The sequence below is a fragment of the Schistocerca cancellata genome, chromosome 9 (genome assembly GCF_023864275.1).
Source record: "Schistocerca cancellata isolate TAMUIC-IGC-003103 chromosome 9, iqSchCanc2.1, whole genome shotgun sequence".
NCBI classification, from domain to species: Eukaryota; Metazoa; Arthropoda; class Insecta; order Orthoptera; family Acrididae; genus Schistocerca; species Schistocerca cancellata.
This window is the reverse complement of record NC_064634.1, coordinates 379,542,185-379,593,099: the sequence shown is the minus strand read 5'-3', so window position 1 is coordinate 379,593,099 and position 50,915 is coordinate 379,542,185. Positions and strand designations below refer to the sequence as shown.

Here is a 50,915-nt window from a genome sequence, read left to right as displayed (position 1 = left end):
CTTTCTTTCCACGAACAATACGAGACTGGAATAGAAGGGAGAACCGATAGACGTACTCAAAGTACTCTCCACCACACACCGTCAGGTGGCTTGCGGAGTATGGATGTAGATGTAGATTTTGTTTTCATCTGACATGAGAGCTGCATATGAACCAAAAACAGAAAAAAAGCAAACTCATGATAAGTAAACACGGGTTACGTGGAGAACACAGGATTGGTGACTAACGCAGCCACCCACTACAACTCTGACAGGTATGGGCATGTGCAAACCTTGCAGTTCGGGAGGGCTAGAAAAATTTATCCGGGCAGATTCTGGTTGATTCTTACTACTTTTTGCTAACAACTACCAGCCAGCCTCCAAGTAGCCAGAAACGCTTTTTAAACGTGACGTTAGCTCTGCGCATACCCGTGAGCCCACTGGCAGCTGCTTAAACGCACATATTATAATTGCTGGTAAGCGATACATCATTTCAGAGTCGGGTCTTTGGAGTAAGAATTCTGACTGCACGTTTGGAAACATTTAGACCCGCTGGTATGTGTGGGATGGATGTGCAAGTTTTCATTCTCTATTCATATGCATCTTTACGAACTGGAGTCCCTACAGTACGGTTATATCGATAGTACGCTGACTTCTCGATAACTAAAGCCAGGCAGTTGTTTACTATGAACATGTAGTTCAACTTTGGTCGAAGTGAGTGTACCGGCGTTCAAATTTCAAGAAGTAGAAATTAGCAGACGACAGGTTAGTAGCGATCTTGGATCTCTTTATCGAGTTGTCTTAAAGAGAAGAAAAATTCATAAATAGTGTTGTTTATACCGTATCGTTTAACGAGTATAAACAACGCTGTTGATAACCAATGATGTAAGCACTGTGTTGTTTATTACTTGGTAGTTTCTCCTTACTAAGCGAGTAATTCTTATGTTTTAATCGAAACAGTACGCGTCAAACAATGGCAACAAGCAATTCATTGGCTGCTGATTCTGTCACCGCTGACCAGGTGAAATCGGTGAGTACTAATAGAGAATTATGATTCTTGTGTGAATAATTTTGGAGCGTGCAAGGTATTGCGACGCACGTTTGTTACTTTACATTTTTCGTAAATGAAACCAAAGTTTAATAACAGACATACAAATACGATGCAGTATGTGAATTATACACCAAAATGATCCAAAATAAATTTCAAAAAAATGCAGAGGCAAAAAATTGTTTTGTAAATTTCTCTATTTTATAACACTGGCTTTGGTGGCAGTCATGCAACTTATTTAATGTTTTTCAAATAAGAATACACGCAGTTGTGTGTGACATCTGACCATGACTCATCATGAATGGGCCTACCATGTTACTATATTCTAAACCATAAAATATGTGTATCACTGAGGTAAGACAAAAGAAATTGGAAGTTTTGTTGCAATCTAGTGATCTGCAACAGTGGTTAATGCACTTCAATCGCACATGAAGGAGTAAGGTACATATCCTTGCTTGGCCATTCTGATTTAGCTTTTCCATGGTTTCTTTAAGTGAAGGTGAATGTGGAGATAATTCTTTAAAAGAGATGTGATCGCTTTTCTCCACTGTCCTGTACTGGTCTGAGGATCTGCTGCTTCTCTCTAATCATCTTGTTGTCAGCTGGAGATTAAACTGTATTGTTCCTCCAGCCTTCCTTCATGTTAAGTTGCTTTAACACATGGATTATCATCCATACATGTCTTTGCATCACAGTTTCTTGAGAAACATTATACCAATCAACTTAGCAGTGGACTGGGACAGTCTCTATTAAACAGTAGCAAATAATCACCATTAATCTTGTCATTAATGTGCTTATGTTATTGAGAAAGTGCATTTGATGTATCCTGAACTGAAACACTATACATACATATCACATTATCTTTGTAAGATAAAAGAAAAGACTTGTTTCCCTTAGAGTTACAAAGCCATAGGGAAGTTACATGAACAAGTTTGATGTGAGCAGCATTACCATGACTCAAAACTGGCAAGGATCACCTGTGCCAGATAACTACCATGGTACATCATGAGTTGCATTGGAAAAATGATAGAGTGCGTGGTTAATAGCTGTGTAATCTGGATCTTGGGAACATAAACATAACCAGCTGCTTCCAATGTGGATTTAGAAGGCTCATATCCTCTCTAGACTATCTAGCATTTCTAAATGCAACTGTATGAAACTCTTACCTGTACAAGCATTTAATAGTGAATATTCTGTTACATTCACCGAGCTTCCAACTCTACGTTGAGCATCCATGTTTTGCCTAAGTTGCGTGACTGCGGTTGTTCTCATAACATCCTCATTTAGTGAGTCCCTTTATTGAAAATCACTATTTCACTGCTTTTTTGGGTATCAGCTCTCAAGCAAATTCCCCTAGCAAAATAGTGTGTCTCGTGAGAGTGCCACATTGTTTTCTTTATTAATTTATTTATCACCTGTATTATCACATTCATTATATTGGACTTGTCAAAGTACAAAACAGTGTAAAATATTATATATTTACATCATGTACAAAATTTTATCATTCATGTCAACACATCTTTATAGCAAAAACATTACTCTACTTAATTAGAGTATAAAATTATACATATACATGAAGGTAGAGTAAAAGCTAGCAAAACGCTTCGGTTGATTTTATTAAAACTATTAAATACCAGTAGGCCTACTTTACTTAAATAGGCATAGGGTCATTCCATGTCAGTTCAACCAGGGGCTCCAGGTCGCATAGTCTCAGATTTGACTGACGTTCAGTATACTAATTCTACCAGGTGTGGAACACTCATGTACAAAGTATTAGTTTCCCCTGCCAATTAGTTCCAGAATTGTTGTTGTTGTTGTGGTCTTCAGTCCTGAGACTGGTTTGATGCAGCTCTCCATGCTACCCTATCCTGTGCAAGCTTCTTCATCTCCCAGTACTTACTGCAACCTGCATCCTTCTGAATCTGCTTAGTGTATTCATCTCTTGGTCTCCCTCTACGATTTTTACCCTCCACGCTGCCCTCCAATACTAAACTGGTGATCCCTTGATGCCTCATAACATGTCCTACCAACCGATCCCTTCTTCTAGTCAAGTTGTGCCACAAACTTCTCTTCTCCCCAATCCTATTCAATACTTCCTCATTAGTTATGTGATCTAACCATCTAATCTTCAGCATTCTTCTCTAGCACCACGTTTCGAAAGCTTCTATTCTCTTCTTCCCCAAACTATTTACCGTCCATGTTTCACTTCCATACATTGCTACACTCCATACAAATACTTTCAGAAACGACTTCCTGACACTTAAACCTATACTCGATGTTAACAAATTTCTCTTCTTCAGAAATGCTTTCCTTGCCATTGCCAGTCTACATTTTATATCCTCTTTACGTTGACCATCATCAGTTATTTTGCTCCCCAAATAGCAAAACTCCTTTACTACTTTAAGTGTCTCATTTCCTAATCTAATTCCGTCAGCATCACCCGACTTAATTCAACTACATTCCATTATCCTTGTTTTGCTTTTGTTGATGTTCATCTTATATCCTCCTTTCAAGACACTATCCATTCCGTTCAACTGCTCTTCCAAGTCCTTTGCTGTGTCTGACAGAATTACAATGTCATCGGCGAATGTCAAAGTTTTTATTTCTTCTCCATGGATTTTAATACCTACTACGAATTTTTCTTTTGTTTCCTTCACTTCTTGCTCAATATAGAGATTGAATAACATCAGGGAGAGGCTACAACCCTGTCTCACTCCCTTCCCAACCACTGCTTCCCTTTCATGTCCCTCAACTCTTATAACTGCCATCTGGTTTCTGTACAAATTGTAAATAGCTTTTTGCTCCCTGTATTTTACCCCTGCCACCTTCAGAATTTGAAAGAGAGTATTCCAGTCAACATTGTCAAAAGCTTTCTCTCAGTCTACAAATGCTAGGAACGTAGGTTTGCCTTTCCTTAATCTAGCTTCTAAGATAAGTCGTAGGGTCAGTATTGCCTCACGTGTTCCGATATTTCTACAGAATCCAAACTGATCTTCCCCGAGGTCGGCTTCTACCAGTTTTTCCTTTCGTCTGTATGGAATTCGTGTTAGTATTTTGCAGCTGTGGCTTATTAAACTGATAGTTCGGTAATTTTCACATCTGTCAACACCTGCTTTCTTTGGGATTGGAATTATTATATTCTTCTTGAAGTCTGAGGGTATTTCGCCTGTCTCATACATTTTGCTCACCAGATGGTAGAGTTTTGTCAGGACTGGCTCTCCCAAGGCCGTCAGTAGTTCTAATGGAATGTTGTCTACTCCCGGGGCCTTGTTTCCTCTCAGGTCTTTCAGTGCTCTGTCAAACTCTTCACACAGTATCGTATCTCCCATTTCATCTTCATCTACATCTTCTTCCATTTCCATAATATTGTCCTCAAGTACATGGCCAATGTATAGACCCTCTATATACTCCTTCCACCTTTCTGCTCTCCCCTCTTTGCTTAGAACTGGGTTTCCATCTGAGCTCTTGATATTCATACAAGTGTCTCTCTTTTCTCCAAAGGTCTCTTTAATTTTCCTGTAGGCTGTATTTATCTCATCTCTAGTGAGATAAGCCTCCACATCCTTACATTTGTCCTCTAGCCATGCCTGCTTAGCCATTTTGCGCTTCCTGTCGATCTCATTTTTGAGACGTTTGTAATTTTTTTTGCCTGCTTCATTTACTGCATTTTTATATTTTCTCCTTTCATCAATTAAACTCAATATTTCTTCTGTTACCCAAGGATTTCTACTAGCCCTCGTCTTTTTACCTACTTGATCCTCTGCTGCCTTCACTACTTCATCCCTCAGAGCTACCCATTCGTCTTCTACTGTATTTCTTTCCCCCATTCCTGCCAATTGTTCTCCTATTCTCTCCCTGAAACTCTGTACAACCTCTGGTTTAGTCAGTTTATTCAGGTCCCATCTCCTTAAATTCCCACCTTTTTGCAATTTCTTCAGTTTTAATCTACAGTTCATAACCAATAGATTGTGGTCAGAGTCCACATCTGCCCCTGGAAATGTCTTACAATTTAAAACCTGGTTCCTAAATCTCTGTCTTACCATTATATAATCTATCTGAAACCTTTTAGTATCTCCAGGATTCTTCCATGTACACAACCTTCTTTTATGATTCTTGAACCAAGTGTTAGCTATGATTAAGTTATGCTCCCAATCCATATTCACCTACTATGTTTCCTTGTCTCCCTTTTCCTACTGTTGAGTTCCAGTCACCCATGACTATTAAATTTTCATTTCCCTTCACTATCTGAATAATCCTTGTATTTCATCATACATTTCTTCAATTTCTTCGTCATCTGCAGAGCTAGTTGGCATATAAACTTGTACTACTGTGGTAGGCTGGGCTTCATATCTATCTTGGCCACAATAATGCATTCACTATGCTGTTTGTAGTAGCTTACCCGCATTCCTATTTTCCTATTCATTATTAAACCTACTCCTGCGTTACCCCTTATTTGATTTTGTGTAACCCTGTAGTCACCTGACCAGAAGTCTTGTTCCTCCTGCCACCGAACTTCACTAATTCCCACTACATCTGACTTTAACCTACCCATTTCCCTTTTTAAATTTTCTAACCTACTACCCGATTAAGGAATCTGACATTCCACGCTCCGATCCGTAGAACGCCAGTTTTCTTTCTCCTGATAACGACATCCTCTTGAGTAGTCCCCGCCCGGAGATCCGAATGGGTACTATTTTACCTTCGGAATGTTTTACCCAAGAGGACGCCATCATCATTTAACCATACAGTAAAGCTGCATGCCCTCGGGAAAAATTACGGCCGTAGTTTCCCCTTGCTTTCAGCCGTTCGCAGTACCAGCACAGCAAGGCCGTTTTGGTTAGTGTTACAAGGCCAGATCAGTCAATCATCCAGACTGTTGCCCCTGCAACTGCTGAAAAGGCTGCTGCCCCTCTTCAGGAACCACACGTTTGTCTGGCCTCTCAACAGATACCCCTCCGTTGTAGTTGCACCTACGGTACGGCTATCTGTATCGCTGAGGCACGCAAGCCTCCCCACCAACGGCAAGGTCCATGGTTCATGGGGGGGAGTTCCAGAATTATGACTTGTGAAAGAAGGTGGCGTGACCCAGAAATTGCAACCCGCATCTGGTAATCTGTCTTCAGACCCAACTTCAGGTCTTAATAACTTTGGAACCATTCCACACAGTCCAGCGAAATTTTTACAACCCAGTAACATCCATTTAGAGAACACACTCCATGAATCAAAACACCAACAACATATTTATGAGGGAAAATAAGAAATTCCAAAATGTGATGGAAAAAGTAATACGTTAAAGGTACATATTGCAGTGCCCCCTATGCCAAATGTAATTCACTCAAAAAGGGGTATAGGCTACATTTTTTTTTGTGGTAAGCTTAGTGTGGCCTAAACACACACAGAACTCATCATGCCCATATCAGTCACAAAAACATGCACACGAAAATACAAAAATTTGAAAAATGACCTGAAAAACATGGATTTTTGAAGTATGGTAGCACAAAAGGGACAAGTGGTATCCAAGCCAAATTTCACACACTGCATAAGTAGACCATAATGATATCTCAAAATGTCGGCATGTTATTGCAAGACATTTGTGTACAATGGAAGTTGACAGATGTATTTAGTGATGTGGCCATTGTTCCACAACACAATTTTGTAAAAACTGTTCGTAAACTGTTCTGCCTCTTCTTATCCTCTCCCATAACTGTTTAATCACTAAGTAACAACATATAGACAGATTAACACAACCTATCATTAATGTTTACTGCACCTTAACTGCTAAATACCAGTCAATTGTGCTTCGAACATAAGTTCTTACACACTTTAGCTACTGTACTGTGTATATTGACTGGCAAATTGTACTGTCTTCCTGACACTGTGGTAGGAACTGGAACTGTCATAAGAATATGTTCAAAAGGAATCCAACACCTGTCTGCCAAACGTGGCCAATGAAATGATCTTGCTGGTCCTGCTGGTGGCATGAAGTTCACAAATACATCACCTTCTGCTTCACAGCACTCTGCAACACATCCTAAGTACCATTTGTCATCATAAAAAGCAATAACATAGCAACCTGTTTGTATGTTGCTGCTTTTGCTTCTGAATCCTGTGTCAGACACACTGTGAAGACACATGTTATGCATGAACCTATAGTTATAACTGGACAGTCTGCTCATCTGCACATTGTCAGTGTCCGCTGGTGAGAACTGATGATGGCTCCTTGTGCCTGCAACAGTTTTAACGTGTTCTAGTCTGCTTTTTAGCAACTCTTCTACTGATTTCACCTCATCTTTCAAAACATAGAATGATTGTATGCCAGAGATATTTTTCTGTACCCAGGTAAATAATTGAAGAGGTGTTAGAATGTGACATTCTGTAGGGTGCTGCAGACCAGATCGTGATGCCATGCAGTTAATGGTAGCACCAATACCATCACATACATTTTTACCATGACTTCTTGCGAAAAAAATTCCATTCTGTGTGAATTTGAAAATTGTGCATAAATTTTTGAGATTTTTACAGTTTTTGTACTGACTAGCTGCCCCATCACTGAAGTATTTCACAAAATGTATGTGAGGCAGCTTGTTTTTCACATATGCTGTTATGAAAATATAATGTTAGCAAAGGACTAAGACTAGATTGTTGCTAAGTGCCGACCCTCTTTAAAATGTTTTTGAACAATGTACAAAAATTTTAAAATGAAGTGCAAAAATATGGGAATTAGAACAGGTGATGACACCCTGTTCTTCCTAAATTTCACTGACGATCAGGTCATTTTAGAGGAGGATCTATATTATGTTGCACCCCAGCAAGAAAAGTGACAAAGTTGGAAAAACGACAATTTTTAGTTTGGCGATGAAAAATGTGTGTGAAGCACCCCGACATGCACAAAACATGTAATGGAATTTACTCGCAATAATACTTACTGGAAATATAAGGGAAGCTTGTACTATAACAGTATAAGTAATTCTTTAACTTGAGTTTTATCGAGTATCACATTGAGTTGTCACAGTTCTTGCCAGTGTGCAGTTTGTTAAGAAAGGTTTAAGAATAATATGAGCAGTAGGGTATGAAAATAGACTTCATAAAGGCTGAATACCTGGTTGTTGGAAGTATAGGAAAGGAGGTTTTATGGGTGATGTATCTATAGTAAAATGTAGAAGATCACATAAACAGTCAGGGACAATCGTTTAGAACAAGGGTAGAAGCAATGAGCAAATGAAGCACACCATAGGAAAGGAAAAAATGACAATTAAGCAGCTGCACTCCATTATTGGAATAAAAATACATAAACAATGTGAAAGTTAGGATATACAAAAGTATAGTTGAGAGCATTGCACTGTATGGTGCTGAACTGTGGGAACTCTCCAGCATCAATGAGATGAAATTAAAGGCGAATGAAATGGAATTTTGGAGATGAAATTGTAAAGTATCAAGAAGAGAGAAAATAAGAAATGAAGTGCTATGAAGACAGACAGCAGTTACAAAAGATATCATACACACAATTGAAAACAAATACCTAGCACTGGACGAACAATTTAAATGAATCCAGTGGAAAGATGGGCTTCTAAAATATGGCACTGGAGACTTCCATGACACAGAAAAAGAGGAAGACCCCAGCTACATTGGAACAATCGAGTGAGGTGTATGGTGCAGGACAGAGCCATGTAAGAATAGGAATGGCAAGGTAGGAGGAGGAGGAAACTTGGATGCAAGATGCTGCATGCTATAGAAAACTTGCAGAATGAAGATTTTTCGTCTATATGTGAAATTCAGCTGCTGGCTTCAGATTTATCATTTACAATGACTTACTGTCATTCAACACTGTAGACTTTTTTGAGACAAATGAACTGAAAAACTGGATATACACTTGGGCAAAGATTTTATATGAAAACACATCAGGAAGTTATGAGTTGCTGGTGGTGGCAATCATGTGTATGTTTGTGAGGTGTACTTGTATGTGTGAATGAATGGTTGTGTGTTTCCTTTTCTGATGATGGCTTTGGCTGTAAGCTAATGGGTAAGTAGCAATCTATTTTTTCCTTATATTGTTGTAAGCCACAAACTAGCCCGTTATGCACAATTCTGCCAGTAGCCAAAGTGAAATATCTGTAAAAGGAACAATGCAAGTAGGAGACTAGACAAAAGAGTCACACATGTGATCAAATCCAGTTAGATGCTAATTTTACAGAGACAAAAGCAAAGTGACAAGCTTATGGTAGGAGGTAGATGTCTTCCAAAGTTTCTGCCCATCTCCAGCAGCAGCAGCAGCAGCAGCAGTGACACTTTCAGTATCAAGGACATGCTTGTAGCACTGAAGAAGTTCCCATCTCTTCCCATGTGCCCTCTGAAATCTCTGACTGCAGCCTGGACAATAGACTCAATTTTTAATTTACTATCAGTTTTTCATCTCCTTACAATGATAAATATTAGAGAGAGAGAGAGACCAGATAATAAAGGAATCTTTCAACATTTGTGTATTCTTTTTTTTTTTTTTTCAATCAGTAAAACAAGCAGGTATTTGATTATATGACTGCTACGCAATTAGTGGAAACAGTCACGTGCATTAAATATCTGGAAATAGGTGTACAGAGATATTTATTAAAATGAATGACCAGGTAAAACTAATTGTAGAAAAGGCAGATGCCAGACAGATTAATTTTGAAGAATCATCAGAAAATGTAGTCTATTCACAAAGGACATATCTTTTAAAAAAACTGTTGTTCACCCCATACGTGAGTAGTGATCCTCAGTCTAGGACCATTACCAGATAAGGTGGACAGAGGAAATATATAAGATTCAAAGAGCAGCGCATTTTATCAAGAGTTAACTTAGTAGCCTCAAAAGTGTCTAAGAGATGCTCATTAGAGTGCCTGTTAAATGTCACTTCTAAAAGGCTTTGCTAATTTATCTTGGGATTCTCTCTGATTTTGTTCCCATTCCATGTAAAAGCTGTGCAAAATGTGGGCTGAGTAGGATAAGGGAAAAAGGTGTCATCATCATCATCAATTAAGTTTGCAGTGGGCATAGATGGTTCACTGAGATTGGGCAGTGTATTAATGGAATTTTGTCACCTGGTCTATGGTCGTGTCCAGATAAGCTGTCATGCAGACGAACGGCTGCTCAAAACATGCTCTGTGCCATGGACACAGGCCAGTCTGACCAATTCTGTGCTTTGGGGGACATTCACATGAGTTTCGATAGGGTCTATGGTAGTAATTAAGACACCATGGCAGATTTGGACTATGATCATTATTGGATTGGATTGTTCGGGGAAGGAGACCAGACAGCGAGGTCATCAGTCTCATCGGATTAGGAAAGGACGGGGAAGGAAGTCGGCCGTGCCCTTTCAAAGGAACCATCCCGGCGTTTGCCTGAAGTGATTTAGGGAAATCACGGAAAACCTAAATCAGGATGGCCAGACGCGGGATTGAACCGTCGTCCTCCCGCATGCGAGTTGATCATTATTGGAGACCATGTGCATCTCTTAATGCTTGATGTGTTCCCCAGCTACAGTGGCATCTCCAAGCTGGAGAACTGTGTGTGTCACAGAAGCAGAATGCTGCTACAGTATTTTGAGTAGCATGGCATTGAACTTAAATTGATATCTTGGCTACCAAATTCGCTTAATGTGAATGTGATTGAATACATTTTGAGTACTTAAGCTAGACTGACAAACTGCTGGGGTGGATTCCTGATTTAAAGTGGAGGAGAAAAGGTCCTGTGATCATGTATCTAGAAATGGACGATGTGTGTGCAAGAGATGTTCAAAGTGGCCTCCATGGGATTGCAGGTGATAGGGATAGCAGTAGGTGTCATGCAGGATACATGTAATTGTACTTTGGCTTGCAATATGTGGCAGGCCACTTACCTGGAGCTTGTACTAGGATTCGTCTAAATATCTTGTAGAACCTGGTCCTACAAATGTGGTGTATGCACAGTCCTTTGCCTCTCTGCATGTTCATCTGTCTGAAAGGACCACTGAGCACACACATGCCCAAAAAGGGCTTGAAATGTTGTGTGATGTGGTTGGTGTCTGTGAGGGTACTTGTTCTGGTAAAGCAGAGTTCCCTCTCGACCATTTCCTTTTCCTTGTCTGTACACAAACACCATCTCGACTTGTTCCCAAGATGAATACCCAACTGTTTTGCTACTTATTGTAATCCATGGCACATGCTCAGATGAGCTGTCATTCATCAGCACTATCTACTGTAGCAGTAATGCATTTCCATACATATGTTCATAGGACCTATTTTCCTTCATTTCCAGTCATGAATTCGCCCTGCAGTTTGTCAGTTTTATTAAGTTCACCCTGTATACATCAAAACATTATTCTGTCCTTCTATGAAACCAAAGGACCATATTTGAATAATTTCAGTCTTTTTTCAAAACTTGAAAAATATCATGTTAATTGTTATCTCTCTCATGAGATTTTTGAAAAACTGAAAAATTAATTATGGTGCATGGCTCTTATTCTATCACCTTGGCTTTCTTTGATTGTAATTTGTCTTCTGAATCAGAAATCAAAGTGGTCATTGCAGTGAATCATGCTTCCAACAAAAATATTGAAAACCTTAAATAGGAATTGATCAAATCCCAGAAATTATCAGTAATCTGACTGAACTGCTTGTTTCTCATAAAATAAGTATATTGTATCAGGGTTAACTTGTGTTCTTTAAGACAGAGCCACCACAATGGAATGAAAATAGAGATTTCATTAATACTTTACACCTAGTTATTAAACTGAAAGTTGTAAAGTTTCCGCTAGGTAAGGTTGCAAACTCATGGACTACTACAAATAATTTACATAAAATGTAGCATATGCCTCAGGTTGTGATAATTTTCCAGGGAATAAAAACAAAAAACTTTATCTAAGAATAAGAATTTTTAAAGAAAAATGTGTTTGCATCACAAATGTTGTAAATAGTAGCTTTGGTAGTTGTATAGTACAGCAGTATGAACAATTAAGTTGAAATGTATTGGCTAGCCATCTATTTCTAAATAATATTTTTATACAAAAAGTAAATTATATTTTATATGATTTTCTTTTGTTTTTTCTTAATATAGAGACAGAGGAGCACACTTTCCCTATTCCTATTGAGCCTAAGTTACATGCATCTTTCCTATTTTATTCTGTGTTCTTATATGTAACTGAACTGGGGCATAGCACGCAGGTAACAATCAAATTTGGAAAGTAGTAGCCACCCTAATGCTCATCCAGACCAGTGGCGGATGTTATAAAAGAGGTGTTATGCATCACTATGTATTTTACTGTTAAAATTTCAAGAGCATATGTTGCTAGAAGAATTTAAAATACACACACACACATACACATAGTCAAGGTAAAATTATATAGATTAGAGATCATGCAATGACTTTTGTTCCCATACACAGTTAGCAACTGGAACAAAAAAGAGGTAATGACAATGGTACATGAAGTACTCTGTGCCACACACACTGTAAGTTGGCTTGTGGAGTATTTTATGTAAAGAAATGAGTTATAAACCTGTATAAATTTTTAGTAGCGACTATGTTTAAAGACTATTGCTTTAGTGCATTTACTAATACACCATAAATAAATGCAGCATACTGATGTTTACTGTTGTAATAATACTAATAACTGTGATTGTTATTTTCTAGTTCAGGGACTTCCTGCTGTCTTACAACAAGCTGTCAGAGATGTGTTTCATGGCATGTGCTTGGGACTTCACAACTCGAAAAGTTAAGAATCAAGAAGTAAGTCATATGTTAGTATTTGTTTGAGATAATAAGACAACAAAACAAGCAAATCATAGGGAATGTGTGAAAATAGTTCCATGTCAATGTGTATACTCCACTAGTCATTTTACAGTCCATAGCAGAGGGTATTTTGTGTCATTACTAATTATTATCTAACTTACAAATGAAGTGTATAAAAAAATGAGTATCAGTAGCCTTGCATTTGCACCATAATCTTTCGTCTTCTTTACTACATATTTCATTTATTCATTAAATTTTATATTGTTTTTTAGTATTTCCCCTTGGTATATGTATAACTGTACACTGATAAGCCAAAACATAATGACCGCTGTCCACCACGATGCAGGATGCAGACATGACACGGTATCAAAAGTACTTAAGTGGAGAAAACATGAGCAAGGGATCACCCTAGCGAAGGTATGGGCTGCAAATGAGAAATTCATTGAGATAAGCTACTTTGACAAAGGGCAGATTATTATTACGCAGAGCCTGTGAACGAGTATCTCGAAAAGAGGGAAGCGGATCAAATGTTCATGTGCTACTGTTGTGAGCATCTACGGAAAGAGGTGGGCGGACAGTGAAACTACCACAAGACACTAAATGGTTGGATGTCCATGACTTGTCACAGAATGTGGGGTTCAGAGGCTTGTCTGCTCTGTTAAGTAGAATAGATGGTGATCTGTGGCATCTCTACCAAAAGAGAACAGTGCTGGTGCACGCACAAGTGTTTTGGAGCATACCATTCATCATACGTTGCTGAACGTGGAGCTCTGTAGCATACCACTCCTACATGTTCACATTTTGATGCAGCGACATTGTCAGTTACGATTACAGGACTCTACCGTTTACCAATGGAAATGTGTCGGCTCTTTGAGTGAACCACGTTTTTGCTACACTAGGCTGACAGTGTTTTCCACAAATGCAGTCATTGAGGCGAATGGCATCTCGAAACATGCAGCGCACCAGATGCCAGCTGGTGGGTGCAATATTATGCTATGAGTGACATTCTCCTGCACTTGCTTAGATCCTGTTGTATTAATTGAAGACAGCTGCAAACCACGTGCACCCCATCGTGCTTGATGTATTTCTCGACAATCATGTCATCTGGAAGCAGGATAGTTGTCTGCGTCTCAGAGCCAGAACCATGCATTATAGTGAACTCATGTTGATGTCTCCATGACCAAATTCACCTGATGTAAATCCTATGGAACCCATCTGGGTCACTATCAGGTGCCATCACTGGCTGTGCAAATCAGTGGCCAGTTATTTATGCGAATTACATGAGCTGTGCATAGATATCTAATGCCACATACCTCCACAAACCTACGAATAAACTGTTGGATCCCTGATAAGCAGAATCAATAATGTACTTAGTTCTAAGATGGACAAACAAGGTCTTAATGAGGTGGTCGTAATTTTTTGGCTCATTGATGTATACAAAGACAATAATTTTACTGTGCCTTTAATGCCACATACCTCCACAAACCTACCAATAAACTGTTGGATCCATGATAAGCAGAATAAGTAATGTACTTAGTTCAAAGATGGACAAACAATGTCTTAATGAGGTAGTCATAATTTTTTGGCTCATCGGTCTATACACAGACAATAATTTTACTGTGCATTTATGGTACATGTCTGTCATAGGGGGGTTTAATAGTGTTACTTCTTAATGCTTCTGTACCATTTCTAAACACTTCTGAATTGGGGGTGGGCTGTGTGTGTCACAGAGAGCAGCGGTCTTGGTTTGCCTGCCTTGATAGGCACAAACCTCTGCATGCCAATGAGGTGGATTGCTGTTGAACCAAAACAGTTTAGAGCACTGGCCACAGCCATACATTAAGATATTGCAGGGCCTGTGTTGATCAGAAGTACAATGCAATGTTCATTCGGACATGCGTACATGGCCAAAGGAACAGGCACTGCAGCAACTGCTGCCATTATGAAATACGTAAAATGTATTCATAATTGTGAGTATGGACAACCATCAGATGTATAGTGGAATGATGACAATGAAAATTTGTGCCAGACTGGGACTTGAACCCAGATTTCCTTCTTATTGCGAGTGTTCACCGTATCATTAGGTTATCCGAGCATGCTTCACGGCCAGACCCAAACTTCCATATATCGTCAGTCGTGTGTCTACAACATGCACTCGTATATCCATTATGTATATTTCTGTACATGGGAGACAGTTTAACTTAAAGTTCCTTGCCCAGTGTCACTTGACTATTAAAAAAGGTCACTGAAGGTGGAAATGCTGTTCAAAAGCATGCCGGTGGTTGTAGCTGTTCCACCACACCACAAGATGATCGATACGTAGCCCTAATAGTGAGAAGGTACCGACATTCCACTCCCAGGCAGATCACTGTGGACATTGCAACTGCAACCAGTACATGTTTGTTTGCCAGAACCATTTTGCAGTAATTAAATCAGGCTGGTTTGTATGCATGGAAGCCTGTTAAATGCATCCCACTTCAACCATGCCATAATCAAGAGAAAATGTACTGCAGTAGAGTGCATGTTGGTTGGGGCCAGCGACAGTGGTCTACAGTCACCCTTTATTGTGGCAAGTTATTCTAGCTACCAGTGTGTGTGTGTGTGTGGGGGGGGGGGGGGGGGGAGAGAGAGAGAGAGAGAGAGAGAGAGAGAGAGAGAGAAGAGGTGCAGGGGTTGTTACACATAACAGAACATTCATGAATGTCATCAGTGTGGCCTAGGCGTTGTAGTGTGGGCAGGCATTGTGCACAATGGCTGACCATATCTTTGTGGAGGTACTTTAGAGCATAGCAGTATTCCAGGGAGATTATTCTGGATTGTGTCCATCTGTTTTGGGATTTTTGGGATGTGGTAGGCACTGACTTTGTGTTGGACACACTGGAAAGTGAAGACAGCATACTTATGGAATGGCCTGTGTACCCTATGGACCTAAGCCTTATAGAGCATGCCTGGGATGCTGTTGGCAGATGTGTTTCTCAATGAACACACTGTGCTGGAACTGAAAACTGCCTTGGAGAGATGTGTGGCAATATCCCCCAAGAACCTGAGGTAGTTTGGTACACAGTATGAATAACAGGTTCAAAATATGCATCAGTGCCTGAAGACAGAATATTTCCTACTGAGAGGACGATATCAACCTTTATGTTGGGAGTCCGACCTGTGTCAAACATGAGCATTAATTATGCCTGTTATCCTGCTTTCCCATGTAGTGAAATCAGTACCATTTTTCATTATAAATATATCACTCCATGTCTGTTATGAACCTGATCCTGCTGGAAGTGGCAGCTTTTTCTATGAAGTAAACATCATGGACATTTTTAAAACATTTTTTATTTAATTGAAAAGTAGTTGAGACATAGTGTTACCAAACATCTCCATCTGTGAGGCTGTTTTAGTGATCTAATTATAAACATACAGTTTTTCTCATCTCAGCTGTCTTTGATGTACAAAGTTGGATAATTGACTGACACATTCGAGCACTAGAATGATTTCTGTTAAGGATATGTTCAGGTTGTAATCCAAATGACTTGACAGTTTGTAGCCAGTTATTGATATTTCAACAAGGGGGCACCCCATTATTTTCAAGGCACAGTTGCTAGAAGATATCACTGTGAATGGAAATTTAAATTCATTTTTTGTAGTCAGTAGACTATTTATTCCATTCAACAGGGTCTATAATTCTTGCTCACCTTCACAAAGAATAGCATCATTAGTGAATCTTAGCACTGATATTTTTAGCTCTGAGTTCTTATCTCATTTCTGAATTTTTCTTTTACTGCCTTCATTGGTTCTTTGATATACCGCGTGAACAGTAGAGAAGAAACAGTATTTCCTCCTCATATGCTCTTTTTAATATGAGCACTTTCGGTTTGGTTCCTGTGCATATTTTATATTACCCATCTTTCCCTATAGTGTACACCTTTTTTTTCTGTTAAGCTTTGCTTAAGCCTTGCTTCCATTGTGAAATGCGACATTGGAACTGCTTCTCATGCTTTCCCCTTTCTTAAAACCTGATTCTCAATTTTCAGTTCCATTCTTTTCTATATTATTCAGGTCAGCAACATGGGTGAATGAGCATTAATCTGTCCTTGCTGTCTTAGAGATTGTGTGCATGGTATTCTTCTGAAAATCTTATGGTATGTCTGTAGTCTTATAGATTCTACACACTATTTTGAATAATTGTTATGTTGCAACTTTTCCTAATGATTTTAAAAATTGCAAACGAATGTTATCTGTCCCAACTGTTTTGCTGTATAGCAAAACTTCCATAGCTCTTTCAAACCCTTACTATAATAATGGTTCACCTAAGTCTTCCAAATAGACACTCACTTCTTCTTCTATCACATTAGCAGACATCTTCTATCTTCTGAGCACATAGTAGAATCCCTTTTGTTTTCTTAATGTTAATGACATAGCTTTTATAATCTCCAAAAATTATATTGACTTTCCTGTAAGCAGACCCTGTCCTTCCGCCAACAAATTTCCTTTGTCTCTTCAAATTTTTTCTGCAGCCATTTTGCTTAAACTTCTTTGCTCATCCACTTTATACCATACCTATATTTGTTTATCTTATCATTACCCTTTTTAGGGATCCTATTACCCACTCAGCCGGCTAGTGTGGCCGAGCGGTTCTAGGCGCTTCAGTCTGGAACCGCGCGACCTCTATGGTCACAGGTTCGATTCCTGCCTCAGGCATGGATGTGTGTGATGTCCTTAGGTTAGTTAGGTTTAAATAGTTCTAAGTTCTAGGGGACTGATGACCTCAGATGTTAAGTCCCATAGTGCTCAGAGCCATTTGAACCATTTTATTACCCACTCAGTCGATTGCTTTACAGTGGTAATTGTTATTGCTTTATCTACAGTTTTAGAGAACATCAGACACATGTCACTGTTCTTCTATACTTAAGTATCTCATGTCTTTTTTTATTGAGTCTTCCTTATGATTTCATTAACCTTCAGTCTACTGTCCATCAGTATTAAATTGTAACATGAGTCTGTATCTGCTCTGGGGTATGTATGAGTCATGTCCAGAAATTGAGTACTCAATAGTTAAAAAATCAAAAAGGCAATATACTCATAAAAAATTCACAGATCTCAGAATTCCAAGTGTGCCCATCAGCATTCTAATTCCAGCAATCTGCACAAATCTGGCAGCAGTGTATAAGGAGTGTTCAAATGAAAAGATACAAACTGGCTGAAATTTGCAAATGCTGCTTTGGGATAACATAGTGAGACATCTAGGGACGTGAATATAGTGTTGTCACAGCCCCATAAAAATGCAAAGCTGTATCATCAGCAGGAAATGTGATGCTCACCATCTTTTCAGACATCTGAGGTCTGATAGTCATAGAATTCCTCGAGCACAGCCAAATCATTAACCGTGATATATGCCATGAGACAGTCCGTAACCTTTGCAAGTCCATCAGTAGCCTTTGTAAGTCCATCAAGAGCAAACTGCCTGAGCTGCTCACGGAGGGGGTGATTCTGTTGTACAATAACATTCATCCACACCTCACCATGGTCACACAAATTTTAATGGCCAAGTGGAAGCAGCTTGAGCATCTGCCCTAGAGCCTGGATATGTTGCTGCTAAAAATAAATAAATAAATTCTAAACTCTGATAACAAACTGAAGGACATATTGGGGGACTGGCTCCTGTCACAGCCACAGGAATTCTGGGAACAGGGAGACCTTTGGCTTATGAAACAGTGAGATTGTTGTGCTCAGGCCTCTGATGATTACTTTTCCTTAAAGACTTCAATTATACCCACAGTTCTGTTTCATACCTTTCCTTTTGATCACCCCTCTTAGGATGCAGAAGTGTCTGGAGGAAGTGTTGCATTCTGCTTGAGCTGTTACAGTGTTCGTATATCTGCTCATGGTGATTAATATCACAAATTCTAGACATAAAGTCGCAAGTAAAGAGTCCAAGCCTTTCTTTCTTTTTTTAAACCACATTTTCTGGTCTGATAGAACCTCAAAGATAATTTCTCCGCTTTCTGATCCCCACCTGACACCCGCTACAATTCAACCAAGTGAATGCGGCACACCTTGGATATCTCTCTGCCCATGCATTGATAAATGTAAAACTGTTTCTTATTGTAGTTTGATTGTCTATGCATGGTAAGTTTGATAAACATAGTGAAAAGTGTGCAGTTACAAAAGATGCATAGGTTGCTATGAATTTATCAATTTTCATTTCCTTGTTTGAAGTTGTAGTATTTGTCTTGCATTTGAAAATTGTATTTTGCATACTTGAATCTTATGAACTTCATCTAAGCATTATAAAATAGGTACAGGTGCAAAAAGTTCTTAAAATTTGTGACATAGTGTTTGCATTGGATTTAATGGAGGGGTAAAGACACCGTAGGCAGCTTTGAAACATTTGTATTGTGCATGGAGTAGTTCTGTTGGCAGCTCACATCAGAAAAGGATTTTCTTGTTTAAAGCAAGAATGTTTTTCCACATTCAGTAAGTCTCAGTAATTGATGTATTTGATGAACTGTGACTATTTATCCTTCATGTGATGTTTGTATTCAGAAGGTAATAAATAGTTCAGCAAACTGTATATGTACAGATTGTAGCTGCAGTTATTCATGAAATAAGTTATTATAAGTAATACTGCTCGATACAGTTTGGTTCACACTATCTCATCTGATTTTGCACCATTTTTGCATGTGTAAGAATTCTATCAGCACATTGTTTCATAAATATGACAAGTTAAGTATTGCTCACAATGTTGTTAAATCATGTGGCATCAATTTTAATAGTGTGACTTAACAAACATAGCCTTCTTTTCATGAGCTGCTAACAATATGAAAATCGCAACAGAATTTATTGTTGTGGCAATTCATTAATTCTGAAGATAATTGCACAACAAACATAACTGCCTGCTAGGCAACTGAAGTGACAGTCATTACACAAGTTTTGTACATTATCTGATCAAAGGTATCCATACACCCATTAATGGATGTTATTTGAAATGTGTCCACCTTCACCCTTTCTTCGCAAAAATAATTTATTAACAGTTACTGTATAATTTATTAATAGTAACTGTATAATTTATTAATGTAGAACAGACATATTTACATAAAGTAGTACACCCATTAATGGATGTTATTTGAAATGTGTCCACCTTCACCCTTTGTTCGCAAAAATAATTTATTAACAGTTACTGTATAATTTATTAATAGTAACTGTATAATTTATTAATGTAGAACAGACATATTTACATAAAGTAATACATAAAAATATGTTTTTATTTTTATTTTATTTTTTATTTTTGGAAGGCTTGTAAGGGATCATTAGCGGTTGTGGATCAAGCTGAGATCGTGGTTAGAACTGTTCAAGGCAGGGCTCAATGTCAGGTTTGTTGTTGGAAAGGTTTTGGGATTGGGTTGCAAAGTGATATTTCCAGTCAACATTATGTGTAAAGGAAAGTAGGTCCTTCATCAAAGCAATATGGTTAAATGCAGGTTTAGGGCTGAAAGTGAGACCCTTGGATAATACAGATAATTCGGGGGGGAGAGTGCATTGGGCGAGAAGTTGAGAACACTGTACTGGTGTGACTGGTTCTTGTGATTATGGGTTATTACGGGTCTGGGAAGCAGTGGTGAAAGTTGTTGGATGTTAAGGAGGTTGGCCAAGCTGGGTTTGTAGGAGAGGAGTGGTGGTTGATGGTGTGGCTGTTTGGGGCACTGTAGGAGGACAGGAAAGGAAACTCCACAGTTGATGCGGTTTAGGAGAAAGTGGGATAAATTTTGGGGTGAAGTCTGGCATGTTGTTGCAGTCTGAAGTTGGCTTGGCAGATGATGCCATCCAAGGAAACATTAGTGGCAGATAATTGCAGGAGGAGAGAAGTCTGGTGAAGTGGGAACTGGCAGATGAGGCATATAGGTCACAGATTAGTGGGGTAAGTGCAAGAGATTGCTGTATTTGAAACTGTAAAAGAGGCTGGTGTAGAGTAGGATTACATCCAGAAACAGGAACTTTCAATGTTAGGCTTTTGGGAGTAACTTCAAGAAAAAGACTGTGGTACTTTAATTTTGATAGTGCAAAAGCATGTTTTCAAAAAGAATGGCTGTAATATGTGTTGGGATTTATAATGACAAAAGAGGACATTTTGGAATGTTAGAAATGGAGGGAAATGCAAAAACGAAAGGCAGAGGGTGGGAAAAGACAGAAAAACAGAAGAAAGGCAGGGAAAAAATTCAGAAACATTCACATGAAAATCATGAGAACAGACAATGGTTAACAAAAGGCAATGAGTGAGCGAGAACTTCTCACCACAAGAGTGGTCTATATAATCCAAAAAAATGATTGGAAAAAAAGACCTGATAGGCAAAGTCATGAAAGGAGACACAATTTTAAAAACTGGCCAGATGGAAAGAGAAAGTCACTGGAGATAACACAAACTACTTTGCCTGGTGAGTAAAGTAATGTAGGAGACGGTAATAAAAGTTGATTAGAATGGTTTGGCAAAAAAACAAATGCATAAATACGTGAAAAGATTGCGTGTAAACAGGGTAAGTTGATGGTAGTAAAGAAAATAGAAATATATGTCAAATTTGAAAATAAATTGGTGAAGGATGATCGGGAGAATGCCCTGCAGTGTACTGAACTGTAGGTAAATTCCTAAATAACAGTGGAATTCTTGTACGCAGTTTTGCAAATAACAATGGGCCCATCTATATGCCCAGAAACTGGTACTAGAAAAGATGTAGGGACAAAGTGTTGATTAATCTGAGTGGTACAGATAAACAAACAATTGGAATACGAGCACAGAAGGTAGAAAACAGACGTTAGTGTCATCAAGACAGACAAAAACAAACAACGACAAAAGGGTTACATAAGATAGAGTGATAACCACATGGGCTAATATAATAATGAAAATTCTCAATTATTGATGATATAAAGTAAATGGATAGATAAAAAAACTACTCACCAAGCGGCGGCAGGGGAAAGCACGCACGCACGCACGCACGCACACACACACACACACACACACACACACACACACACACACACACACACACACACACACACAAGGATTTAACTTCTACAAGCTTTCGGAGCCAGTGGCTCCTTCTGGCAGAAGAGTTGGAGGGGAAGAAAGAGGGCTGAAGGAAAAGGAAAGGGGTACAATTCAGAAAAGTCACCCAGAACCCCGGTCAGGGGTGACTTATCAGACAGTAAGTCCTTTTCCTTCATCCCTCTTTCTTTCCTTCCAACTCCTAGTGTGCTTGCTGCCGCTTGGCGAGTAAATTTTTTATCTATCTATTTACATTATTTTATCAATAATTGATTATTTCTGTTGTCACAAAAATATTTGTTATTCAGCACTTTAAAAAGTCTCTCCCCCCCCCCCCCCCCCCCCTCCATGCAGCAATATCACTAACAGCTCATATTTATGGTGTGGTCATGATTTTTAACACCTTGTCAAAGCTTTCTGTATATTTGGTTGATGTTGTGATTTTCCAGTGTTTGTTTTCAATGTATGATAAATAGTCATAATACATTGCCTTTGGGTGATGTGCTAATATGTTGCAGAATGTACAAGCCTCCAGATTACAGCATTGTTCTGTGTTATCGGGCGTCTGAGTCTTTCCAACTGTACCAATTCTATCTACATTTGCAGGAGTGTTGTGTCAATTACTGCCAATTTCTGATGCAGGGAATTCCACACATCTCCTCCATGTCCATCCACAACCAAATCTGTGGATTAATGTATCAATGTTTCTATGTATAAATCAATCGCTGGTCTGATTAAGGTGTGTTTCGTGGGTTTTTTTCATTGATCAGAAATTTTCCATTGACAATTATGCAGCATTTTATTTTGATGGCCGATGTGAAGTGAACAATGTGTGCATTTGTAAAGGTTTTTTTTAAGTTACCACTACCAGTCACATACTTTATTGACTATTGAATTACTTATTTATTTAGCAACATGTTTCGAAGAACTACCTCCAGGCTAAATGGCATTACAAGAACAATTTTACAATAAGGTCATACTTATGTTACATAGTCTTTTCGTAAATGCTGTGGTTATCCTGTGGAAGAAGAGAAAACTTAGTAAAAGGCGATATCGCTCTGGAAGTTGGACTGATGTTTGCATGAAAATGTTTTGTAAAGGTCACTCAGAATGGCTTCAAATTCGTGTGTACATTTGTCCAGGTGATCCATTTTGATTGAAGATAATTTTCTTTAATTTGGTTACAGAGAGCTGTCAGGAAATTGTAAATGACCTTATGACAGCTTGAACTCTGCTGGGGACTTTTTCAGTGACATGTTTAAATTTCTGTGGAGGGATGGCAGCCCATTCTTTCATGAGAACTGAAACCAGAGAAGGTAGTGATGCTGGATGCTGGGGTCTGAAGAGAAGTCAACATTCTAACTCATCCCAAAGGTGTTCCACTGGGTGCAGGATGGGATTCTCAGCAGAGTAGTCTATTTAAGGAGTAACAGTTGTCCGCATACCATTGCCTCACAGATGCTGCTTTATGACAGGGTTGTCGTCTTACTGATGCAAACAAACATTGTCTCCAAATTGTTTCTCTACTGTAGCTCGCAGATTTTGAGCATGAGCACTCATTTCTGCTTGTGAGCAGAGCAGTTGCAGTTTGATAGGGAGCGAGAGAAATAAGCATACAGCATGTGGTCGAGGCAATGTGGGAGAAGTGCCGAGGGAGTGAGGGACAGTTTTGATGGTGGTGCCATCTAATAGCAGCAGTGGCAAGTCAGCATTGTGCAAAACTGACAGTTTCACTTTTCATCTACGTCTACATATATACTCCGCTAGCCGCCAAGCGGTGTGTGGTGGAGGGCACTATTCGCACCAAAGTCACATTCCCCCCCTCTGTTCCACTCACGGATTGCATGAGGGAAAAACGACTGTCTGAACGCCTCAGTACAAGCTCTTATTTCTCTCATTTTTGAATGGTGATCATTGCACAATTTGAAAGTTGGTGGTATGATCTACATCCTCAACGAAGATCGGATTTTGGAATTTAGTGAACAGCCCCTTCCATTTAGCGCGTCATCTACCTGCAAGTGTGTCCCACTTCAAACTTTCCCCCCAGGGGGTCCACAACTCTTTTGTGGATACGTGCGTAGCGAGCACGGGACCCCAAGCTAATGTGGCCCTCCTTCCTTTCCGGGCTGCATACCTTCCTTTTCCGCATTCTTCCCTATCCCCCATCTTCGCCCCCCCACCCCTCACCTCTGGCTCTTTCCTTCCCTTTCTCCCCCTCTGGGAGTATGGTTTGTGCCTACGTCCAGAGACGGACGCTCGTAAATGTAATGCATTCTTCGCCTTCTCTGCTTGTATGTCTTCAGCCTTCCTTTGTCCTTCTCTTTTCCTTACCTCTTCTCTTTACCCTTTTCTCCGCTGCGGCATTTGAGACCTCTCTTCTTTCCTTTCCCTTTCTTTGTTTTTCCCTTTCTCTTTCTTCCTCCTTGTGCATGTCTGAAGGCCGACCCAAGCATTTTTGTGCATAGCCGGTGTCGGGGTAACACGTAATTCCCCGCCCCGGGTAGACAGGTAGGACACGTACGTAGCCCCTGGTAACGGCCAGGCCCAGGGAGGGTGATTACCCGAGCTGATACCTTCCGAAAGTGCCAATTGGTCCCTCCGTCCGTTTGTCGGGAGGTGTGACCTGAGGTGTGAACAATCACCTAAGGCGGGAGTGCCCTCAGAGAGGGCCCCCACAAGGGAGGAGCACGCCATCGGAGACGCCGGTAATCATGGGGGATTCTTCTGCAATGGTTTCCTCACCTTCCACTATGTCTGCTCACAAGCGTAAGTTCACTGAGTCTCAGCCACAGACAGTTCTACCATCGTTGCCACAGTTCCTTGTTGTTTCTCGGTCTGACGAAGGTCACAACTTCTCCGCGGTCAACCCTTTCATTATTCAGAAAGGTGTCGACGCAATTGCAGGTCCTGTAAAGTCTTGTTCCAGGTTACGGAATGGCACCTTGTAGTTAGAAACAGTCAGTGCCCTCCAGGCACAAAAATTGCTGCGTACTTCACTGCTCCACACCTTCCCTGTCCGGGTTGAAGCGCACCGCACTTTAAATTCCTCGCGTGGAGTCGTTTATACACGCTCCCTCGATGGATTGTCTGACGAAGAAATTCAGCACTACCTGTCTGACCAGGGTGTAACGGCTGTTCATAGAGTTATGAAAAGGATTGACACGAACATCATTCCAACCGGCACTGTCTTCTTCGAAAATCAAAGCAGGCTATGAGATAATTTCTGTTCGCCCACGTCCCAAACCCTACGCATTGCTATCGGTGTCAGCGGTTCAATCATACCAGCCAGTCCTGTTCCAATCCGGTCAAATGTGTTACGTGTGGCAAGGATGCCCATGAGGGTGCTTGTCCACCTCCATCCCCTCGCTGCATCAACTGTATGGGTGACCACGCTGCTTCCTCTCGAGATTGCCCCGTTTTTAAAGACGAAAAGCTCATCCAGGAAATCAGAGTGAAGGAAAAGGTGTCAACCTTTGCTGCTCGAAAATTATTCGCCAGTCGACAGCCCACCGTGCCTCAAACAGGAAAGTACAGCACTGTCCTTGCTTCTCCTCGGCCAACAAAGGAGGCGGCAACGCAGACTTGCGACCTCACCTTTAGTGCCACAGTCGTCAGATCGGCCAGCGCAAAGATCGCCCGTTCAGCCTCACCACTTTCGCCTGCCCACTCTATGGCTCACCCTTCATCTGGTTCTGCTAAATCTCGAGCCCAAAAGTCAGACACCAAGACTTCGAAAAAAGAGCATACTCGTGAAGATTTTTTACGTACCCCAACTTCACAACCTTCGGTTCCTCCTTCATCTAAACATCTTTCCAAGAAGGCTACTAAGAAACCCAGTTCATCTCCTTCTCCGCCAAGGTGTGTCCCATCTACAGCACCACCTGGCAGAAATCGCCCTCGGCCGTCTTCTGTGTCGCCAAGGCGCACTGCTGGCGGCCGATCGCTGGTGGCAGGAGCTGCTCCTGAACAACCTATGGATCAGAATCTTCTGCCTTCGGCTGAATGCCATTCCATGCTGTCGGTCGCAAGCTCTGAGCAGTCGTTGAGTTGACGGCAACCTTGGTCACATTCCTCCATTTTCTGTTCACCCTATGTCCATTATCCACTGGAATATCCGCGGCATTCGAGCCAATCGGGATGAATTGTCGATCCTCTTACGATCCTACTCGCCGGTCATCTTCTGTCTTCAGGAAACAAAGCTGCGTCCCCATGACCGCTTTGTTCTCCCCCATTTTCAGTCTGTCCGATTTGATCTCCCCTCTGTTGAAGGCACTCCAGCCCGTGGAGGACTCATGATTCTTCTCCATGATACTCTCCAATAATACCCAATCCTCTTAAACACTTCCTTCCAAGCTGTCGCTGTCCGTCTTTCCCTTTCTGGATATACCTTTTCTCTTTGTACTGTATACATTCCATCGTCTACACCAATGGCACGAGCTGATCTCCTTCATCTTCTTGGTCAGCTTCCACCCCCCTATTTGCTGGTTGGGGACTTCAATGCCCACCACCCGCTTTGGGGATCTCCACATCCTTGTCCACGTGGCTAACTATTGCTAGACGTCTTCCACCAAGCGGATCTAGTTTGCCTCAACACTGGGGTCCCTATATTTTTGTCTGCCTCCACGACAAATTTCTCTCATTTGGACCTTTCGGTCGGTACTGTTCCGCTAGCTAGGCGCTTCGAATGGTTCACCCTTGATGATACACACTCAAGTGACCACTTTCCATGTGTCCTTAGACTGCAGCCTCAACTGCCATATATGCGCCCGTGACGCTGAAAGTTTGCCCAAGCCGATTGGACACTTTTTTCGTCTCTAGCGACATTCGATGACCGTCGCTTTCCCAGCGTCGACGATTAGGTCACACATATTACCGACGTTATTCTTACAGATGCGGAACGTTCAATACTACGCACCTCCGAATTGCCCCGGCGCCCCCCAGTTCCTTGGTGGAACGAGGCGTGCCGTGACGCAATACATGAGCGACGATGTGCTCTTCGCGTTTTCCGCCACCATCCTACTTTGGCCAACTGTATCCGTTATAAGCAGTTCCGTGCGCGATGCCGTCATGTCATCCGTGATAGCAAGAAGGCAAGCTGGAAATTCTTTATTAGCTCATTTAACACCTTCACTCCCTCCTCGGAAGTTTGGAGTCTGCTTCGACGGTTATCAGGCGCGCCTAGTTTCTCCCTGGTCTCTGGGCTCACTGTCGCGCATGATACATTAGTGGACCCCGTCGCAACTTCTAACTCATTGGGTCAACACTTTGCTGAGATTTCGAGCTCTTCAAATTACCCACCAGCATTTCTCCCGAAGAAACGTGCAGCGGAAGTGCGACCTCTTGCTTTCTCGTCTCAAAATCGCGAAAGCTACAATACTGTTTTCTCCATGCGGGAACTCCAACATGCACTCTCTTCTTCTCGCTCCTCTGCCCTAGGACCGGATGGTATCAACGTCCAAATGTTGCTGCATTTATCAACCCATAGTCTGCGTTACCTCCTTCGCCTTTATAATCGAATTTGGACCGACATTACTTTTCCCAGACGATGGCGGGAAGCTATCGTCGTTCCTGTTCCGAAACCTGGAAAGGACAAACATCTCCCCTCTAGCTATCGCCCCATTTCTCTCACGAGTAGTGTATGTAAGGTTTTGGAGCGTATGGTGAATTGCCGTTTAGCTTGGTGGCTGGAGTCCCGCAGTCTTTTAACACCTGCCCAATGCAGGTTCCGAAAGCATCGTTCTGCAGTTGACCATCTTGTTGCTTTCTCCACTTATATCATGAACAATTTTTTCTGGAAACACCAAACAGTAGCAATATTTTTTGATCTGGAGAGAGCATACAATACCTGTTGGAGGACAGGCATCCTCCGCACACTGTTCTCTTGGGGCTTTTGAGGTCGGCTGCCCCTTTTTCGTCGTGTTGTTCTTCTATGGCACGCACATTGGTCGACACTTCCCCATAATAAGTTGCGGGACGTGAAAGCTCTTCCCTGTGCTTGGATCTCTTCCTCCCGAACGCGTCGTCGGGAGGAGGTAATTTTAACTAGACTCCGGATAGGGCACTGTCTTTTTAGCCACCGACATCTTTTAAGTGGCGATCCTTCCCCACTCTGTCCCCACTGCTCTCAGCTGTGGACGGTAAGACACCTTTTAATTGAGTGCCCCTATTTTACTCCGTTACGCGCCCGTCTATAGCTGTCGCCTGATATATCGTCAATTTTTTAGTTTCTCCAATTTTTTGAGTTTCGTTCCCATTGCTGCTGGTTTCCATTTTCAGTTTTTTACTGTTTCCTAAGTCCCGGACCGGGTGCTAATGACCATAGCAGTTTTGCGCCCTAAAAAAAAAAAAAAAAAAAAAAAAGAAAACTTCAAACTTTCAATGAGATTTGTGACGCTCTTGTAATTGCTAAATGTACCAGTCACGAATCTTGACGCTCTTCTTTGGACCTTCTCAATCTCTTGAATCAGACGCAACTGGTAAGGGTCCCATACAGACGAACAATACTCTAAGACTGGACGAACTAAAGTATTGAACCAATTTCCTTTGTTGAAAGACTGCATCACTTCAGGATTGTACCAATAAACTGCAGTCAAGAGTTCGCCTTACTCGTTACTTGTGTAATTTGATTGTTCCATTTGAGATCATTTCAAATAGTCACACCCAGATACTTTATGGGTGTTACCGCTTCCAAAGGCTGCGCATTTATTTTGTACTCGTGCATTAATGGGGATTTTTGCTTTGTTATATGCAGTAGAATATTGAGAGATAACTGCCATTCATTGAACCATGCATTTATTTTCTGCAAATCCTCATAGATTTGTTCACAACTTTCGTGTGATTCTACTTTCCTGTAGACTACAGCATCATCAGGAACCAGTCTAATGCCACTGTCAATACCATCAACCAGATCGTTTATGTAAATTGTAAAAAGCAGTGGCCCTATTACGCTGCCCTGGGACACACCTGATGCTACGCTTGTTTCTGTTGAAGTCTCCCCATTCAGGACGACATACTGCTCTCTGTCTGTTAGAAAACTTTTTATCCAACCGCAACTTCTTCAACTCTCGCTCCCGCACTTTTTGGAGCAAGTGACAGTGCGGAACTGAGTTGAACGCCTATCGATAGTCAAAGGTTGATGCCATACCTGGGAGCCGGTATCTAGAGCCTGTTGTATATCATGCACAAACAGGGCCAGCTGTGTCTCGCATGACCGCTGTTTCCTAAAACCATGCTGGTTCTACAGATGATCTTCTCAGAGTCCAGAAAGGTCACTATGTCTGAACGCAAAATATCTTCCATGATTCTATAACAAATCAATGTCAGTGAAATAGGCCAGTAATTAGGTGCATCCAATTTTCTACCGTTTTTATAGATTTCTATGACCTGGGCCTTCTTCCAATCTCTTGGAACTTTCTGCTGTTCCAGTGATCTCTGATAGATGATGGATAAAAATGGTGCTATATTTGTAGCACAGTCCACATAAAATCTTACGGGGTTACCATCTGTGCCAGATGCCTTCATGGCGTCTAAGGATCTTAACTGTTTTACAATCCCAGATACACTAAACACTATGTCAGCCATCCTTGCATTTGTTCGATAATTGAAGGAGGGAGTAGTGCTGCAGTCCTCTACCGTAAACGAGTTTTTGAAAGCTAGGTTTAGAATTTCGGCCTTCTGTTTATCATCATACATTACATTACCCGTACTGTCAGAAAGAGAAGGTATTGAATTACTTGTAGCGTTCATAGATTTTACATACAACCAAAATTTTTTGGGGTTATTTTTAGAATCTGCAGATAAAATATTGTTTTCAAATTCATTAAAAGAATCTCTCATTGACCTTTTGACAACTGCTTTTATTTCATATAATTTCTGTTTGTCAGCAGGGCAGTGACTACTTTTAAAATGACTCTGCAAAATTATCTGCTTTCTCAGCATTTTCCTAATATGTTTGTTGAACGAAGGTAGATCCTTTCCCTCCTCTATATTTTTGCTAGGCACATATTTATCTAGCATGTGGTGGACAATACTTTTAAATACTGACCAAAGATGCTCAATATCTTTGCATCCTGCAGTGAATGCTTGGAGCTGACTATGAAGATATTCATTAATGACACTTTTATTTGCTTTCCCAAACAAGAAAACTCTAAAATTGTGTGCCGGACCGAGACTCGAACTTGGGGCCTTTGCCTTTTGTGGGCAAGTGCTATACCATCTGAGCTACCCAAGCATGACTCACAACCCATCCTCACAGCTTCAATTCTGCCAGTACCTCGTCTCCTACTTTCCAAACTTCACAGAAGCTCTTCTGCTAACCTTGCAGAACTAGCATTCCTGGAAGAAAGGATATTGTGGAGACATGGCTTAGCCACAGCCTGGGGGATGTTTCCAGAATGAGATTTTCACTCTGCAGTGGAGTGTGCATTGATATGAAACTTCCTGGCAGATTAAAACTGTGTGCCAGACCGAGACTCGAACTCGGGACCTTTGCCTTTTGCGGGCAAGTGCTCTACCATCTGAGCTACTTGAGCACGACTTACGACCCATCCTCCCGAGTTTGAGTCTCGGTCCGGTGCACAGTTTTAATCTGCCAGGAAGTTTCATGTAAACGCACACTCCACTGCAGAGTGAAAATCTCATTCATTTTAAAGGCACTACATGTTTTACACCACATCAAAGAATACTGAAATGGAAAATGAGAAATACCTGAGGTTATAAAAGAGATTTTAAAACTTAAAAGGAAGATCTCTGATGAAGAGGAAGATAAATAAAGTGTGTGTGCTGTTTGGGTGAACAACAAATTGTTCTGCTTTTAGTAAAATCCTTGTGCTCTTGCACAGACAGTGATTTAATAAAAGAATACTTGGTAACTGCAGCTGAATATTTATGTCCACTTTAGGTAGAACAGTTTTGTGTGCAATCATGTGTCCCACACTGGTTATGGCAGATGACTGTCAGAGCCAGCTTGCAACATATTTGTAAAGTGTTAGTTGCATATTTTTGGTGCTACATGGAAGTTTAAATATCATGGGCACAAAGCTGGCTGTGACACTCTTAGCAGTGTTGAAGAAAGTGTAGAAAATGTAGATTTGTCATGAATTCTTGTAGTTTGTGTCTACAGACGGAGAGCCAGTCACATTAGGAAACAAATCAGGAGTTTTTGTGCAGCAGAATGGGAAAATGAAAAAACTTCCACTACACAATTCTATGGCTTGAAGCAATTGATCTGCAGTGTGATTGGGAATACGTGGTGTGCCTGAAAAGTTCAGTAAATGGTGTAATATCTGAACAGCAACTTGGGGCACATGGAGCGTGCATGCGCATGGGTCTTCAGTGATTTGAGGAGAATCGATACATGGCATGCACTGCATGTGACTGACTGTGTAAACAGACAGCAGCCAATTGAACATAGTCAGTGTGAGAGGAAGTGTCACAGTGCAATGGAGCAACATGGAAACATAAAGTTCTGCTACAAATTGGGGAAGACTGCAATGGACATACATGGCATATTGGTGCAGATGTATGGGAGGAAAGCCGTGAGCAGAAAATGTGTTTACAAATGGTTTACACACTTCCTTGAAGGGAAGGAAACAACTGAGGATGAGCCACGTTCATGTCAGCCATCGACAAGCAGAACCCCAGAAAAGATTGAGAAAGTGTAACAAATGCTGGCACAAGATCAGTGATGGACTCTGAGATTGATTGCGGAGGAATTGGGCATTAGCAAGGACATGGTGCACACCATCGTCCGTGATGATTTAGGTAAGTGGAAGATCTGCTTCTGATCTGTGCTGCACAAACTCACAGGCAAGCAAAAAGCAAAATGGATGGGAACTGCTAGTGATTTCAGTTCCATGTGTGACCAGGATCCATTGTTTCTGAACACCATCATCACGGGAAATAAGACCTGGTGCTAACAGTTCGATCCGAAATCAAAATGGCAATTGATGTCATGGTGTTCACCATCTTCCCCGTGACAAAAAAAAAAAAAAAAAACAAGGTGGAAACACTGTTGATCGCCTTCTTTGACAACAACAGCATCATCCACAAGAAATTTGTTCCTGCAGGTCATACCATTAATGCTGCATTTTACCAGGCCATTTTTAACCAATTACTACAGCGTATCCAGCTGGTTTGGCCAGAGTTGCACACATCTGGAAAATGGATGCTGCTCCATGACATTGCCCCTGCACACTGCATGATCCGTGTGAGCCAATTCCTAGCACAGAAGATGGTAACTGTTCTTGAACACCCTCCGTACTCCCCTGATCTGGCTCCTGCAGACTTCTTTCTATTTCTCCGCTTGAAGGTAGCCATGAAAGGTGAACGTTGTGCGGATGTGAATGCCATCAAAGATCATGTGATAGCCGTTCTGTGATTGATTCCACAGGAGGCCTTTGCTGATATTTTCCAGGAGCTGTATGAACGTTATCAAAAATGTGTTGTTGTGGGTGGCAACTGTTTTGAAGGGCAATAAAGAACATTTGTTTGTACCTTTTGTTTTGTTTGTGGTCTGATAGCATTTACCGAACTTTTTAGACACACCATGTATAAAAGCAGTCCAGATTTATCCAAGCATTTCCCTCAGGATCAATTTCCTTGTTTACATAAAAGTCTTGACACAAGTCCCCACCCTGTCCTCTGTGATGATGGAGGAGGTACAGTATCCATTGCTCCCAGGCCAGTGCTCGCTGGCTGCCAGCAGAGCATATTTGCTGTGAAGCTGCAATGCACGAAGTGGTGGTAAATGTGCTTGTATCCTTTGGCATTTAGCATTGTTTGAAGTGCAACAAGGGGACTGCACCCTAACAACAACAACCACCACCACCACCTCCTCCTCCTCCTCCTCCTCCTCCTCCTCCTCCGTATTTCACTGTTGGCACTACACATACTGGCAGGATAATGTCCTCCAGGCATTTGCCAAATTCAAACCCTTCCATTAGATTTGCACAGGGTATAGTATGGTTAATCATTCCAAGCCACTTGTTTCCAGTAATCCACCGTCCAGTGGCATTGCTCTTTAAACAACCTCGTGCGTCACTTATTATTGATTACAGAAGTATGTGGCTTATGAGTAGCTGTTAGAACATTGTGCCTCAGTCTTTTTAACTCCCTAGGCACAGTAATTGAGACTAGTGGTATCACTTTGGAACTCATGAGTGATTCCTTCTTCTAATTTCGTGCTATTTTTTATGACCATTGTCCATAATGCTCATCATTCCGTCTGTCAGTACAAGAGGTCTTCCTGGTCTTGGTTTAGGTGTGATTGTTTGTTCGTGGCTCCACTTCATAGTCACATGACCAACAGTCAACTTGGGCAGCTTTAGGAAAGGTGTAATGTCTCTTATGGATTTGTTACTTAGGTGACATCCAATGAGTAGTCCATGTTCGAAGTCGCTCAGCTGAGCTCTCTTGACCGACCCACCCTGCTGTTACCATTTCTCTAATGATAATGCAATACACCACACCTCATTTTACACTGACAGGTCTAATGGTCATTTACATACTACATAGGGGTGTCCAGATACTTTTCATCAGATAATGTGTTATATTTAGTTAAGAAATCAGCATACTATAGTCATAATACCACTGCTCTGAAATATAATGGCCTTGAATTATTTCAATAAATTGTTGCTGCCCTCTGATTGACATACATGCTATAATCTGCCTAACAAAACCACTGTTGCTATAAAATAATGTCTGTTATAAGTTCTGATCTCCCGTAATATTAACTTAACTGACAGTGTTCGTATGAATTTGCAATTGGACCATTTAGGGAGAGGCTTCCAACAGTCACAACAGATTTTCCCCCACTACTGATGACAAATGCTCACTATTCACTAGCATTGTCCATGTGACACTACAATGCCCTGTCTGCCGGAAAAGGCAGGAGGGTACAGAAAGTTCTAGAAGCTAAGGCTCGTCAGCAAGCAAGTGCTGCTGGGTTGCTTGCTGCTAAGGATATCGATAAAGGTATCCTTTCACAGTTTAGCGTGTAGTCTGCAGATTCTAGAAGTGCAACTGCGCCATGGCATTATATCTCAATAATTCTTAAATGAATATTATGGTTGCCTAGAGGCATCATTCATATGAAACTGCCAGGGACAAAATTAATGACACTCCAGAAATCTTCTTGCTGGTTCCATTACCCCGTAGTGTAAGGGCAAAAAATTTTTGTACTGTACAGTGGATAAAGCCTTTTTCGGTTTTGCCAATATAACTTTATTTTTTAATATATAATTTTAGTGGTACTGAATAACTTATTAACTGGGTTTCTTTATTCTTTCGTACTACTTGAGTGCAAGAAAGGACAGCATATAAACAGACTGTTTCAAAGTGTGTTATTTATGTTACTAAAATACTATCTTGGAACCAGTTGCATTGTGGAGCAGCAGAAATTCCATTTTCAGTATTTCACATAATTATTGACCGAATTTAAAATGTTGTCATAGTCTACTCATAAAGAGATATTATCTTATGTTAAACTTTTAACCCAATAAGACGAGTGTTACATTTATAAACTGTGTGTTTGTCCTGAGGCAGAGTACCCGAACTTCATTCATCCAGTATTTGAGAATGAGAGCACTTGGCAACTTCCAACAAATTTTACATGTAATTTCAAACATTTACAAAACTTTTTCTTGTGATACCCCCCCACCCCCTCCCTCCCAACATGCGGAGCATGCACGGGCGCGCGCACACACACACACACACACACACACACACACACAATGAGAGAGAGAAAATTTGTATCGCTTACTACATTTTTGCTGTTCATGCAGTCATACTTCAGCAGCAGGCATGACATTTTAATTTACTATTTTTTTACTACAAACTTTAATCGCAATACAGTTTGCAGACTGTATCCACATATAGTGCTGAATGTACCTGAAAAATTATCACCTTGTATGACACAGTTTGGGAGATATGTCATAAACACAGATGTGTGTGAAAAACCAGCTTTTGCTTAACATGCAATGCAAATTACCCAGTTCATATTCATCCAGCGTTTCATAATGAGAGCAGTTGATGATTTCCAAAATCAAACATTACTGAATTTGCCATCAGTGCTTGGCAGAATGTGATGATAATATTAAATAGGAAAATATTTCCTCATGTTCAGCAAAATTACATTTATACAGGAACCAGCTTCTTAGGCCATTTTCAACTAACAATTGAATGTCGCAAAAAGGGGTAAATGTGTGCAAATCACACAGATATTATTTTTGAAAAAAAAAAAGAAAGTAATTATGTTAACTAAAAGAGGGCAACAAAGGTTTGTTTCTTTATAGTAGGGATACATTTAACATGTGATGAGATTTAAAAGGAATTAACAATTTTAATCTAATATTTTTAGTAAAAACTTAAAGGGAAAAAATGAAATAGAGTCCGATCATGTAATACTAAGCTGGCATTCTGTCATTCTGTGTTACGTGTTGGCTGATTTCCAGTACTGTACTGTTTTTTATTATTTTTTTTACGGAATGTAAAAAATTCATATTCTACATCATACGAATGGATTTCTGTTGAAAGATGATCAGCAAAGGTTGAGTCTCGATACATGAATCTCCAGCGTCTCAGATTACCTAATTGGCGCAGCTCTGCCTGACTGACCAATGTAATTTTTCACACCACTTACATGTGATTTTTATATACACCACTCTGTGCCAAGAATTGCAATTTGGTATGCTGTTGGTGTTATAAAATGCAGGTCTGAAGTTGCAAGACATTACCTCTTTTGCTAGGTTGTCTGCAATTTGGCCATTATATGAGATTTTACATCAGCTTTTATAACTGCTGAGTGATTACACTTGCCCATTGTACAGATATGGTGTAATTTTACACATTTTGTTTTTTGTAGTATATTATCTTTCAGGGTAGAGCTACAGCCATTGATGGAAATAGTGTGTTTGATGGTCTGTAGTTCTGTTTGAAAGGCTTATTCAGAATGGAACAGATATGAGGTGAGGTGGCAGTGAATGGAAAGCTGCAGGTTTTGTGCCTGTGTGAACTTTGAAGGGTTGCTGTCTCTGTAGCCATGTTTTTTCTGTACATGCTACGTAAGTGTCAGTGTGGCAGTTAGTTTCTGTTTCAATAATCTCCTGTACATGACAGTTAACTGCAGTTGTTAGTGTGCTTGCATGCGCACGCACTCACGTCTCAACTCTTGAGTCAGTATAACTTTGTGTGGTTGGATGCCCAAATCCTTTTGCAAGGTTTGCCAAGTTGGTATAACAGATAGCCACAACTGTTGAGATTATGTTGAAGCTGAGACACATTTGGCTCTTCATCAGTACTGCCTTGCATTACAGGTTTTTATTCCTCTGGACAAATACCACAGTACACACTCAGTCACTGATCTTGTATTGTATTTTTATGCTTTTGTAGGTGTTTATGGAGACGTTATATTATTGTTTTGGTCCGCAGCACATCCTCGTATGGATGTGAATGAGGTATAATTTTTCTGACACAGTAATGGAAAGGTGTCTCAGTGGTTGACATCTAATGCCAGCTGTGGTGGAAACTTACCTGGGAGGTGTTTGTAGTGCACAATACACTCTTTGTACCACCGAATGCAAAATATTATCTGTTCACACTGCCCTTTGCTCAAGAAGATGTCTTTTTGCTAAGATTGTCATTAATTCCTCCGTAAGAAGCTAACATAAAGGCATATATCTTGTCATCAGTAACAATTTTTTCATAGGAATGCTCCATGATTGAACTTGTGACATTCAAGTAAAAATGCAGTGATAGTCACCCCCTTTTGATTCTTGTTACTTTGAATTAGAGCACACCATACTCCTACAATTGATTTTTGAATCTTGCCTATTGAATGCAAATGTTGCTCGATGATTCAATGGTTGCAATTCATCACATGTCAGTTATTGAGACTTCCTGAATGTGGAAAATCATTCATGCCAAAACAAACTTTCTTTAAACAAGAAAATCGTTTTCTGATGATATCCATCCAATGGCACTCGCCCCAAACACAGTATAAAAATTTCAAAACTGTGTATGGTGCCTTCCTCTATTAAATCCCATTCGAGCAGTATGAGGTATGACCAAAAAGTAATGGGAATTTTTTTAGTTTCCAAGGCTTTGTACAGCCGATTTTCAGTTTTTTTATTTTTTATCATGGTACTCATGTTCCTGATGAATATTTGCTTTTTCAACTGTTTTGGATATTTAGTTTGTTGTTGAAAGTCAAAAAGGTTGTATGTGTTTCTGAGTACTCTCCAAATTTTTACTTTTGAAAAAGATGGATCAATGAGCTCGCATTAAATTTCATTCGATAAATGGAATAAAGAACTGCACAGCAATCGAAATGTTGACTGTGGTTTTTGATGAATCTATTATAAGTAAGACAAGAGTTTAAAAGTGGTACAAACATTTCACAGAGGATTGAGAATACGATGTAGGTGACGACCACCCTGGACACCCTAGCACATCAACCGCTGACGACAATGTGGAAGAAGTAAAGAAAATGGTTCTGGGAAATTGCTGAATCAGAGAGGTTGCTGCTGGTATTGGCATATCCTTTGGCTCATATCAAGCAATTTTTTCAGATGTTTTGCGCATGAAATATGTAGCAGCCAAGTCTGTTCTGGAATCGTTGAATTTCAACCAAACATGTCATGTAGACGTCGCTCAGGAATTGCTGAATAGTGTCGACAATGATCCAAAACTTTATGATGTTGAAACCAAGGCCCAGTCATCCCAGTGGAACCTGCCTGAAGAGCCAAGACTGAAAAACAATCAACTAGTTCTATAAATTCGTAGGTTCTTCTTACTATTTTCTTCTTACAGTAGGATAGTGCATCATGAGTTCCTGCCTTATGATCATATGCTCAATAACTAATACTACCTGAAAATTATGCTCTGTTTGCGTGAAGCAGTCTGAAGAAAACAACCAGCATTGTGACAAAATCACTTATGGAAAATGCATCACAGTAATGTTCCTGCTCACACCTCAATGCTTGTTCATAATTTTCTGGCAGAAAACAAAACTGTTATGTAGCCTCTCCCCGATGTTATTCAATCTGTATATTGAGCAAGCAGTAAAGGAAACAAAAGAAAATTTCGGAGTAGGTATTAAAATCCATGGAGAAGAAATAAAAACTTTGAGGTTCGCCGATGACATTGTAATTCTGTCAGAGACAGCAAAGGACTTGGAAGAACAGTTGAATGGAATGGACAGTGTCTTGAAAGGAGGATATAAGATGAACATCAACAAAAGCAAAACAAGGATAATGGAATGTAGTCGAATTAAGTCGGGTGATGCTGAGGGAATTAGATTAGGAAATGAGACACTTAAAGTAGTAAAGGAGTTTTGCTATTTGGGGAGCAAAATAACTGATGATGGTCGAAGTAGAGAGGATATCAAATGTAGACTGGCAATGGCAAGGAAAGCGTTTCTGAAGAAGAGAAATTTGTTAACATCGAGTATAGATTTAAGTGTCAGGAAGTCATTTCTGAAAGTATTTGTATGGAGTGTAGCCATGTATGGAAGTGAAACATGGACGGTAAATAGTTTGGACAAGAAGAGAATAGAAGCTTTCGAAATGTGGAGCTACAGAAGAATGCTGAAGATTAGATGGTTAGATCACATAACTAATGAGGAAGTATTGAATAGGATTGGGGAGAAGAGAAGTTTGTGGCACAACTTGACCAGAAGAAGGGATCGGTTGGTAGGACATGTTCTGAGGCATCAAGGGATCACCAATTTAGTATTGGAGGGCAGAGTGGAGGGTAAAAATCGTAGAGGAAGACCAAGAGATGAATACACTAAGCAGATTCAGAAGGATGTAGGTTGCAGTAGGTACTGGGAGATGAAGAAGCTTGCACAGGATAGAGTAGCATGGAGAGCTGCATCAAACCAGTCTCAGGACTGAAGACCACAACAACAACATGTTGCCTCCGCCACCGTATTCACCCGACATGGCCCCCTGTGACTTCTCTCTATTTTTGTTGCTGAAGAGAACTGTGAAAGGACATACTTTTGCTACCATCAAGGAAATGAAAACAGAATTACTGAAGGAGCTGAATACCATAACGAAAAATGAGTTCCAGAAGTGCTTTCAAGATTGAAAAAATGCTCACACAAATGTATGATACCTAAAGGAGATTACTTTGAAGGGGACAAAGTTGATGATGAATGAATAAAGATTCTTTTAAAGAAATAAGAATTCTGTTACTTTTTGATCACACCTCACATGTCACAAAATTTGAGACTTTTCCCTTTGCAACTATTTTACAACACTTAAACAATGTTCATAAGAGTCAAATATGCAAAATCCAATTTGTAACTGCAAGACAAATCCAGCAGCTTCAAGTAAGGAAATAAAAATTCATAAATACATGCATAGCAACCAACACATGTTCAACTGCACTGAAGTTTATCAATGTTTATTCATACAGAAAATCAGACTATAGTGAGAAATAACTTAATGCTTACCAGTTTGAAAGCAGAAACATGCCAAGGCTGCTCAGAACCACATCCACATGGTAAGATGGCAGCTGGCATCAAGCAGACAGTAGCATGTAGTCGGTGGTCAGTGCCTACTGTAGGGTAAGAGAAATTGTGAGGGCAATTATCATTTTGACACAGCCACGAGTGCTTGTGCAGAAACATTTATTGAAGATTTTGCTATAAGTGGCAGATTAGAAATTAAAGTAAAGTAAGCACAACTTATTGATGAGGCCTTAGGTCTGTTCTGACTGCTGCCTACAAATCAGTATGAGGAGCAAGTTAATGATCACGGGGCATATAATCAGCATGTTGTAAGAGTCCCTCCATTCATTACTGCCAATAATGCCATTCTTTATTCACGCAACTCCTCATTTGGACTCATAGGGGCTGAGTGGGCCCAGTACCAGACCCCCCCCCCCCCCTTCCCACATCAGAGAAAAAAGTCTAAGAGGGTACCGGCTGTCAATCCCAGGTCCTTCTGCACTGAAGACAGTGATGCTAACCATTGCTGTCGAGGCGGTTCAGGTTCCATCTGACTGACAGCTGTAGCAGGCAGCCAACACATGGCTTAAAATATGTCAAGGAATGAGTGTCAACATCGTGTGATATTTAGCTATAGACTCTGAGCAAGTACAGCACTGTTACAACTTGAGAGGAAGAAAGCACTTCCTCCAGACTCTTCCAGTTACTAAATGTTACCAGGTCATGCTGATTGCCCGGACTTAGAATTCTGAGGGGCAACCAGCTTTATTAGCCTCTTAAGTGAAAAACTCAGACTTTGTCACTGCAGCAGCTGGCCAGCAGACAGGTTTTATGTCACAGTGTGTCCATCAAACACTATTTTTCGACATAGATGCCTTAATTCTTTATGAACTTTGTGAGTAAAAATAAGTTTCCCACCACCTATTTGGTCCATAATTTGATGGCATTCTGACCCTCATTGTCAGTAGGAAACCTTTTTTCACTCATAAATGACTTCAGCGAGGTGAAGAGATGATAAACTGAAAATGCCGGATCAGGGCTGTGAATAGGTTGGTTGATGATGTCCAAGCCAAATGAATCCAAGAGTTGTTTTGTGGCATTCGATGTATGGGGAGATGCATTGTCATGCAATAATTAATACTGCCTTTGTTAACATTCTCCTCCTTTTGTTCTGTGTCACTCTCCATAGTTCTTCATGGTTTCATAGCATTCTACAGTATTGTTTCCCCCTGGGGCAAAAATTCAAACAGGAAAATCCTTATATGGTGTCAAAAGGCAGGCTATGATTTTTTGTGCTGAAACAGCATCTCTTCACTCATGGTGAGGAGGGATAATGCCACTATATTGATTGTCTCTTTGTCTCAGGGTTGTAGTGAGCCATCCAGATTTCATCGGCAGTCACAATAGTCAAGGAATTGTTCACCTTCCAGTCCAAAGTGCTAGAGAAATTCTGATAAAGATGCAGTTCTATTGACTTTGTTTTGATCTGTGAGCTGTTGTGCTACACACCGTGCACACAGTTTTCGAAATTAACGTGTTTAAATAATTTTATGCAGAAGAGATTTCTGGAAATATTGCGCCATCTCATCCAAAGTCAGTTGGGAGTCATCAAAAATCATTTATTTGACCTTGTTCACCATCTTATCAGTCACAGTTGTGGAATGTTCACCCCTTTGTTTATTTTATGAACATTTATTCTGTTAGCTTTAAAGTTGTGACACCATTTGTGAACATTACTGAGATTCATCACACCATCTCAATAAAGTTTTGATTTCATTAAAAATCAGGAAGTGTGTTTTCCTTCGTAAGAAGAAAACAGATTGCAATCATCACCTCTCAGTTCGCGGGATTCGGAATAGAAGGGTTCATTTCAATACAGCACTACAACAAGAGTTTTGAGCCAACAGACAAACAAGCATGCATGCCACTGTCAACACTTTGTCACTGAACATAGTGGTGCTAACTTTGCTGAAAAAATCCCCTTAATCGTCAGAGGCTAAGTACTCTTACTTTCTAGTCATGCATCTTGTTACAATCTAATGTATTATTTTGCAATTTTTGTCTCACCATCATGTAATCCCGCTAAACAAATTTATAGCGGAACTGAAGGAATCTTCCTCATTTTGAATTCTTATTTTGAGCCTATTTTCTCCTGTAACTCTATCATTCCTATACTATGAGAGCATATTTGACCTTGTTCACCATCTTATCCGTAACATTTGTGGAATGTTCACCCCTTTGTTTATTTTATGAACATTTATTCTGTTAGCATATTTGACATGATAAACCAAAATTTATTATGGGAAACACTGGAAAATATTGGTAGTACCAGTGCACCTGATATCAACAATACAATCTCAGTATGTGAATAATATAGTAAAATGATTTGGACACATTAGTGGAGCAGCCTCATTATTTTCTGAAGATAAATAGCCAAGAATCAAAATGAGGTCTATAAGTTAAGTCCATTGTACTGCTAAATATTGAATGATGATTTTCACATGTAAAATTGAAGTGATACCTGTCAGGCAGTTTGACGGAAAAAAAATCCGTGTAATCTGACTGATAGTGTATCAGTGTAAGCATGCAAAGTTGAAAGTTTGTGAAGTGCTGTCCCATAGATTCCAGCATTTGTATAATAGTATACAGTTAACACTGAAACATAATATTAAAAGCAACAAACTTGCAAAATAATGTCCACAAAATGGCAGAATTACAAAACTGATCCTGCAGTATAGTTTGAAAGGAAATCTTAATGTAAAATGCCCTATTAAAAGATGACTTTTAATTTTATAATATTATTGCCCTATTAAAAGATGACTTTTAATTTTGTGTTATTATTATTATTATTATTATTATTATTATAACGATTGTTCCCCTTTAGGAGAGCGATTGAACTTGAATTCATAATTTCATCTTCGGATGTTTTTCTTCTTTGCTTCCCAAGACCTCCTCATCCTCTCAGAATGCTCCTTCTTCCGTTCCTCTGTCAGGCTGACGCGATGTTCTTTCCCAAAACTTCACACTTGTGATTTTATGCCAGCACTCGGTGCAATCTTCGAGATTTTTTAAGTTGATCTGCTGTAGATCCCTCTGGACTTCTTTCAGCCATTCTGTGCCACATTTACTCCTTGTTATAATATTGAATAATTTCTTTGCTGTTCTGGAGTCTTCCATCCTGTAGATGTGTGTATAAAATTTGGCTCGGCGCTTTCTGATTTCATCTGTTACTATGTTGATCTTTCTATAGAGTTCGTTTTGTGGTCTCTTCATCCAAATGCCATTTTCATTGATTGGACCGTAAATCTTCCTGAGAATTTTTCTTTCCTGCTTTTCTATTTCCTTAATTTTTGAATGACCATCAATCACCATTGTTTCAGCTGCATAGATTGCTTCTGGAAGAATCACTGTTGTATAGTGCCTTAATTTTGCGTCTGTCGAAATGCAGTTCTTGTTGTAATGCGTCCATGTTAGCTTGTAGGCCTTCTGGAGCTTGGTGATTCTTTGTTCATTGGCAATTCGGTTTAATCCTGAGGACTGTATAGTTTCACCGAGGTATTTAAAATGGCAGACTTGTGCAATTTTACCATATTTTGTTATTAAAGGGGATTTATTTTCTGGCTGCCTTTCCATATATTGGGTTTTTTCATAAGATATCTGTAGACCGGTTTTTTGTGAAATTTCATGTAGTTTTTCCACTGCGTGAATCGCTTCTGTTCTGTTGTTGGTGATAATTGCAATATCGTCAGCGAAAGCAAGGCACTTGACTTTAATTCAGTTCTCTTTCTTGATACCAATTTGGATACCCTTTACGTGAGGTTCCCATTCCCTGACTATCTTTTCTAGAACAATATTGAAAAGGATTATGGATAGTCCATCCCCCTGTCGGACTCCAGATTTGACTTCGAAGGGTTCTGATACTTCGCCCATGAATTTCACTTCGGCCGTTGTTCCTGTAAGTGTCTGTTCTGTGATTTTTCGTGTCTTTCGGTCGATCCCAAATTCTTCCATGATCTTAAACAGGGTTCCACGGTCCACTGAATCATATGCTTTCCTGAAGTCAGTGAATGTAACTGCTGTGTTTCTGCATTTCCTCATTTGTAATATTGTCTTTAAGCACCAGATCTATTCCGCACATGAGCGTCCTTTTCTGAATCCGGTCTGGTATTCACCAATTAGTGTATCTGATTATTATTATTATTATTATTATTATTATTATTATTATTATTATACTAGGGCCTTAATTCCATTAAATTATATTTTGTTGAATTATATTTTGTTGAATATACATATTGCACATTTGGTGAACTGTTATGCATTATATAAGTATGCAGTGTGGTTTTTTGCCCAAGCTTTTTTTGTATTTTTGGGAGCAATACCCAAACACACAAAAATGCAATATCACACTTTATCTCATCTACCTTGTTGAATATCGCGTCCATGTATCATAATACTAGGAAATGATTTTCTGTAAGACACACTGAGAATGATTAATTGAAGATAGGACAGAACGTATTAGGAATATGTTGCAAGCAAATCCTATCAGTTGGGTTCATTGCATGACAAAGGAGGTATATACAGGCACTTTTTTTAAAAAAAGGTCAGGAGGAAGTTATTAAGAGTAACACCATGTGCACTGGCTTTATGTTTTGGAGAGGCATGGTTCAAATTTGCATCCAACTATCCTGTTTGAAGTTTTTCATTGAAAAAAAAAAAAAAAAAAAAAAAAAAAAAAAAAAAAAAAAAAAAGCTTAATGCAAACATCCAGATGGTTTATTTGAAAGGATGAGACCGATTTTATTTCCTGTACTTGTCTGGTTGGAAACATGGATTCATCATTAATTACCTTATTGTTGGTAGTATGTTAAACTCTTATCTTCCTTATTTCTATATTTATAATTTTCGTCAAAAACACAATTGATAATTCCAAGAATGGTATGAGAAAAGATAATACTTAGTATAAAAGTAATGGAGAGGCACATAAAATAAGGTTCTCTTATGATGAACTACTCAGGAGAACATGTCATACAAATAGTGACTTTGGGTTACAGGAAAAATGTGCACTCAATTGCATGGAGAAGTACCTCAGCATGAATCAGCGTATTTCGCAGAGGTTCCAGGAATTCCAGATGATTGCTAATGAGAATGCAATGGCAGCAGCACAGAAGATGGGAGTAACACCTCAGCGGTGACTTCTTGCAGGATTGCAGAAAAGTATCAGCTTTGTCTGTTGAATTTTGCAGAAGAGATACTTATTTTGTACAAATTTGTATTTTTTTGTAATTATAGTATATTGGTGTGTTCCACCTACAAAAACTTATTTCTCTGTAGATAAGAATCCTTACAATAAAAATTTTTTGTGCAACTATCTTCCTTTTGTAAGCTTAACTACTGAAATAAGATGTCTATTACTAATTTCATCAGGAAATTTCTTTATGTCTTTCAATCATCTCCCATCAGTGGGTAAGTGTTAAGACTACAAATCAGAAGGTTTAGGGTTCAAGCCCCAGTCATTCCTAGTATTATTTTCTTTTAATTCTTTCTCGCATGTGAATAGTTTGCTACTGTCAAAAATTCCAAGCTACATCATGATTTGACAGCCACCATGGGTGCCAAAAGAGGATGAACTTGCATAACCCCACCCCCTCAGCATATAAGAAAATACACACAGAAAGATGAGGAAGTAAAAATTTTATTATAATATTACGTAAAGAAGTAGTTCTTTCAGTGTAAGCTTTGGGGACAATCACTGAGCAAATACAAACTGGGGGCGTCTAGGCTGTTGTCCAAACCTGTTTAACACCTTGTCAGTGAATTTCATGTCCTCCTTCACTTCTGTTCTGTGAAACTGAGCAGGCACAGGCCACTGAGCTTCTTGTCTCCCGTTGTAAACTGATTTCACATCTTGACACATCGTAATGTACTAAATGTATGTTCAGTTCTACTTGTTGTTGGTGGAATAGCCAGGCCAACAATGATTGCCTTGCACACAGCTGGATTAAATGGGGCAACTTGTTCAATCAAATCTGCATATGCCATGGATTTATTTTAGGTCACATCACTCACATCATTTGCGTTAAACATTTCATACCAAGTGATAGCCTCGGGAATAAAATTCTGTAAAAAGGCTCCATAAAAAAGTTCTGTATGAGGCTTTGTCTAATTTTCATATTTTTAGGTTGGATCTGTGTAAGTAACAATGCTCTTTTGCGTGTAGAAGAAAAGTGGTCTCTCGGAGAGGAAATTACAGAGTCTTAAGTATGGCATGAAGACCAATAATTGAATAATTTTTCTACATTTACAGATAGTTGATTTGATCAGTATGTCTGCCTTGCCACCAATCGAGGTCGTTTAAATTCAACAAGAGTTCTCAAATTTTTTAGTTTTCTCGAAGATGACTCTGAACTCTATCAAGGCATTATCACCGTATGATCGAAGCACATACATTAATTTGTTTATGTGGTCATGAATTGTCTTTAAGTTTATATTTACTTTTTGTTATTGGTTGCTCGTGTTCATGTTTGGCAGAATAGACAGCAGACACTAAGAGCTTAACAATATATATGTTGGACTTGTTGCAGTCATGTATAGATGAAACACTTTGGTTTGTGTTTTCAAGTTTGATGCATTGTGTGAGAGTTCTTCTACAGCTCATATAATACTAATAAGGTTCTCAGAAAATTTTCTGATACTCTTGTACTTTGCTGTCCAATGCGTTTCCCAGAAGGCAGGGATATTTTGGATTTTATGTTTCTGCAATGTAATCTTTATTTTTTTTTTTAAAGAAAAGATTATGTACTTTGTTGTCCCAGCAGCACTTCTCATGTCACTGACATTGTTCAAGACATTGACGACAACACTTAACCCGTGCCTTGCTCAGTGGAAGAATAGGGTTGTGGCTTTGGGTACATGCAGTATTATGGTCTTTACACAGATGCATATCTCGCAGAACTTGGAAGCTGCAGGTAGCAAGTTTGCAAATTATCATAAAAAATGTTATGTCAGTATGATAGATAATTCAGCAAGTCAACCATATATTATTAAAACACAGTGAGTACAGTATTATGCTGGAAGTGGATCAGAGAGAGCTATTTATTCACCTGCCTTGCGCACCTGTTTTTTTTTTCTTTCTTTCTCTTGTTTCCATGTTTTCCCAAAACTTAAAGATGTTTACACAATTTCACCTGACTAACTTGCTAATGCAACTGCAGTTGTGACATAATCCTGAAATGGTCTGCTGTTAATCAAATCATTGAGGACAAGTGAAGGGCAATAACTTACGGAAAGGTCATGATTTGTATAAAAATAAAAGTGTGTTAACTTCACTCATTATAAAATCCATACTAATTCTCTTTCACCAGCTACTGACAGCCGTTCGAAGAGTTATTTATCTCATTGAAAAAGTGTCTAGTCATTCGTATATCACAGTACGTAAGAAAGGTGTGCATGTTAGCTATGTAGCAAAATACTCACTGCTTTGCATGCTATCGGATTTGCCAAAAATTGGTTTCGGTTTGTCAAACTGTTAACGAGTTCTGAAGGATGATATTAGTATTTCGCTTCCACTGTGATTTGCACAGATGATTGGAAGAGAGTGCACTACATACAATCCATTTTCTCAAGATTGGGAATAAATATAGATCTCACCCCAAGTTTAAAGAAAAATTAAATATGTTAGCTCCATTTCATATGCAGCAATACATGGACTAATGTGCCCCAAATGCAAACTCCTAGTGACCCCTATTTTTTGTTGCAAAATATTCAAATTTAGCACATTAAATTACTACATATAGAAATATCACAATAACTATGACTATTAAAAAAATGGTTGGCAGTTCATAGTGAAGCTGACAAGTGCAGCTATGAGATGTTAAAGATTTTTTACAAAATAGTTTTAATCATTTGAGAGAGGTTACAACCGGCATGTAAATACCAGCATTCCTAAAGTGTACCCAAGGTGATCAGAGAATGTTTTGGTTGTAACGGATGAAGCTCACTGTTCAGTATGTGATAGACAAGCTGCTGCCTCTTTGAAACCGAGGGGTGGACTCTCCTAGTACTGAGAACAAAAATTTGTTTCTGTGCACCGACCAACCGACCAGATAATCCTGTGCGAGCTCTACCTGTCTTTAATAACATTTCAGACACCAGCTATATGACCACCCATTGCAACACAGACCTAATCCCTTCCAACAATCTGGTTCAGATCCAAATTACAATCTTCTAGAAACTGAATAATATTCTCCAAAATGGCTTTTGCTTTACACTGTTGGAGTGGCACATCTCACAAAAATTCTTCTCAAATTATTGGTGTTTTGCTCACTTGATCTCAGGCAGAAAACTAACTCCAATCACTAATTATTGCGTGCCACTATGTTGGCACTCTTGTCTGCCTAAACCAAAAAAGCAAAAGTTTGCTTCACCTCCTCAATTATTTTGCTTCCTAGAACATCACAACAAGTTTCAGTCACTTCAGTTGGAATTTCACGAGATATATACCTGGAGGTTTTACCTCGTAATTCTAAATTATTTTTCAAAATCTCATCTCCAGAGTCAGCTAGGAAGTGCAGCAAATCTGTGAAAACAGAGCCATCATCAACTTTCCTGCAAAGCGGAAGATTATGTGAAGACTATTGATATAATTGACTGAAGTTTCACACAATTTTCTTCAACTTACCCTTGATATGCCGTATTTAAACATTCATGTACATTTGGTCCCTTTTTGTCCATTACTTGTTCAAATGTTTCTGAAGAAGCCAACCCATCATGATGCTACTTATTTTTTGATTGAAACTGTGCAGCTTCATGAAACTTTGGAAATTTAAGGCAAGGAGAAATAAATGAACTGTCCTTGTAGACCGTGATGTACTAGATGGCTAAATAGGCCAACCATGGGTTGATTGTAATCATTCAGGTTTAAAGGCTTGTTTACAATTAACACTTTGTCATTTTTAAAATTTAAGTTTTACTAGGTGTCCAAGGATTCCTTAATAATTTTGAACACAAATCATCATTGACTTGATACTTAGTCCAAACACAACCCAATTTCTAATAATAAATTAGTTGTGCTGCTGCTTGTGAAATCAAGAGATGTCTTGTAGAATACCGTTACTGAAATTTTTGTTGACTAAAGTATGTGTGGTATGTATGCTTACACAATAAAATTGAACTAGTGAGTGTTCACCAGAAACTTGTGAATATTGTCTTATTTTTTAGTGAGGAGCATGTAAAGTAAATCCTATTTTGGCATTTTACAGAATGTGCTTAACTGGCACATTTTTTAGATTAAAAACAATATGTTAGATGACAAAAGGCACAGGTATTAATTTGAGTTTCAGTACAAACATCACATACCTGTATTGTATTGCATAATATGAGAAGTATCACCACCACCACCACCACCACCACCATCAATGATCTTGTACTTTCTGCACATAAAAATCTTATGCCACTCATAATTTCTCTCTCTCTCTCCCTCTCTCTCTCTCTCTCTCTCTCTCTCTCTCTCCCCCTCTCCCTCGACCCCCTCCCCCTTTCCCAACTTAGTTGACTTTTTATCAGCCCAGATGATAGCTGTACCCCTAAAATGTCAGATACAGAGAAACACCCTCACAGATGAGACTTTCCCCCCTGCGGCTCCAAGGTAAGAATAGGCCCAAGGTATTCCTGCCTGTCATAAGAGGAGACTATAAGGAGTCCCTCCCCTCAAGGGGGTAGTTTGCACCTGCGTCTGGAGACGGACAGTTCAACGACTTACATTTGTGGTCATTTTGGTTTTTCGCTTATTCTGGTTTCTTCCTTCCTTTGTTTGTTTCCTTTCTTTGTCCTTCTCCCTCTCTCACTGTCTTCCTTACTTTTTACCTTGCCTTCTTCCCCCTGCCTTCTTCCCCCTGCCTTCTCCCCCCTGCCTTCTCCCCCCTGCCTTCTTCCCCCTGCCTTCTTGTCCGCCCTACGATCTCCGCCTCGGCGTTTGAGACAGTCTGTCCATTTCTCTTCCTCTCTCCCTTTTTTTTCCTATTATTCTTTCCTCCCTGCGCGTGCCTGAAGGCCGACCCATGCGTTAGCACGCGTAGCTGGCAACGGGGTATCGCGTAATTCCCCGCCCTGGGTAGACAAGTAAGACATGCACGTAGGGGTGATTGTCTGAGCTGACACCTTCCGACCATGCCAATTGGTCCCTCTGTCCGTTTCTTGGGAGGTGTGACCTGAGGTGTAAACATTCACCTAAGGCGGGAGCGCCCTCTGAGAGGGTCCCCACAAGGAAGGAGCGCGCCATCGGAGACGCTGGCACACATGGGGGATTCATCTGCAACGGATTTCTCTTCTTCTTCTTCTCTCTCTCTCGACTTCTGCCCAAAAACGGAAACTTGACCAGCCACCAGTGACAAAAGTACTACCGCCTGCCCCAAAGTTCCTCGTAGTTTCTAGATCTGAGGATGGAAAGGATTTTTCATCTGTCAACCCTTTCGTTATTCAGAAGGGCGTAGATGCCATAGCCGGACCTGTCAAGTCTTGTACCAGGATGCGTAACGGTACCTTGTTGTTGGAAACAGCGCCTTTCAGGCACAAAAACTCCTTCGGGCCACACTCCTGTACACGTTCCCTGTCGGGTGGAGGCTCACTGCACTTTGAATTTGTCGCGTGGTGTGGTACCTACTAGATCACTCGACGAATTGACTGTTGAGGAGATTCAGTCTTTCCTCGCTGAGCAGGGCGTGACGGCTGTCAGTAGGGTCATGAAAAAGGTCGCCAATGACCTTGTACCGACCCGGACACTTTTCTTGACCTTTGATAGTGTTCAGCTGCCGTTGCGCATCAAAGCAGGCTATGAGGTTATTTCTGTTCGCCCCTATGTCACGACACCTACACGCTGCTACCAGTGTCAGCGTTTTAATCACACCCACCAGTCTTGTTCTAATGTGGCTAAATGCGTCACTTGTGGCAGGGACACCCATGAGGGTGACTGTCCACCTCCGTCTCCTCGTTGCGTGAACTGTCAGGGTGACCATGCAGCGTCCTCCTGCGACTGTCCCATCTACAAGGATGAGTGCTGTATACAGGAAATTCGGGTCAAAGAGAAAGTGGCCACCTCAGCTGCTCACAAGTTATTTGCTAGTAGGAAGCCTACGCTGCTCCCAGCGGGGAAATACAGTACTGTCCTTGTGTCTCCTCGGCCTACCAGGGAGGTGTTGACGCAGACATGTGATCTGACCTTTAGCGCTACGGTCGTCCGTTCGGCCAGTGCTAAGACCGCCCGGTCAACGTCTCCTCTTCCTCCCGTCACCCCTAAGACACAAGCACCTTCACCAGCTTCTGCCAAGACTAAGACCCAGAAGTCAGATGCACGGGCCTTTAAGAAGGAACTGTCCCGTGAAGACTTCCTCCATACCCCGAACTCCCAGCCATCGACCAGTACTTCGACTAAACGACCTTCCAAGAAGGCTCATAGGAAGCAAAGTTCTCCTTCTCCGCCACGGTGTGTTTCTTCTCCTGTGCCACCCAGTGGTTGCCGCCCCAGGCCGTCATCCGTTTCTGAACATCTGGCTGTTCACCGGCGGAGGAAGCTCCCCCTCCCGGCCATCTTAACATGGTGGCCGACGAACCTATTGAAACAATGGATGATGACACTCTGCCTATTGATTGCGGCAGCAGTGCTCGCTCGAAGCCAG

The 50,915-nt window shown here is 40.2% G+C and overlaps 1 protein-coding gene across 1 annotated transcript; it reads left to right on the top strand.

Annotated features, from left to right (window-relative positions):
• The first annotated feature begins 584 nt into the window (after positions 1–584).
• LOC126100527 (mitochondrial import inner membrane translocase subunit Tim9) lies at positions 585–44,615 on the top strand. The gene is made up of 4 exons (XM_049911142.1): positions 585–741; positions 937–1,006; positions 12,665–12,760; positions 44,298–44,615. The coding sequence occupies exons 2-4, from the start codon at positions 950–952 to the stop codon at positions 44,436–44,438; spliced, it is 294 nt and encodes a 97-aa protein (XP_049767099.1). The 5' UTR covers positions 585–741; positions 937–949; the 3' UTR covers positions 44,439–44,615.
• Positions 44,616–50,915: the final 6,300 nt, after the last annotated feature.

Excerpts from the sequence above, each read along its gene's own strand:
- LOC126100527 (XM_049911142.1), top strand. The coding sequence starts at position 950 with ATGGCAACAAGCAATTCATTGGCTGCTGATTCTGTCACCGCTGACCAG. Across the intron at positions 1,007-12,664 it reads CCGCTGACCAGGTGAAATCG|TTCAGGGACTTCCTGCTGTC; the intron begins GTGAGTACTAAT and ends GTTATTTTCTAG. Across the intron at positions 12,761-44,297 it reads GAAAAGTTAAGAATCAAGAA|GAAAAATGTGCACTCAATTG; the intron begins GTAAGTCATATG and ends TTTGGGTTACAG.